Source organism: Vulpes lagopus, chromosome 3 (assembly GCF_018345385.1).
Source record: "Vulpes lagopus strain Blue_001 chromosome 3, ASM1834538v1, whole genome shotgun sequence".
Taxonomy (NCBI): Eukaryota; Metazoa; Chordata; class Mammalia; order Carnivora; family Canidae; genus Vulpes; species Vulpes lagopus.
Genome location: NC_054826.1, coordinates 101,060,964 through 101,132,195, shown reverse-complemented (window position 1 = coordinate 101,132,195; position 71,232 = coordinate 101,060,964). Strand labels below are relative to the sequence as shown.

Here is a 71,232-nt window from a genome sequence, read left to right as displayed (position 1 = left end):
ATGGGATGATACCTTCCAAGCTCCTTGCGTGCCAGGCTGAAGGCAGAGTCCTGTCTGCCTGTTATTAGGCAGTTTGTCCACATTTATGTAAATGTGGAAGTTTGTGGGGATCTGGTGAGGCAGAGTTGGTGGGTTGTTTCCCCTCCCCCCCCCCCCCCGCCAATTTTCCTCATTGGCTATGTTCTTTAGGAGCAGGATGACTGGAAGCCAATCTGTCTCCATGCTCCTCCTACACGAAGATGGTTTTTCCCCAATGCCTAAATGTGGCAAGACCTGGGCTAACCTCTGGGGATGCAGTGGCGAATAAGACCCTGTCCCTCCCTCCTGGCACTTGCCTTCCTGCATGCCTGGAGGGGATACACTCATCCTTCAAGTGCCAACCTCACTCCCTCCCTGCTCTGTAAATGTTAGCTGACGGAGTGCTCCCACGGAGTACTGTGAGTCATCGCCCCACTCCAGAGTTCTTGGTGCTGAATTAGGACCAGATGCATACACAAGGTAGAACAGATACCAGGAAGAGGCGTCATACCTCTCCAGATCCTATGTTTACTTTTCATATTGATTCATTCTGTGACCTGGAGAGATGCTGTAAGGCCAGGAGCTCAAGGCACTCTGACTGCAGAGAAATATTTTCCCGTTACCATCTACCAACTCTAGCTAATAAAAGAGGAGGTCATTCCTTGCACACCAACCTCAGAGGCAGAAGGACGATGTCATCTTCCTTAGGAAGACACATCAAGAGATAAATGAATGGGAAATTCTTGCCTCAGCTCTGTGGTCTTTGGTATCAACATATCTACATTTTTCTCTTGCAGACTTGCTCTGCCTCCATCAATCAAACAACCCTCCTTTTTTCCTCATAGTGCAGGACAAAGCTTCGGATTTGAAATCAGCCCCCAAAATCAGCAGCCAAAATGGACACTCACAGGCTTATCCTCTCTGAATCAACACTTTATTAAAAACAATCCAAACAAAGAATACACACAACAATATGAAGGCTATCTGAACAGTAAATGACATTTTGGAGGGGGAGTTTTATTTGTCTTTCTAAGGGGTTGGACTATGTGGGTGCTATTGCCACTGGGCCCCAAAGGATCGTGACTTTGTGTGTCTCTGTTGCCATGGGGATGGGATTATATGATTCACATGCACAGCATGTTCTGTTGCTGAGGTAATCACGGGCATCTTCACCCTCTCTCTCAGGGCCTGCTTTGTCACAGATATTAACCATGGGGACAAAATAGTCTTGTGGTCTCAGGTGCTGAGAGAGAAGGGAAAAATCAGCTTTGTGGGAAGTTTTTGCAGGCAATGAAAAATTCTACTTGCTGGTTGACCTGGGTGGTCCCCTGGTTATAGCCCGAAACATGAATGGCATGGCTGCAGGTGTCTTCAGAAATCAAGTTCCAGGGTACAAGTTAATGACTGTCATTTCACAGCAGCCTGCTGGCATCATGGCGAGTTGGTAGCGGGACCCAGAAGGCTCAAGTGCTCCAGAGGCTGTCAGAACCTTCCAGACCCACTGTACCATGGTGGATGAGACATGAGGGAAAAGAAGCATGAGCGAAATTTCTGAGTGATGGACAACTGTCTCTCCTGAGTTTTAGCTACATAGGTATATTTGTTAAAACTCGTCAGCTGGCACCCTTATGTTCTGTGCATTCATCTAAAATGTAAATTTTACCTCAATAAAAGCAATGTTTCAGATGAGATGGGGAGGCGGCAGCCTGGGAGAACCATCAGAGAATAGCCCTGGGGTCTCTAAACTTTTTTCCTACAGAGTAGAGATAGTCTAGGATTAGCTACAGTGTGTGTTGCCTGCTTTTTCAAGACAGGGCGTGATGTCTGGGCTCTTGTCTCGTGTGTACATTGACTACCCGCCCCCTAGAGCCCCTGAGGATGATCATGTCAGCCTCCTTCCTCCCAGCCCAGGACCTCCGAGCATAATTCCATGTTGCTCCCTCCCCCTTCCAAGGCGGGGAAAGGTGTCAGTTGGGAGGGCATCGCATTGGAGGAGGAGTTATGGGAGCCCTGTTCTAGTCCCCACCTCGTCTCTAACTCACCAAACACTAACCTCTCCAGGCTGCAGGTCAGCCCAGGTGTGTAACGGCTAGCAGAACTCAGGGCCACTTCGAGCCCACTGGAGGTGTCCGTACCAAGGAGAGTAGGAGTTCTGCAGTGGAGGAGTCTGGAGGATGCCTAACTTATAAACAATGGGCAGAATGACAAACATTGGCTGCTGTCAGGCGCTTAGGGGCCTCTGTGGCTTCTGTTTTGGGGGGAATCAAGACACAAATCAGTTGTGTGTGTGTGTGGAGATGGGACTGTTTTAGAATGAGGGGGTCAGGTCAAATTCTATCTTTGCCACTTCGGAGCTTGTATGATCTGACCAAGTCATTTATTTTGTTGCTCCCACATCTCCAAGTATTCAGTGCCAAAGCTCTCTGAGTCTTGGTTTACACAACTATAAAAAAGCACAATAATAAAAATTCGGAGCAGGAGAAGAAGGCAGGGGAGAAGTTAATGTCTTAGAGAGACTGTAGAATTGCCCACAGCCTGGATTTTGTGGTGTGTCACCTGACCTATTTTTCTGCTACCCCCTGTTTTTCCTATAATGTGGGTAATTAGATCCACAGGATTGGCCAGGTGTTTTGTTTTATTTTGTTTTTTTTTTTGTTTGTTTGTTTGTTTTCAGGACTACTCACAACTGATCTTGTCTACAACCATATAGATGAACAGAATGTCTGGCTTGCTTTCTTTCTTTCTTTCTTTTTCTTTTTTTTTAAGATTTTATTTGTCTACTTGAGAGAAAGAGAGAGTGAGAGAGAGCACAGTGAGAGAAGCAGAGGAAGAAACATTCCCCGTTGAGTGGGGAGCCCAATGTGGGGCTTGATCCAGAGACTCTGGGATCATGACCTGAGCCAAAAGCAGACACTTAATCGACTGGGCCACCCACGTGCCCCTTTCTCATTTTTTTTTTAAAGATGTCAGCAGGAGCTGGTGACCATTGCTAAGGGTTTATTAGGGATTGCAAGATGATAAATACTATGATTCTATCAGTTCTTAATTTACAGATTACCCTTGATCAGTTATTTGGTTACCCAAGGGTACTATTTATATAGGAATAACAAGATAATTTCTCCTCCTATATATACCCATACTAAAAATAATGACTTGGTCTTCTAATATCTTCCAAAGGTAATTAATACATATAATAATACATATTCTTTTCAAGGGGTATTTCCCTCAAATGAGTTTTAAGTTCATAGGTTAGAAATCCTAGACAACTGGTATCTTGAAGAAGAAACGAAGAAAGTTTTCTGTTTCACTCCTACTCTACCTGCTCTCCTGCCCTTTTGCTCTGGGTCAAGGCTGAAAGTCCAGGTATCACTATAGAGCACAGTCCTTCAGCATGCTGGGTTTGGGTTCCGAAAGCCTGAATTTTTATTCTTTTGTTTATTTTTTTTAAGATTTTTTAAAATTTTTATTTTATTTTTTTTTTTTAAAGATTCTATTTATTTATTCATGAGAGACACAGGGAGAGAGAGGCAGAGACACAGGCAGAGGGAGAAGCAGGCTCCATGTAGGGAGCCCGACGTGGGACTGGATCCCAGGGCTCCAGGATCACGCCCTGGACCGAAGGTGGCGCCAAACCGCTGAGCCACCCGGGATGCCCTTTTTAAAAGATTTTATGTATTTATTTATTCATGAGAGACACAGAGAGAGGCAGATTCATAGGCAGAGAAAGAAGCAGGCTCTATGCAGGAAGCCTGATGTGGGACTCAGTCCTGGGACTCTGGGATCATGCCCTGAGCCAAAGGCAGACACTCAACCCCTGAGCCACCCAGGCGTCCCAGAAAGCTTGAATTTTTAATCTTGGCTTCTAACTGTGTGAGTTTGCACAAACCCTTTCATTCCCTCTAAACACTCATTTGTAAATTAGAGATTCTAACCGTACCTATCTTGCAGGGTTGTAGTGAGAATCTAACAAATCCTGGTGGGAACAGTAGAGCATCCAGTGCTGGCAAGGAATCAGCTCACAGGAATCAGGATCCGGGGTGTGGTGAACATGGCAGGGCAGGCTCATGGGATGCCATTTGACCCAGGAAAGGGGTTACGGACTTCAGATTTTATTTTATTTTTTTTTAAGATTTATTTACTTATTTGAGAGAGAGAGAGAGATGGGGGGGGGGGTTGGAGTACAGGGAGAGGGAGAAACAGAATCTCAATCAGACTCCCTGCTGATCTCATGACCCTAAGATCATGACCTGAGCCAAAATCAAGCGGCGGATTCTCAACCAACTGCACCACCCAGGTGCCCCTGGATGTCAAATTTTAAGCTCCTGCGATGACAGTAACTTTGCTGGCATTTTCTTGATTGTGTGGGTGAGGGGCTCAGGCTGTGGTTATTTCTTTTTCTTGACATCATCCTTGATACCACTTTCTCACCCCACAGCAAACTTATTAGCAAACCCTGTTGACTCAGATTTCAAAATATAACACATATTATACCTAAACTATGTTATATATTTAAGGATTATATTTAAATATCCAACCTGATCTCAGAACATCTACTCGTATGACTGTAACAGATGTACTTGGATTATGACAATAGCCCTCTAAGTCAGGGTCAGCAGACTACCTACCGACTGTGGGCCAAATTATTAGCTCATATCATTTGCACACTTTGGATGGATTGTTTATCTTTCATGGCTTTATATATAGGCAGCAGTCATATATTCTGGCTACTAATTATTTGTCTACCATGTGTTTTGCAACCATCATCCCCCAACCTTTAGCTTACTGTCTAACATTATTTATGGTGATACTGGTATATAATTTTTCACATTTTAAAAATTATTAATTTACTAAATTTCAAGGTCCTGAGGGCTTGGGGTCTTGCTTCATGCAACTTTTTTTTTAATCAATAAAATATTTAAAGAGTAGTTTTAGGTTCACAGCATGGTAAGTATAGGGAGTTTCTATTACGCTCTGTTCCCACACATGCATAATATCCCCTAGTATTGCCATTCGGTATCACAGTGGTACACATGTGACAATCGATGAACCCACAGTGACACATCATAATCACTCAAAGTCTATAACTTGTATTAGGGTTCAAGGTAAATTGACATTTTACAGGTTCGATTAAATGTATAATGACATATATCTACCACTCTGGTATCATACAGAATTGTTTCACTGCCTTAAAATTCCTCTGTTCTCCACCTATTCATCCCTGCTTCCCTTCTAACCCCTAGTGAGGTCTGATTTTTTTTATTGTCTTCATAGTTTCATCTTTTCCATAATGTCATATATTTGGAATCATATCATATGCAGGCTTTTCAGATTGGCTTCTTTCACTTGGTAGTGTGCACTTAAGGTCCTTCCATGGTTTTTCATGGCTTGATAGTGCATTTCTCTTTTAGTATTGGATAATATTCCATTGTCTGGATGGGCCACAGTTATCTATGCATTCACCTACTGAAGAACATCTTAATTGTTTACAGGTTTTGGCAATTATGAATAAAAGCTGCTGTAAATCAGGTCTTTGTATGGCCTTAAGTTTTCAACTCCATTGGATAGATGCCAAAGAGCATGATTGATGGATCATATGGTAACTGCCAAACTGTCTTCCAAAGTGGCTGCACCATTTTGCATTTCCACCAGCAGAAAGAGAGTTCCTATTGCTCCACATCTTCACCAGCATTTGGTGTTGCCAGTGCTGGATTTTGGCCATTCTCAGAGATGTGCAATGGTATCTTGTTGTTTTAATTTGTGATTATGTAATCACATATGTGTGCAGGGTGTGTCTATTCACAACAAATCCCTCAATTTTGTTTGAGAAAGTCTTTGGTCTGATAATATGACATTCCAGCCATATCTCCCATTCAAGTACTAATCAGGCCGGACCCTGCTTAGCTTCCGCATTTCTGCCACATCTGGTTCTTGCTCTGATGATTATTCAGTCTCTTCAAACTGTTTTCTGCCTTTTAGTATGCCTTGTAATTTTGTCTTGATGGCTAGACATGACACACTTGGTAAAAACTCTGCTGTAATAGGCCTTTACTAATGGGGTGGGAAGGTGTCGTGGAGGGGGAGCATTAGTCTAATGATTGGATCTCAGATTTTTTAGCCAGCTTGTGCCTCTGGACTGTTCCTCATGGCTGCTCAGTCCGCCTCCCCTGTCAGGTGGGATAGTATAGTTGGGGCGGGCTGGAGCTGAGTATTTCCTTTCCTCCCTTGGCATCTACCCAATGGAGTTGAAAACTTATGGCCATACAAAGACCTGATTTACAGCAGCTTTTATTCATAATTGCCAAAACCTGGAAGCAATCAAGATGTTCTTCAGTAGGTGAATGTATAGATAACTGTGGCCCATCCAGACAATGGAATATTATCCAATGCTAAAAGAGAAATGCAAATGGAGGCTGGAGCCAGCTGGAGCTGAGTATTTCCATTCCTTGGGTCAATTAGGCTCTGATAAAAACCCCAGTAGATTAGGCTCTGGTTAACTAGTTTCTCCTGAGGGCAGGCTTTGTTAAGAAGAACAGAATCCTCTGGTGTATTTCAAAATGGTTACCTTTCCCTTCCCCTTGCAAGAGGCATGAGGCAATTTTCCTCCCATATTTCCTGTGATGCACCTGGTGGAACTCCTGAGGTAAAAGTCATGAAAGTGTGCCCCCTCCCAAGGCTCGGACTCTCAGACCTGTCCACACTGAGGTGCCAGCAATTTATCAACTACAGTTTGAGTTTTCTTTTCTTTTGAAGATTTTATTTATTTATTCATGAGACACACACACATACAGAGGCAGAGAGACACAGGCAGAGGGAGAAGCAGGCTTCCAGCGGGGAGCTGATGTGATACTCCATCCCAGGACCCCAGGATCACACCCTGAGCCAAAGGCAGATGCTCAACCACTGAGCCATCCAAGTGCCCCTAGAGTTGGAGTTTTCTTCACCCAGACTGGTTCATGTGGAGGTTTCTGCTCTTGTAAGTTGCAATTCTCTGAATCTACCTGCTTGTCTATTTCTTCAATTTGGGTGTCAATGGCTTGCCCTGTGACATCATGTCTTCAATGGGTCTAAGCAGAGTTGTTCATTTTTTGGTGTGTTCAGGTTTTAACTTGTTGTTAGGATGGAGTGGCAACTTTTTCTTTCTTTCTTTCTTTCTTTCTTTCTTTCTTTCTTTTTCTTTTTCTTTTTTTTTTTTTTTGGAGTGGCAACTTCTAAGCCCCTTAATGTGTTATGTATTTGTAAACATACAGTTGACTTGGAATCTTGGAAAAACTGGGACCACAGTAGCCTCAGGGGAGAACTGATCCACCTTGGAGATGCTGAAGGAAGCATTCATTTTAGTGGAAGATAATGCAGATTTTATTTTTTAAATATTGTATTTATTTATTTATTCATGAAAGATAGAGGAAGAGGCATAGGTAGAGGGAGAAGCAGGCTTCTCACAGGGAGCCCGATGTGGGACTAGATTGCCAGATCTGGGATCATGTCCTGAGGAGGACAAAGGCAGACGCTCAACCACCGAGCCACACAGGCATCCCAATAGTGCAGACTTTAAAGAAGGAAGGCAGATTCTATGCAGGCCCCTGAGACCCACAGAGTTGGGGCTATGCAGAATTTTTAAAGAGGTAAGAGATTTAGTTATTTAAATTGTTTTAAGAAGGAGGAGATTTCACTATGGGAAATTAATTGCTCAGCTGAAACTTGATATCAGGAGTTCATAATACTGAAATTTTGATAATAAGAATAACTGGAACTTTTTATAGCATTGGCGTTGTGTTATTTTTAACTGTGCTGTCACTGTTTGATTGTTATTGGTTGTCTCAAAAAGCATGGGGCTACCTTCTCATCAGGGTGAGTTTCCATATTCGGAAAGAGATTTGATGCTGACCCTGAGATCTGGAGCTGCTATCGGGGGTAATATTTCCCAAGGGATGAGCAACAAACTTTGTTGTGCTGTTGCATTAGGGATTCTAGATCCCGTTCCCAAATGGGGATTCTAAAGGAACCATGGAAGATGGCCCAGGCCTCAGCCATAGAATAAGGAAAGCAGATCTACCTGGCAAGCCACATACTCTAGACTCAAGTTTCTCATGATTTAAATCTCTGGTCTGATGAAGTTTTACCTCCTTGGCCAATTTACAAAAGCTACTTGATTGTATTAAACTAGTGGTTCTCAATTTGAGGCAATTTTTCCTTCCTGCCCCCACCCCACCACTCCAGGGACATTTGGCCATGTCCAGAGATGTTTTTGGCAGTCATAAATGTGGAGGGTGCTGCTGGCATCTGGGTGCTGCTAACATCCTACAATGCACAGGACTAGCCCCCCTACAATAAAGAATTCTTTGGCCCCAAATGTCAATAGTGCTGGGGTTGAGAAACTTCCTCAATGGTATGTGTTTAAAAGTAAAATTGCTGGGACATGGTGTACATTCATGCCATCTTTACTACAGCATAATAAAGTGTTGCCCCATGGAGTTGTATCAATATCCATTCTGACCAGTAATGAGTGTTCCAATGGTTTTATGGCCTTGCTCATCTTTGATGCTGCCAGGGCCAACCTGGTGGTGTGTAGTTTGCTTTTCCTTGATCATTACTAATGTTGAACACCTTTTCTTTTTTTTTTTTTTTTTTTTTTGAACACCTTTTCATATCCTTAAACGCTCATTTGGATTTTCTCTTCTGGAAAATATCTGTTCAAGTTTTTTATGATGACTTCTCCCTGTTGCATCATCTTTTTTTTTTTTCTTGATGATTTCTAGGAATTCTTAATTCTTCAGTTGAGTCTATCTTTGTAAGGTATATGTATAATATCTTCTCCTGTGCTATGGCTGATTCATTCATCCTCTTTATGGTGTTGTTACTCTTGATGCAATCTTACCAATCTATTCCTTTATAGTTAATGCTTTTTGTGTTTTTCTTAGGAAATCACTTTCCTCCTTCTAAAATTGTGAAGATACTCTATATTTTTTTAATTTATTTTTTATTTTTTTAAGTAATCTCCATGCCCAAAGTGGGCCTTGAACTCATGACCCCGAGATCAAGAGTCACATACTCTATTGACTGAGGCAGCTGAAAATCATGAAGATTTTCTATATCTTCTCAAAGTGATATAGTTATGTTTCTCACAATGAGGTCTTTTGGATTTTTTACTCTCTCTCTCTTTTTTTTTTTATTTTATCAGTTTATTCCTCCAATCTTATGACCATTGTCTTTCTAATTGCTTTGTTTAGTTTGCTGTTTCTTTTCTAAAATTCTTAATATGGAACTACAAAAATATTACACACAGAGAAAGAATAAAGCCAACTTCTATGCAGAAGAATAAATCCAGCAAGTCAGAAGAAAGTAAAATGACATTTTTTTAAGTGGCGACAGAAAAAATAAAACTGTGTTGGACAATCGTTCCTTCTATATCCAGGGAAAATATCTTTCAAAACTGAAGGTAAACTTCTGTTTCCAGTGAAGATAGTGTAACAGAAATCAGATTTACCCTTCCATCTGGAAAAAAAAAACAAAAAACTAACCAAAATATATGAAACAATTACTTGGGAGACATTGGACACCAGGCAGTGAACAGTGTTTCCTGAGGGTGGTGAATAAATGACGGGTTGCCCCAGGCCTGGGAGAGTTTTCAGGGTTAGGTACAAAGAGAGTAATCTGGGTGAATCCCAGTGGACTCCCTGAGTTGAGGAGCTAGAACTAAGAGCCCAGGGAGACCAAAGTAGTTGGCACAGAGTGCCAGAGAATGCTAGATATGATGTCCTATAATATCACTGGAAGGTAGATCATGAGAAGTTAAAATGGATACTGTGAATTGAAACCAACTACTAAAAATTTTTTTAATAATAAAAATAAAATTAAGAGTTATAGCTAACAAGCCGACAAAAAGATAAAGTGTAATTGTTATATGAGGGGCGATAATGATTCGGTGGTAGAAGGATTCACCTGAGGCAGAACCAAGGAGAGAGAAATTTATTGAATTTTCTGCAAGGGAGCAGAGGGCAGGACAGCAGAGGGCAGGTTATCTGCCAGGAGATAGGTAGGGGAGGGCTAGAGTTAATGGGGGGAGTGAGGAGGTTTGGGAATATATGGAATTTCCCTTTTTTGATACCTGGGCCTCGTTGTAAGTTAGCAAATTGGTCAGCTAGGGCCTACAACTACTTCAAGGCAGGTTGCCCGCTGGGTCTGTTTACACTGTGCCTGCTGGTCACTGTGGGCCCTTGTGCCTTACTCACATTCCCATTGCTCAAGACTGTTGCCTAAGAGTGGTCTCTACACTATAGACTGAACGTGTGTCTCCCCCCGCCCCCCACCCCGCACCCCCACTGCTCAAATTCCTTTGTTGAAATCTAACCCTCAATGTGATTGTATTAGGATGTGAGGTCTTTGGGAAGTCATGAGGGCAGAGCTGTCTGTCATAAGTGGAATTTGTGCCTTATAAAAGAGACCCCAGAGAGCTCCCTCCCAATTCCCACCATGTAAAGACACAGTGAGAAGACCTGAGTCTATAAACCTGTAAACAGGTCTTCCCTAGACACTGAATCTGTCACCACCTTTGTCTTGGACTTCCAAGTCTCCAAAACTAGGAGAAATAATTGTCTGCTGTCTATAAGCCTCCTAGTCTATGATATTCTGTTCTAACAGCCAATGGACTAAACAGGAATCATTAAAAAAAATCTATCTAAAAAAAGGCAGGGAGGGGATCCCTGGGTGGCGCAGCAGTTCGGCCCGTGCCTTTGGCGCAGGGTGCGATCCTGGAGACCCGGGATCGAATCCCACATCAGGCTCCCGGTGCATGGAGCCTGCTTCTCCCTCCGCCTGTGTCTCTGGCTCTCTCTCTCTCTCTCTGTGACTATCATAAATAAATAAAAAAAAAAATTAAAAAAAAAAAGGCAGGGAAATATGGAAAGGATAAAAAGCAAGTAGGACAAATAGAAACCAAATAGCAAGATGAGAGATTTAAACCCAAACATATTAATAACCATATTAAATGTGGATGGCCTTTGTATGGTTTTATATGATTACACAGAGGCAAGAGATTATATGGAAGAATAAGTACTAGGCTATTTACATTTGTTATTTGGGAATATGGGGCCAGGGGTGTCAGCTTTCTCTCTCTATGTGTATTGTTTGGTTTGTTACAGCACACACTTCTTATGCTCTTCAAATAAATTGAAAAACATGAAAATCTATAATCAGAGCAGTTAGATCCCCTTGTCTCCAGCTCTATCCAGCATATCTGGCTAGCTATTACTGCTTATCATTTTCAATCCCATCCCTAGAAGATTAAATTTTGTCCTCTGGTAAAATGGAGAAAACAAATAAAATTCAACACTATCTACAGTCTAACTCTATGAGGTGGGGGGAGACTCATGGTTAATATCACAATCTGCTTTACTTGTTTGGCTGGCATTCTCTGTGACATCCTGCATGCTCTCTTATCTCCTATGGCAGAGACTGCTCATTATCTCCCAATATCTGTTCTCTGCTTCTAAAGTAATAAATCCTCAATTTTTAGCTGGGAACATTGCCCTCCTTGAATAAAGACTTTATTTCCCAGTCTTCTCTGTAGACAGGAGTGGTCATATGATTTACATCTGTACAATGGGATGTGCACAGAAGTGACCTGTGCCTCTTTTGGATTGTACCCTAAAAGGTCATTCTATGTACTTCCTTTTCCTTCTTACTGCTGGTGTTGGCCATCTCAGAGGGTAGAGGAGTAATCTAGAAGGAACTCAGCTTTTTAACTCCTTTGGAGCTGCCCAGACGGGTTCATGAGAAAAAAAAAGTCATCTATAATTTTGTTAAGGTGCTGTTCTTGTAGCAGCTCTATTTACAGCGGTTTTATCCACATCCTAGATAATGTAGCTCCAGGGACCCCTGAGTGGCTTGGTGGTTGAGCATTTGCCTTTGGTTCGGTCATGATCCTGGCCTGGGTCCTGGGACTGAGTCCTGCATTGGGTTCCCTGCCGGGAGCCTGCTTCTCCCTCTGCCTATGTTTCTGCCTCTGTCTCTGTGTCTCTCATGAATAAATAAATAAAATCTTTAAAAAAATAATGTAGCTCCATCCATTTTTAGTTCTCCTTTGTAATTAGCATTGGGATACTCCTGAATGGAATGCTCCCATTTATTTTATTATTTTTATTTATTATTTTATTTTTTTAAAGATTTTATTTATTTATTCATGAGAGACATAGAGAAGCAGAGACACAGGCAGAGGGAGAACAAGACTCCATGCAGGGAGCCTAATGCAGGACTCGATCCTGGGACTCCGAGATCATGCCCTGAACCAAAAGCAGACTCAACCACTGAGCCACCCAGGTGTCCCTATTTTATTATTTTTAAAAAGATTTTTATTTATTTATTTGAGAGAGAGAGGAGAGGCAGAGAGAGAATCTTAAGCAGACCCTGTGCTCAGCACGGAACCCGAGGTGGAGCTCCATCTCATGACCCCAAGATCACCACCCCAATCAAAATCAAGAGTCAGAAGCTTAACCAACTGAGCCACCCAGGTGCCTCTGCTCCCATTTATTTGAAAGTAGTTTCCTTGTAATCTTGATAGTAGAAGATAACTCTAAGACTTATTTCCTCTCTCATCAGAGAAGAAAAGAAAAAATGGAATTCATAAACAAACCTAAAGCTTTGTCTTTGGAGAAAAAAAAAAAAGTGATAAATCTCCAGTTGTGCTAATCAATACAAAAGAGATACCAATTCTGGGAAAATTCTCTAAAAATTTAAAGTAATTTAAAGTAATAGGCTTAGTAAAAAAACTTAGTAAAAAACTTGAAAATACTGAATTAAAAAACAATTTGGAAAAAATACGCATAAAAATCAATTTAACAGGAAGTAAAGAACAAAAGACATGAAACCCTCAAAGAATAATCCTATAAAAGTTTCTACACTCAGAAGGTTCGTAAATGGATCTTCCTGAATATTTTTTTAACAGGATAATTTCTACTCTTTGTAACTTTCTGTAGAACAAAAGCTATAAAGCTTTGCTGAATCTGCAAAGGACTCAAATCCCTGATGCCCAAGCCTGAACAGGAAGTAGAAACAAAAAAGAAGCAACCTCATGTTACAAAACAATAGGATTGGTTTGGTTTTGTTTTTCAAAAAGCATAAACTGAATCTAACAATATATTCCAAAAGTTCTTATAGGCTGTATCCAATATGCACAATTAATTCATTGATATGAAACTTACTATTTGAATATATTAATAGTTTAAATTAGGATAATTTTAATATATATATATTTTAAAATCATACAATGAAGTTCTTTGCCCGAACCTCTCTCTCACACACAGTACATGTATGTCGTAAACAATATTTTAGACCAATGTCATACTTGGTTGGTCCAACTCTATAGGCAATTCCAGCAGCCTTGTTTTTTTTTGTTTTTTTTTGTTTTTTTAAAGATTGTATTTATTCATGAAAGACACCCAGAGAGAGGCAGAGACATAGGCAAAGGGAGAAGCAGGCTCCCTGCAGGGAGCTTGATGGGGGATTTCATCCCAGGACTCTGGGATCATGCCCTGAGCTTAAGGCAGACACTCAACCACTGAGCCACCAAGGTGCCTCTCAATTTCAGCGACCTTGTAAAATAAATACAATTTGTTGGCACTATTTTGTAACAACATAGAATATCCCAAAGCATTAAGCTTTCATAACTTTAGCAGTATAAATGCTACCAGTGTATGAAAAGCATCATTTTAAGCTTTAACATTCTTTAACCTTCACTTACTTTGTGGTTTTGAATTAAAAAGGTTCAACGGCCAAGGATGAGGGGAATCCCACACAAAAGAGTTGCTGGCCAGAATAAACAGAATCTATACGAAAATATTGACAATTAATTATATCTCTGAAAATAAACTAACCAGATGAGAACAGGCAAAGGCTATTTATTCAGAGCTTGCTCCGTCGGAGGAATCAGTGACTGTTACTGACTGGCGTTTTGGCAGAAACTCAAAGGCAGGCAGGGGAATGGGAAAGTTTCACAGTGGGGACAAAAGGCAGGCTTCCAAAAATGCCTTCCCTGGAGGCTGATGATAGGAGGGACAGGAGGAAGCCTTAGGCAGGCGACCTGGAGGTGGGGCATCCCATGTGATGGGTTAGGGGTGTTAATCGGTTTTGTCTGTGGTTGGTCCTGAGTTTGAGATGAGGACAAAAGATAGGAAGGCTGTCAGCTATGGATAGGGTCCGGGTGGTTTGGGGCTGTTATAGAGGTGACTGTTCATCTTCCTGGATTGTTGCTGGAGCTCCGGGTCTGGCTTTCCCGGCTGTTGACTGTGGATGAGGCAGGTTCTGGGCAGCTTGCAGGGGTGGTAGGTCAGCTTGACATGTGGTCTGGCCGTGGTCCACCTGTATGTTCAGTATCTCACTTGTATAACTTCATGATTACCGTGAGCAGCAGACATTAACATTTAGGCTGAGAGTTCCTTGAGACCTGAGAATTATTTCAAGGGTTCCCCCAGAGTGAAAATATTGAGAACGGCTGCCTCTGATTCCTCATCTGTGAAATGGGGATAATGATACCTATTTCGGGACTGTAATAAGGACTGAAGGATAGGAGGTTTTTGGTGCTTTGTTTTGTTTTGTATTTTAAAAATCAAGTGCCCTACATGGAACCCCTCAGGTAGCAGTAGACTTTCTGGGAGGAGGCGTGCAGACAAGCCCAGGTTGGCGTCTAAATGGGTGGCCAAGAGTGGACAGCGATGACCCATCCTTCAACAGGGCGCCGGGCTGTGCACAGCCCAGACCCGGACTGCCGCTGGCAACAATGTGGGACAGGGTGCATTCGCTCACAGCGCACAGGTCCACCGGGCACCCACTGCGCGGTGCCCACTCGCCCATACCTGCCACCCCGTGGCCGGAAACGCCTTCACCGCCAGTCGGAAGTATCTCACCGCGGAGGCTCCCGGGAATTGTAGTTCCGTCCAGTCCAGGGGCGTCTCGGCTGTGTCTGGAGGTCTCCGAGAGCGGTCTGCGCACTTCCGGACCCCGGGCTGGGCTTGCGGTGGTCGGTGCCTCAGACCCGGCCGGTTCTGAGGCCCCCGCTGCATCTAGGCCTGGCGATCCCCTCCGCCCGAGCGGTGGAGAGGGCACGTGTGGCAGAGCCACGGCTGCAGAGCTGGCGGACGCTGGGAGGGGTGCTGTGCTCGGGGGTCCGGTGGGCGGCTCCGTCTGACGTCTGCTGGGGAGGGTCGGGGTTCCTGTCTGGTTTGGGGCGGGGGCCGTGGGCAGGCTCATCTCACTGCTTTTCTGTCGTCCCGCAGCCCCGTCTTGTCGGAGCCCACAGTCCGCAACGGGCTTAGCGCGGTGGACCCAGTGACAGCCTTGGCCCGGGAGAGCTGAGGGCCACCTCTGCCCCTGAATGGTCACCCCTCTTTCCTGACAGTGGATTTGTTTCTGTCCCTTGACCTGGAGCTTCTCTGCCCATCCAGGTCCCTGAGCTCTGCTGGCGCGCCCGGGCCTCCTGTGGCCGAGGAGGGAGAGGGGCCCCCCTTTCTTTCCCACCCTCCATCACACCTTCGAACCCCACATCGCAGCCAACGGTAGGCTCTGAGCTATGAGGGCAAGGAAGGGAGGATGTGGAATGATTGGTATTTCATGGATCTTCGGTGTCGGTCTTCATCCGACAAACATTTGTTGAATGTCTGAGTCAGGCACTGGGGAAGCACCCTCCTTGGCTAGAGCCCTATGGAGGTGTCAGTCCCAGGACCACCAAGGTGTAGGTGCTCTGATAGTCATCCCTACTGGATGAACGGACACCCAGGCAGGAGGTCAGTTCCTTCTGGGGGAGCCGTGACTGAAGATCACACTTAAAATAAGGTCTCCCTAGGTGAAAGGGGGCAAAAGGATTAGGGGTAAGGAAGAGCCTATGTAAAGGTAATTGGCATGAAACGTGTGGGTACTGCTGGGTTTTGCACCATGGGAGAGCCTGGGTGGGGTGTGTGGTGAGGCTGGAGGTGGTTTCAGGGAGCACATCAAGCTGGGCTAGCGGGTACGGACTGGATCCTATTAGCGCCATAAGTATTTTAGGCAAGGCAGTGGCATGGTGAAATTTGTCTTTTGGTGTTAATATACCAGCAGTGAGTAGGGTTGCTGGGAACTCAGTTAAGTTCATGGGAAAAGTGAATAGGGGGATGTATCTCAGGTTTGTGAAGCTGTGCCAGTGCTGGCAAGGGTGAGTGAGAGAAGGTGGGGCTGTGTGAGTGCATCCCCTTGCTGACTGTGGAGGAAGGGATGGGGTAGACCCGGTTCAGTGTAGACTGTTCTTTCCCCACACTCAATGGAGAGATGGGGCCACAATGAGGATGCCAAGTGATACAGAGATAGAGGTGGATTTGTCTTTCTTCGAGGCTTTTTTGTTCCAGATAGGACACACTTGAGCTGGGGTATGGTAGGGGAAGTGAAAGCTGTATTATAGTTTTATTTTTTATTTTTTTATTTTTATTTTTTTAAATTTTTATTTATTTATGAGAGTCACACACAGAGAGAGAGATAGAGAGGCAGAGACATAGGCAGAGGGAGAAGCAGGCTCCATGCACTGGGAGCCCGACGTGGGACTCGATCCCAGGTCTCCAGGATCGCGCCCTGGGCCAAAGGCAGGCGCCAAACCGCTGCGCCACCCAGGGATCCCTGTACTATAGTTTTAAGTCTTGATAAGGGATATCAGTTGTTTCCATTATGACTTGAACTTGGGTCGTCTTGAGTTAGGTTTTCTTCTATTACAACCCGTGATCCTTCTTTGCTATGTTTAAGTAGTGATGTGGAAAAGATCTCAAAAGTAAAGCAAAGTGAAAAAAAAAGAAGAAAAGTTTCTGTAATCATTGTTTATACTGAGCAAATGTTAAATTTGTTTGCTTTGGATTTTCTTAAGAACTAAAACCTTATGAATACCAGCTTTTTTTTTTTTTTTAAACCATTGGAGCTCTTAATATCACTCTTTGTTCCAGTTCCCTTCCTCTCTGGGTAACAACACCTTAGATTGCTTTATTCTTACATGTTTTTACTTACTAGATGGGGTCATAAACAATATATTGTGTGTTTTGTGTGTTCGTTACCTTTGCCTGTATTTATTTTGCTTTGTCCTTTTCTTATTTATTTTTAGTATTTTTTTTCATATATTCCAGAGACAAATCCATTTATGGCTTATGCACATGGCAAAAATCTTGAATAGATTTTGACTGGGCCTGGTGTTTCCTTGATGGGTGTATTTTTGAGTACCAATCCATTTTATTGAATGTTTAATGTTTTTTCCCCCCAGTTCTCTGTTGCTTTGTCAATTTTTGGACTTCATATTTTTCTAGAAAATTTTCCAGTTTAATTTCAGATCTATGGCATTAAATTGCTTATAGTGATCTCATAACTGAAAAAAAAATCTCTGCTATATCTGAAATTGTCTTTTTTCATGTCTAAAAATTACATCTTTGGCTTCTCTTGTTTTCTTGATCAATGGTGCCTGCACTTTGTCTATTTTACCAGTTTTAAGTACAAACCAGTTACTTTATGAGTTCTAATCTTTTCAGAGAATTGATTGTAGTTTTTTCTTGGCAATTTTTTATTTGGGCACAACTTTCAGATTTAAAGAAACGTCACAGTGGTAGAACAGTATAGAGGATTTCTGAACACTTTTTATCTAAATTTCTGTAATATGAACATTTTACCACAAGGCCAATTAAATAAAAAGAGAAAAAGATATGCCCTTATGACCAGGAGCCCATGCAAGCTTCATTTAAGCATGCATGTTAGGTAGAGATCCCTCACAGCATGAGACCATCCGGAGGCTGAGGCCCAGGTGCTGCTTCCCAGGAGGGAGGAGGACAAGCATACCCCTGAGTATCTCTGGGTCAGAGGTGCTAAGGGTCTCTATAGCCACATGGTGTATTTGATCTATGGCTACCAGATGCTGGATACAGTTGCATGGGGTAGGCAAAGCAGGCAGGTTCTAAATGACTAAAAATCTGTGTATATTTGGGTGATCTTTAACACAACTGCATGTGTTAACATTTGAGTTTGGTGCTGCCAGTCTTTTTGAGCTCCTGGTCTCAGCCTGCTAAGAGCCACTCCATAGAGACCATTGCCATCCTTGGCTCATTCATATAAAACTTGCTTTCTCCTTCTTTCCCTCTCTCCTCCATATATACATGTGTGTAAATACTTTGTGTACATTTCCCCAAAACAGGGCCATTCTGTCACACAGCCACAGGATAATGAGCAAAACTAGGAAATTAGTATTGATGCAATACGATTGTCCACGGATCTTACTTAGATTTCACCTGTTGTCTCAGGAAGACCCTTTCTAGCTTGGAAGATCTCAGATCATGCATTGCTTTTCTTCCTCCCACATCCCTTTGTCATCTTTTCTCTAGAACAGTTCCCAAATCTTTCATTATCTTCAATAGAGTGATATTTTAGAGGAGTCCAGGCCAGTTATTTTGTGGAATGTTCCTCAATGTAGATTTGTCTAATGTCTCGCCATGATTAGATTCAGGTAATACATTTGTGGCAGGATTTTTTTTTTTAAACCTGTTCTGGTCTTTCTTTGATTTCTTCTTTTAAAATCTCTGCTCACACTGGTTTATGTCTTTTGGGTTTGCTTTTTTTCTGTGCTAGTCTCCTGCAATAAGTGTCATTAATTTTCCTTTTTTTCTAATGCAGATCTTAGGACTGTAATTTTTTAAGTGTGTGTAACTAGGCCCCAGTTTTTAATATTTTTAATATTTTTGCAGTTGTTGTTGTGAATAAATCTGCATTCTTATTATTTTCCAGTTGTATTGCTTTTTGGTAGAGTGGCATCCATGCAATGTTGATTTTTAACATATATGTTGAGGTTTATTCTTAGCTTTTTGGAGTCAAATTTTTTTTAAGGTTTTAGTTATTTATTCATAGAGACAGAGAGGCAGAGACACAGGCAGAGGGAGAAGCAGGCATCACACAGAGAGCCTGATGTTGGACTCGATCCAGGGTCTCCAGGATCACGCCCTGGGCCGCAGGTGGCGTTAAACCACTGTGCCACCGGGGCTGCCCTTTTTTTTTTTTTTTTTTCTTTTAAAGTGGAGTCAATTTTTATAACCATCCCAGATGTGCTTAAAAAGAATGTATATTCTCTGATTATCAAGTACATTCTTCTGACTGATCCCATAGGTCTAGCTTTTAAGTTGTCATTCAGATGTTGAATACTTTCTATTTATTTTTTGTATCTGGAATCTTTGTTTCTGAAAACATTCACTAGAACCTTTTCACTGTGGTAAAGGATTTGTCAGGTTCCTGTTTGCACGTGTGCTTGTTTCACGTGTGTTTGAGCTACAAAGGCATCCTGTACATGTGTTGTTGTGCGCAGACCTGAGATGGAGTTGGCTTCTGCCACCTTGCATTTGTCCCTATGATGGATTGTTCTTTCTTGCTATTTGTATGTCTCATATCTTTTTTCTTTTTTAAATGAATGCAGGGCATTGTGTGTAGGAGTAGAGACCTCTGCTCCAGTGTGGCTGTGTTTGGGGCTGGGAGGCTGGAGGCTGTGTGTGGAGCTGGGAGGCCGGAGGTTGCATGCAACGTGAGTGGTCAGGAGTTGACAGGGCTGGCATTTACTGTTGCTCTGGTTACTGTCAGGCCCCTGCTGGCCTCACATTTCTCCGGCAGCTCTGTGCTTGGGGGGTGGGGGGGGAGCAGGCTGGTTACTGTTCCCCCACTGCGACCTTCTAGTGCTGATGTGCTGATGCTCCTGCTTATTCTTCCGTGCTGCCTGGGCCCTGGGTCCCTGAGTGGGGGGGTAGGAGGTGCTTGTCAGAGATGCTGCCCCTCCCCCATGGGGTAGGAGGCCTGGAGACTCTGAACCTAGAACATATACCTCTCCCTTCCCACGGGAGAGGGTTTTTTCTCCCTTTTCTCTGCCAGGAGCCATAGGTCTTACCTATGCTCTGGGAGCAACAGGTTTTGTTGCCTTTTCCTTGGTGGCAGTATAAGGCTTTGTTCCTCAGAAGAGAAGTTTCTGGAAGGATGGGGCTTTCCTGTGTTTCCCCCAATGGCAGCCATTCCACTCCAGACCTTTGCTACCCAGGGAGTCTCTGTGGACTGTGGCCCAGCCCTAAGACTTCCTTTAGCACGGAGCCAGCAGCAGGGCTGTGTACCAGATTACCACAAATTCAGTGATTTAAAGCAGCACCCGTTGTCACCTGGCAGCTCAGCACAGCGGGGGCATATGGCTGGCTGGGGCTCCGCTCAGATCTCCCAGGGCCAGAATCAAAGTGTGGAAAGGCAGGCCTCTTCCCAGGGGCTCTGGGTAGAGAGTCTGTCCCAGGCTTACAGAGGGGTGGGGGAAGGGGGGTTCCAGGTCCGGAGGTTTGAAGCCCAAGGCCCCTGATTTCTGGCTTGCTGTCTGCTGAGGTTTCTCTCAGCTCTTCCCACGGGGTGGCATGGGGTCCTTCTGTGTTTCCACTCTCTCTGCCCCCAGTCAGAGGTAAATGTGCTGCTGATGTTTTCACATGAGTCTCACCATACTGTCTGCTTATTTACAGGTGTTCTTAATATCTTGCAAAGGCGTAGTATCAGGCTGGGACAAAGCGGCTCAGTCCTGTCTGCACATTCCAGCTCCTTCCTATCCCCAGACGGTCTGGAAGCAGGAGCTGAGCCTCCAGCCCACGGGTAAGTTCTCAGCAGGAGAGCAGAGCTTTGCCAGACCTCAAGCCCCAAACGTCCCGCTGGTAGGATAATTCTTGTAAAGGTGACCCACTGGAGCAGCAGTCTACTTTGGAAGCAAGGCTCCCTCTCTGAGGTCCCCCTTGTAGCTTAGCACTGAAGCTGGAGATCCACGCCCCCAGAAAAGCGTCCCTAAAACAGCCGGGGACCTGCTTGCTGACTGTGAATTTGGGGGATGCCATCGTATCAGGGGATCATCTAGGATTTGGTTTAGGGGAAGGTTTACTAGGAGAGGGGATCCCCTGCTTTAGGGTGTGAGAAGCAGGAACGAGGGAAGGGATCCCCATGACTCCCGGAGGAGAGAGCAGCCCCCTGCCCCCTATCCAGCCTGGATCTCTCTACATGCGGTGCATTCACTGTCCCTCTGTCCCGCCTCCTCGCTCCCCTCTCCTGCCCCACACTCCAGCACTTGCGAGACTATAGACCCTCCTCATGTAGTCAAGGCATAGAAGTTGCTTTCTTAACCTAAGAGTATTTCATTTTTCCTTCACATGTTAAAGACGAAAGAAAATGCGCGTGAGAGAGGTGTTCAGAGCCACCCAGCTCAGTAGAGGCCGAGCCAGCACTAGCGCCCAGGGCTCCCGACGCCAGGCGGGGGCTTCCTCCCGCGCGCCTCGGGTCATCGCTAAAACCCGCCCCTTCCCACCTCCACCCATTCAGACCCTCCCACGGATTTCCTCTCCTCCAGGGGAAGGACTCTGATAGGCGGTCCTGGAGAGAAAACCCAGTAAGATGATATATGTATATTTTTATGAACTATTTCAATATTGAACAGTGAGCACATGTTTATTGTCTAAAAAAAAAAATCGAAAATGCCACTATGTCAAAACAAGCAGGTCCTACCATGCAAAGGTCACGTTGTTAACATTCTGTGTGTTTTGTACAGAATTTTTTCTTTATATGTTTTTACAAAAACCCATCCCACGTGCTGACATTGATGTACACTGGCAGGAAGCAGAGTTGAGTGTCCTCATGGACCCATGCTGGGGAATCTGCCTTCCTGTCCTCATTTCCCGGGGCCGCCCTGACAAAGTGCCACACCCTGGGGTGGCTGGAAGCACAGAGATTACATCTGTAATCTTTCTCCACTCCAGAGGCCAGGAGGCCAGAGGTGCAGGTGTCAGCGGGGGCCAGTTCCTTCTGAGACCAGGATGGGGCATCTCCTCTAGGCTCTCCCCAGCTTCTGGGAGTTTGCTGGCAGTCCTTGGTGCATCTGACTTCATCTTCCCTGACATTTGTCCTGTGTGAGGCCCTGGGCCCCAATATCCCCTTTTCACAAGGACGTCAGTCATACTGGGTTGGGTTGGGGCCCGCCCTCACAATCATCTACAGACTCTTTCTAAACAAGGCCACATTCGGAGATTCTGAGGGCTAGGATCCCTGACATTTCTTCTTGGAGGACAAAGTTCAAGCCAGAATATGTCCTTGCCGGGGTGATTGGTCAGGTAACCCCAAGCGGTTCAGTTCCTAGAAGCTATGATAAAGAACCGTCTCTCTTTGCTGCCAGTGGTCTAGTGAACAGCTCATGTTCCTGTCCAGGTCCAGTTTCAAGCTTTCCTCTCTCCCTGGGGGGCTGCAGGTCTTCACCCCCAGATGGAGGGCCTGCAATCTCTTCTGTCTCTGCGACTCCTTAACCCTCTCATCGGCCAGCTTCTTTCTCCATGGTGGGGGTAGAGGGGCAGGAGGAGGAGAAATGAAGAAAAGGACCACCAACATTTCCTTGCTGGGTACTTTTTGGTAGCTCCACATTCTACCACACAGGAGGCCACCTGATGGCTTTTTGGGGGTGCAGAGCCTGTGACACAGGCAGGGGCTCTCTGGCAGACCTTGGTGCCTGGCTCCTGGCTCCTTGGTACAGCTTCTCAGGGCTGGCTCTCGGTCCCCGGCAGGCAGCCTGCTCGCGGCATGTCCTTGCTGTAGAGTTCATGCCCACCTACCTTCCTGCCCTCCACACAGGCCCTCCCCAACCTCACTGCACCGGAAACCCTCACACCCTGATTCCAACACATGCACTCCATGCAGGCCGCTCCCATTCCTACTCCCTCTCCTCTCCTGGCCACCAGGGTGGCCCTCTGCCAGCCTCTACCTTAGGAGTTCCTTGGCTTCAAGGCTGCCTCCTACTGCTGGGCTCTTGCATGCACAGATCTGCCCCCTGGAGCGCTTGTTCCCCACTCTGTCGAACACCACATGCCCGAGAGTTTCTGCAGCCAGGCACACATCCTCTTTTTGCAGGCTCCCTCTGGTTCTCTTGCCACCACCCCTCTTGGCATGGGACAGAAGCAGAACCTTCAGTAGACACCTCTCCTTCCACCCTTCCTTCTCTAAAGGGAGGCATCTGTTAGGTTGGGTCCAGCAGCTCCCCCGGAGAATTTGGGGTGTTTGGGAATTTAGCTAAAACTCCAGGCACCTGGGAAAAGCCCATCCACCTACCTGTTACCCATCTGTGAAATCATGTGCTTATGGATTACATACCTTCATTCTCCCCCTTATTGATATAGCCAGAAGCTATTTCCATGTTATATGATTATTTGTGTGATAGTTTAAATGGATTCATAGCATGGCATGCTTTAATTGTATCAACATTGATTAACTAATCTCTTATTTTTAAACACTTAGGTAGTCTCCAATTAAAAAAAAAAAAAACACCCTCAATTCTTTATGGAGTTTCTGTAATTCTAGAGTTTTAGTGTCTCTGCAGACTTCCTGGACCCAACTCCCGTGTGTCTCTGTCCTGAGTAGGAACATACCTAAGACCAACCTCGTGTGTGTTCAGGAGAGAGATAGGTGTGGGGTCCAGTTGATGCTTCCAGCCACAGTATATTTGCTCCTAAACCTTCGTGTTCCTGTTCCCTGGCAAAATGAGGAAAGGAGGAGGGCTCAGGAGAAGCCATCAGATCTTGTCCCATATTTGGTAAGTGGCAGAGCCAGACCGGGACCACTTCCCGGGCAGAGGTCCGCACAGGGCAGCCAGGGCGGTTCTTACTAACAATGACCGTGGACACACCGCAGAGAAGCACTCGGAACCCAGCAGGTCTGGGATGGGCTGGAGGGCATCCCAGGCCTTGCCTGCCAGAGCTAAACTCCATTCAAATCGACTCTGCCTTAAGGAACACATTTTTATATTTTCCTGTGAGTTGTCCTCAGTGTCTGCCAGGGGCCCAACCGGTGACAAGCTTTGGGTTAGAAGCTTAGCACATGACGGATATTTTTTAAAAATAACTTTTATATATGAAGTGCTTGTTTGTCAGAGAAAAAGTTAGGAAATTGACCTAAGGACAAAGAAAGCATTTGAAAGTGGTTATAACCCAACTACCCAGAGCGAACTGCTGCTAGCTTTTTGTCCTTCATTGTTTCAGAGATTGTTCTGCGTGAGTGTGTGTGTTCACGTCTGTGTGTGGGGGATCAAATGGTTTTTAGCCACGTTTTTCAGTGATCAGTATGCTATCACTCAGTTTTCTAATATTTTATTTCCATTAGCTACATAACAGTTTATTTCCCTTGGAGAGGTAGTGTGTTTATTTAACTGGTCCTCCTCTGTTGGATATTCAGTTATTTTCTGTTTGTTTGTTTTTTTTCAGAGTTTTAACAAAATGTAATAAATATCTTGGTGGCTGGCTCTATGTCTAAAGTCATGACTGTTTCTTCAGAGTAAATTTCTATTAATTAAATTTCTGGGGAATGAGGGGAAGGGTTAGTAACTTGCATACTGGTGATGAAGACACAGATAACATATGTGGATTAAGTAGAAAAGAAAAACCCATATTGAACCCTCACAAGGTTGGGTCCCCATCACATGCCAAGGCAAGAGCGTTGTGTGATGGTGGGTCCCTGGGGGAAGCCTGTCACTCCCTCGTGCCTGGAGGTGGGGGTGGCAGCAACAGATTCAGAGGCTGGGGGTGAGTTTGGCCTCTCACATTGTTTCCTCTCCCCACCCCGATCTCTGCTTCCTTAGGTATCTGCTTTTCCCAGCCCACAAGGGAAGGACCATGTGCCAGGTGAGTGTGGCATTTTTAAAGATTTATTTATTAGAGAGAGAGAGAGAGCATGAGCAGGAGGAAGGGCAGAAGGAGAGAGAAGGGAAGCAGACTCCCCCCTGAGTGGGGAGTCCAGCTTGGTGCTCGATCCCAGGACCCTGAGATCATGACCTGAGCCAAAATGAAGGGTCTGGCACTTAACCGACTGAGCACGCCCCCAGGCGTCCCATGGCATTTATTTTATCCTGCACTCTGCCTTACCAGGGGTGTTGGGGAGCTATAAGAACACATCCAATAAAAACAATGCAAACAGGACCCAGGATCACTGAAGATGGGAAGTGGGTAGACGGAGGGATGTCCACGAAGCTGCTGGTGTAATGAGTTGCCCTGTAAACTTGTGTCTGACACTTTATATAAAGACAGATTCTGTCCAATATATGACTTGTGTTGTCTGCTTTGGACAAGCATATCAGAGGAAATAATGGTTCTTTGGTATTTAGGGGCTTAGTGATGGGCCCTGGCACATGAGTTAGCAGGCGGGGTCCTGAGTAAGGACAACACTGAGGCAGATGTGCTGGCAGATCTCCTGTGACTCTTTTTCCCCATATAAACGGTGGGTCTTAACGTCAGTGCACAAAGCTGTGGTTGCGGTTGCCCAAGGAATCAAAAATACTCAGTTCTCCGCTAACAGCCTTGCGATGTCAGATTGGCCTGTTGTGCACAGGAAGGAACAAGTAGCATGTCCTGCAAATTATTTTTCATCATAGTGTTCTGACACAGATGGAGAGCAAACAACTCAGTTTCAGTCTTTAGCAGGAGCATGGGGGGAAGATGATCGGAGCGCTCCTGGTCTCTTCTCTTGGGGTCCGAGCCTCTTCACGACTTTGACCTCAGACATCTGCCCTTGCCCTCCTTTCTCATGGGGTCATTGTGATCTTCAATGATGTTTTCTCCCAGCCCGTCTGCATCCTCAAATTAGTCCTTAAGGGCCCCTCTCTTTGCCCTAGGCCCATGAGCGCTTGAACGGCAAGTGTGTTGGCCAGCATCCGTCACATTACAGGAGGCCAGGAACCCAGCTAGAACTGCTTTAGGGCAAACCCCAAATCTAGGCAGTACCTGGACTGGGAGGAGCAGGTGTGCAGCTGGGACTCAGACAGTCACAGCTAGGAACTCAGGTGTCACCTGGAATCTTTCCGGTCCCTTCCCTCTGTTTCTGTGACTTCCTTCTCATACCAGTGTCATCGGTGACAGAACTGGTAACACCCCAAAGTTACCAGTTCTGCCAGAGAAATGGACCAAGTTCCCTCTTGTAGAGCCAATTTCACGGTCTTTGGGAGAGATTCAGATTGGCCCAGCTTAGTCCATGTCTACGGCGGAGAGGCTGGGGCTGCGGTGGGGTGCCCCCAGGAGCAGCACCTGCTCAAGGTGCCAGAGGGAGATTGCTAGCCCCGGAGGAAGCCGAGGCCTTGAGGGCAAACATTGTAGTTGTCCACTCGAGGAAGAAAGACCTTCATGGGGTCTCAGGTTCTGGCTTGGGGAACCTGTTTTTTAATGAGAGTATATGTTCCTAAAGAGCGGAGACCATCTGGATGTTTGACACCAGAAACATCTGGGCAAAGGACCAGTATGAGAGGGTTGGAAATGAAGCGGCAGCTCCACGGCCTTCTCAGAAGACAGAGCTGGCTGCATCTTGAGGCTGTCAGACCTGTGCTAGGGCTGGAGGTTTCATCTGTGCCTTTTGGGGAAGCTGTTGTTTCATAAGAAACTAGGTCTCACTGCGGCCTACCCCTCAGGGCAATTGGCAAACAGAAATACTGATAACAAAAGTTATAAAGCTCTACCTGTTGAGCGCTTACACGCTGGTCTCTGTGTTTTCCATATGTTATTTCACAAATGAACTTGTGAGATAGGTGTTATTAACCCCTTCTCCCATTTTACAGATGGACAAATAGAGGTTGGAGATACTAAGTGAGTTGCCGGGGATCTCACGTCTTTTAGGCGATGAAGTTAGGATGTGTGGAATGTGGACAGACAGATAGGCAGATCTAGAGCGGAGACCTCGGTGATTGAACTGTACCGTAGCTTTATCTGCCCGACACATAACCGCAGCCGAGGAACCCAGCAGTACTTCTGTCCAGACCTGCACTGTCCAGTATGGTAGCCAGCGGCCACAGGTGGATACTAAGCACCCAAAGAGTGGCCAGTAGGGCTGGGGACCTGAATTTTTCATTTACACTTAAATTTTGTTTTATTTATTTTTTTATTGGAGTTCAATTTGCCAACATTTAGCATAACACCCAGTGGTCATCCTGTCAGGTGCCCCCCTCAGTACCCATCACCCAGTCACCCCCCCTTATTATTATTTTTAAGGATTTATTTGTTTATCTGAGGGAAAGGGAAAGGGAGAAAGAAACCCAAGCAGACTCCATGCTGGGTGTGGAGTGCCGAACCGACGTGGGGCTTGATCCCACAACCCCAAGATCAGACATGAGCTGAAACCACGAGTTGGACGCTTAACCAATGGTGCCACACAGGCACCCCTCCACTTAAATTTTGAAACAGAACCAGAGTAAACTACTTTCCCATCAAATACAATTTTATTGTTTTTATAGGACTACATTTCATGGAAGTTAAGTTGGAAATATGGTGTCTGAATTGAGATGTACTGTAATGTGAAAAACACCCACCAGATTTTGAATATATGGTATAAAAAAAGAATGAAAAGTATATCAGTAATTTAAAAATAATTGTATATTGAGATAATATTCTAGATATGTTAGACTAAGATCTTACTAAAAATTCATTTCCTTTTTTACTTAAAGATGACTAGAAAATTCTGTTTTTTAAACCACCTTATTGAGGTATGATTGACATGCAAAACTGTATGCACAGCTTGATGAGTTCTTTTTTTTTTTTTTAAGATTTTATTTTTTTATTCAAGAGAGAGAGGGAGAGCAAGAGAGCACCAGCGAGGGGAGAGGCAGAAGGAAAGGGAGAAGCAGGCTCTCTTCTGATGCAGGACTTGATCCCATGACCCTGGGATCATGACCTGAGCCGAAGGCAGACGCTTAATGGACTGAACCACCCAGGCTCCCCAGTTTGATGAGTTCAGAGATAAGTGTACACCCATGAAACCATCATCACAGACTTAAATCCATCACCTGCAAAAGTTTCTTCCAGCACCCTTTTAAAATATATGTATTTTTTTTCTTTTTGTGGTAGGAGCATTTAACATAAGATATGCCCTCTCAGCAAATTTTTGAGCATGCGATGCAGGATGGTTAACTCTAGACACTGCTGTACAGTAGATCTTCAGACCTTACTCATCTTCCATAATAAATATTGTATCCCTAATCAGCACCTCCCCACTTCCCTGCCCCTCACAACACCCAGTACCCACCATGCTATGCCCTGGTTCTAGGAATTTAGCCATTTTAGAATCTTTATAAAAATGGAATCATGCAGTATCTGCCCTCCTGTGTCCGACTTATTTCATTCAGCATAATGTCCTCCACATTCATCCGTGTTGTCCAAAATGAAGGGATTTCCTTCTTTCTTGTGGTTGATATTTCTCATGGCTAATAGCATGTGTACACATCGTCCCTCCATCCACTGATGGACACTGAGGCAGTTTCCATCTCTAAGCTACTGTGAATAAGGCTACAAGGACCATGAGAATGCAGATCTTTGAGACCCACTTCAGTAAGATTCAGTAAGATCACATCAACTTCGAGCAGAGATACATTTACTTCTTCCTTCCTGATTTGGATGCCTTTTATTTATTTTTCTTGACAGATTGCTCTGGCCAGACTTCCAGTATTGTGTTGAATAGGAGAGGCAAGAACGGGCATCCTTGCCTTCTTCAGGTCTTAGAGGGAAAGCTTTCTACCACTAAGTATGATGTTAACTGTGGGCTTTTCTTTTCTTCTTCTTTTTTTTTTTTTTTTAAGATTTTATTTATTTATTCATGAGAGACAAAAGGAGAGAGAGGCAGAGACATGTAGAGGGAGAGGCAGGCTCCATGTAGGGAGCCCAATGTGGGACTCAATCCTGGGACTTCAGGATCATACCCTGAGTGAAAGGCAGATGCTCAACCGCTGAGCCACCCAGGTGTCCCAACTGTGGGCTTTTCATAAATGGCCTTTATCATGTTACGTTCTTTCTATTCTTAGTTTGCTGAGAGCTTTTAATTGTGAAAAGGTGTTGACGTTTGTGAAATGATGCTTTTTATGCAGCTGTTGAGCTGATTTTTTATTTTATCATTTATTCTATTAATGTAGTGTCTCACATGGATTTTCATGTGTCGAACCATCCTAGGGATAAATCCTGTTTGGTCATGGTGTCTTTTACCGTGCTGTTGAATTTGATGTGCTAATATTTTGTTAAGGATTTTTGTGTCTATGTTTATCAGGGATATTGGCCTATAGTTTTCTTTTTGTGTGATGTCTTAGTTTTGGTATCAGAACAATGCTGGCCTCATAAAATAAATCTGTTTTTTTTTTTAAGAAGAATTTAAGAAGGATTGATATTATTTAAATTTTTGGTAGAATTCACCTATAAAGTTCCTGGGCTTTTCTTTTTTAGGAATTTTTAGTTACTTGTTCATTCTCTTATCTGTTACTGGTATGCTCAGACTTTCTGTATCTTCTTCATTCAGTATTGGTAGCTTGTAGTTTTTTTTAGAATTGTATTTATTTCTTCTAGGTTGTCCAATTAGTTGGCACAGAATTGTCTATCTTAATGTTCCTTTTTATTTCTGTGGCATCAACTATAATGTCTCCTCTTTCATTTCTGATTTTATTTATTCCAGTCCTCTCTTTTTCTTAGTCTAGCTAGGGGTTTGTCAGTTTTGTTTATCATTTCAAAAAAACAAGTTTTAGTTTTGTTTATTTTTTCTATTATTTTTCTGTTCTCCATTTCATTTATTTCTGCTCTAATCTTTATTAATTTCTTCTGCCAATTTGGGGTGTAGTTTGTTCTTTTTCCAGAGCTGCAAAGTTAGATTGTTTATTTGTGATCTTTTTTCTTTTTTAAGATTTTATTTATTTATCCATGAGAGACACACAGAGAGAGGCAGAGACATAGGTGGAAGGAGAAGCAAATTCCTCGCAGGGAGCATGATGACGGGACTTGATCCCTAGACCTCGAGATCACACCCTGAGCCAAAGGCAAACACTCAACCACTGAGCCACTCAGGCATCCCTCTTTTTTCTTTTATTCCTTTTTTTTTTTTTAAGATTTTATTCATTTATTCATGAGAGATACACAGAGAGAGAGGGAGAGAAAGAGAGGCAGAGACACAGGCAGAGAGAGAAGCAGGCTCCATGCAGGGAGCCTGATACAGAACTTGATCCTGAGACTCCAGGACCACACCCTAGGCCAAAGGCAGGAGCTAAACTGCTGAGCCACCCAGGGATCTTTTTTAATGTAGCTATTCATTTTTTTTTTTTTTTTTTTGTAGCTATTCATTTCTATAAACTTCCCTTATGGGATGCTTTGCTGCATCCCATAAGTTTGGTCTGTTTTCATCTGTCTTAAGATATTTTATAATTTCCTTTTTAATTTCTTCTGTGACTCACTAGTATTTAAGGATGTGTTAATTATCGATATTTAAAAATTTTCCCCTTTTCTTTCTATTATTGATTTCTAGTTTCATTTCATTGTCATTGGAAAAGATACTTGGACTGATTTCAGTCTTAATTTTGTTAAGACTTGTTTTCTGACGGCCTGTGATTCATCCTGGAGAACATTCTGTGTGCTGCTCTTGACAAGAATGAGTATTCTGCTGCTATTGGGTAGAATGTTCCATAATTATCTTTTAGGGCTATTTAGTCTATAGTATTGTTCCTTTCTACTGTTTTCTTGTTGATTTTTTGTCTACATTATCTGTCCTTTATTGAGAGTGGGCTATTTAAGTCTCTTACTAATATTGTAATACTTTGTTTCTCCCTTGTGATTCGTCAGTGTTTGCTTTATATATTTAGGCCCTTTGATGTTGGGTGCATATGTATTTAAAATTGTTATACCTTCCTGTTGAGTGGACCCTTATATAAGGACTTTCTGTGTCTATTGTTTTTCTTTCTTTGTCTATTGTGACAGCGTTTGACCTAAAGGCTATTTTTGTCTGATAAAAGTATAGTTAGACCAGCTCTCTTTTGATTACCATTGCATGACTTGGAATATCTTTCTTCACCCTTTCACTTTTTTTTTTTCTTTTAATGATAGTCACAGAGAGAGAGAGAGAGAGGCAGAGACACAGGCAGAGGGAGAAGCAGGCTCCATGCACCGGGAGCCTGACGTGGGATTCGATCCCGGGTCTCCAGGATTGCGCCCTGGGCCAAAGGCAGGCGCGAAACCGCTGCGCCACCCAGGGATCCCACACCCTTTCACTTTACCCAATATGTGTCCTGAAGTCTAAAGTGAGTCTCTTGTAGAAAGCATATACTTCGGTCTTTTTTTTTTTTTTTTAACCCATTCAGCCCACTCTATGTTTTAATTTAGGGAGTTGAGTTTATTTATATTAATTACTGGTAGGTAAAGACTTATTATTGCCACTTTGTTCATTGTTTTCTGTTCTGTAGTTTCTTTGTTCTTCTTTATTCCTCTCTTGTCTTTATTGTGGTTTGGATCTCTTATAGTGATAATGTTTTGATTCTTTTTTTTTTATATTTGTGTATCTATTATAGATTTTTTGTCGTTACCATGAGGCTTGCATTGAATATTTTATAGTTCTAGCAGTCTGTTTTAGCCTGATAACAACTTAACTTCAATTGCATATGGCAACTCTATTCTTTACTTCTTACACATTCATACTTTGTTATTTATGTCAGATTTTACTTGCTTTTATAGAGTTTCGATGAATAAATCTATGGTTATTGTTATTCTTATACTTTTGCCATTTTTTTTTTTACTTTTGCCATTTAAATTCCATACTTATGTTAATGATTTACATGCTGTTATAGCATTACTACATTCAGTACAAATTAATTTGTTGTTTTGGTCCTTAATCCATCCAGAGAGAGAAGATGAAAGAGAAGGGGAAGGAGAGCCAAGCTCTGTTCTGTGTTTGTGGAATCCTTTCTCTGTTTTCCTCTTGTTGCTACCTTAATTTTGATCATGTCTCATGTCATTGATTATAATTGTAGTTATTCACTCCCTCCCAGTCATTCCCTACCTTTTTTTAAAAAATTATTTTTTTTTTATCTCTTTTGGCCTTTTTTTTTTTAAAGAGATCTTTATTCATGAGAGACACAGAGAGAGTGAGAGAGAGAGAGAGAGAGAGAGAGAGAGAGAGAAGCAGAGACACAGGCAGAGGGAGAAGTAGGCTCCATGCAGGGAGCCCGACGTGGGACTCGATCCCGGGTCTCCGGAATCACACCCCCCACTGCAGGCGGCACTAAACCGCTGAGCCACTGGGGCTGCCCTTTACCCTTTTTTTTTTTTTTAAAGATTTTATTTATTTATTCATGAGACACACACACACACACACACACAGAGAGAGAGAGAGAGAGGCAGAGATGCAGGCAGAGGGAGGAGCAGGCTCCATGGAGGGAGCCCAACATGGGACTCGATCCCGGGTCCCCAGGATCACGCCCTGGACTGAAGGCGGCGCTAAACCACTGAGCCACTGGGGCTGCCCTCCCTACCTTTTTCTACATCAGATCATCTTTTGTAGCTCCCCTCCTTAAATACCATACTTAAATCCCCATTGCCTTATAGGAGAAAAACTGTTTGTCTTGTGATCTGTGTGCGCACACGCACTCTCATACACACACACATTATATTCTACATTGTCATTCCTAAGTATTTGCAATTCCTACCAGAATTTTCTGTGACTCCTTACCTTTGCTCATGCCATGCCTCTTGATAGGAAATATCCTTCAGACATCAGGACACACTATTGACTATTGACTTTTTATGATTCTGCTCAAAGGCACCCTCCAATGAAGCTTAACTTGATATCAGGAAATTGAATTTGACTACTGCCTTTGTGTCTGTTCTGTCCTTAATATACTTCCAGAAGTTTCTGGTGTAATCATACCATATGGAAGTCTTCTGTTTACCTTGCTCCACCAGCCTCCGAATGCCTTCAGAATAGGAGAAATGTCACTTTCAGCTTTCAACCCCAACCACCAGGCCGAATGCCATTACCATACCAAATCTTCAATAGATGCTTACACACTGAATGAAAGAGTGAATGAATAAATAGAGATCCAGAAGTGAGATCTTTTCTAATGATCTTTTTTTTTTCTCTTCCACAAAATGTAATACAGAGTTAGGGGCATGCTAAGCTTCCACTTAACATGGGGAAACCTGACATCAAAGGTGCTAAGATCCATCACCTCTACACCTTTGGTACTCTGTGTTGAGCATTCCAGATTAATCAAGACTGTGTTGTTTCAGGGGTCGTTGTCGTTCAGAGATGTGGCTGTGGGCTTCACCCGAAAGGAATGGCAACAGCTCGACCCTACACAGAGGATGCTGTACCGGGACGTGATGCTGGAGAACTACAGCCACCTGGTCTCCGTGGGTGAGAAAACCTTCCTGTGTCTCCCGATTCTGAGTTCCTTTCTCTTCTCAGTTATGCAAAACCCCTTATGTACTAAGCATATTTGGCCTTGGGTTTCAGTGGTCAACAAGTCTGGCTCTCATCTCACCTGCATTATTTGTGAATTTACCTTCCAAGTGAAATGCCTGTTCTTCAGCCAAGATGTAAATGTTTATTGTGCCACCTGAACCTTCTACATCCTTAGATGGCCCTAGTGGCTCAGCACAAATCCTCATAAGCAGGGATATTTCTCATTAACAGGATGTCAAGTCACCAAACCAGCTGTGATCTCCAGGTTGGAGCAAGGGCAAGAACCATGGATGGAAGAGGAGGAAATCCTCAGATGGAGCTTTCCAGGTGAGAGAGCAGCAGCTTACAGGGTGGGCAGTGACATCTGGTTGGTCATAGAGCAGAACTTTGGATATGTTTTTGTTTCAGGCAACTATTCTTAAAAGCCTTGGGTGTTTGCCAGCAGCTGCAGACCATTGGCCCAAGACCTTGAGATGCCCTACATAACTTGCTACCTACACATATCATACATCCATACATGATTGTTGTTCTTTCCCTGGGTTTAAGAGAAAGACCTATCCTGTTTTTATTTATTCTTTTATTCAACCCCACCGTTCCCATCTGAGACCTGCCTTGCTCAGTTTTTCTCTAGAAGCTTCAGTTACACTTTCCCCCATGGTTATGAAACAGACTTCCTCGTGTTTTCATGGACTTGTAGATGGCCCCTATTTTAAGATAACTTCTTTGTGCCACTCATTTTATTTTAGTGATCTTTTCTTATACTGTGAAACGCCTTAAAAACTTAGTTTCTCCCTTTTATGTGACTTTAAATTCGTCTTCTTTCAAAACTATGGAATATGGCTCCATTTTGCTTAATGGGTCATAAATGAAACTCCTTTATCCACATCCCAGTATAATCCCATGAGGAGAAGAGCTTTTATCTTATTTGTCCTTATTCTGTGAGACACACATGGTAGACATTGACTAACAGCCCCTTCCTTCCACAAGGGTCTTTTATCAAGCATTTGTTCAGGGAAGTTGTTACTAATCAGGGGTGCACACCAGAATCACCTGTGGAGCTTTAAAAATACCCTGCGGCCAGGTCCCCACTGGGAGCGTCCTGATGGGGAAGATTAGTAGGCATTGATTTTGTCCCTTAGGAATTCAGCAGTATGACTCAAGGAACTTCAGCATTTTTAAACCAAGGAGCTCCATGGTGGCTTTAGGTGTGGGTGTCAGAGGTGAAACAGCAGGTACAGTTTGTGGTTTAAAATGTAAATAAAAATCAAAGCAAATGAGTATCTCAGCACAGGATACAGAATCCAACATTTAATAACCTCAGTAGGTGCTACGGTGACATGAACACCAACATGCCCACTGGCTTCTCTTGTACTCCCTTTTACTTGTGTCTTCACCTTCTTCCCAAACGACTGTGTCAAACTTATTAATAGCAAAGCTGCTTATATTTATTGTCTGTTTTATCCCTATTTCCAGTATCCCAGTTTTTCCTTTCAAAAGCCAAGGGATGGGGTGCTTAAGTGGCTCAGTCAGTTGGGCATCCAACTATTGATTCAGCTTGGGTTGTGATCTCAGGGTTGGGATCAAGTCCCATACTGAGCTCTGTGCTTAGCACAGAGTCTGCTTTGGGATTCTCTCTCCCTCTGCCTCTGTCCCTCCCACTCATGCTCACTTGCTCCCACTTTCTAAAATAAATAAGTATATCTTCTTAAAAAAAAAAAGCCAAGGGACTAGGATGTGTTTGTTGTACTTTCACGATGGTGATGATTGAATCTCGGCAGTTAGGTCTGAAACCACAAAGTTAATCTTCCTCCTTTTTCTGAAATAATTTAGTTCTGTGATGTGGTCCTGGAAAGATTAACAAGTTTGTGGCATTATTTTTTTTCCCTAGAAGAAATTTTGCAAGCTGACCGCCAAGTAGGTAGACCCCAGGGACACCAAGACAAACTTCTGAGGCACATTGCAATCCTTGACAAGCAAGAACTAGCCAAGAAAGGGTATCACGGATGTAGCACAATTGAAAAAACAGTCTTTCAGGACACAAACCAGGCTCCCTCAAAGCAGCCGGCCCATACCTGTGACTCATGTGGAATGAGTTTGCCATGTAATGTAGCCGTTAGCCCTAATGCCTACCTCGCCAGAAGGAGATTTGAGTGTGATGGACAGGGGAACTTATTTCTGTATTCTAAGCTCGAAACACCCCCTTCTGGAGTGCAGCCACGAGAGTGTGACAGGTGCCGGAATGCCCTCAGCCGTGACCAGGCCCTTCGTGCCCACCAGGGTGCTGGCAGTGCCGAGAAAGCCCACAGGTGTCCCCAGTGTGGGAAAGGCTTCTCCTGTGAACCGGAACTCATTGTGCACCGGAGGGTTCATGGGGGTGAGCAGCCCTCTGCACCTGGTGCACAGGGCCTCAGCTGCAAGAAGGAGGTTTGCCTCCCCAAACGCCGGGGAAATCATACCAAAGAGAAACTTGGGGGGGACAGTGGTGGTGGGAAGACACTGCCCCAGAAGATAAGCATATCGGTGCCGGTTGCAGTGCTTGCCGGAGGGAAGCCCTACAAGTGCTCCGAGTGTGAGAAGATCTTCTCCCATAAGTCCCGTCTCATTGAGCACCACCGGTCCCACACCGGAGAGAAGCCCTACGGCTGCAAAGAGTGCGGGAAGTCTTTCTCGCGAAAGTCGTGCCTCATCATCCACTACCGCATTCACACCGGCGAGAAGCCCTATGGCTGTGGCGAGTGTGGGAAAGCCTTCTTCCAGAAGTCTCACCTCATCCTGCATCAGAGGACTCACACAGGGGAGAAGCCCTACAAGTGCAGCGAGTGTGGGAAAGCCTTCTCGCAGAACTCCTGCCTTATCATCCACAAGAGAACTCATATGGGCAAGAAGCCGTACGAGTGCTCAGAGTGTGGGAAGACCTTCTCCCAGAAGGCGAACCTCATTCGCCACCACAGAATCCACACCAGGGAGAAACTGTATGGGTGAAGGGAGAGTGCGGGCTTTGTCCCGAGTCCCAGCCCACCTGGGAATATAAACCCCTGGATGTTCTGAGTGTGGAAAACCTTTAAGCAGGGAGTCCAGTGCCACTGTGTGCAGAGATTCATACCGAGGTGAAATTCTTCCAGTCTGTGGAGAATTAAGAAGAGCCCATCTCTTACAACTAACAGTAGAAGGGTAATGATGCTCGAGTGTTATATTTTTATAAGATATGCCTCATTATAAAATCTATTTGAATTACCTGTGGCTAATGAGCTTTGAAGTCCGTGAATAAATTAAATCATTAAGACAACAGATCTAATAAACGTCAGAACAGTCCCAGGGCACATAGAGGGCTTATGTCCCTGAGCATGCTGCATAGAAAGAATGTGATTTATTTTTAAACTGCATCACTAATTAAACCTAAGTGTGAGCCTGTGGGCACGCACACCGGAATATACAGAATGATAGCTGTCGGACTCCCCTAAATCACACCCTTTTGTCTTCATAATGTACATTATACCTAGAAAAGTAGGAGTTTATTCGTAAACCAGGAGTCCAGACACCATACCAACATCTCATTTATTTTGTTTGTTTGTTTGTTTGCTGGCAAGCATTACAGGGCCCCCTACCCCCGGATCTGGAAACCAGCAAGTTCATGACATCTCCTCATCACCTCTCCATCACCTAGTTCACAATTAGGTTTCATATTAAATGTGTAAGGTTAGAACTCCCTTTTCTGGCAATATATCAGACCACCCAAGGTGAAAGCCATTTTATCAGAAATGACCAATAATAGATAACATTCTTTTAAATGCATTCTTTTAAATGCAGTTCAAATTGACCACCAATAAAAAATAAATGTATTAAAAATAAATAAATAAATAAATAAATAAATAAATAGATAGATAGATAGATAGATAGTTCAGCTGGCAAGAATGGTGTTACCAGGTGCCAGAGAGCTGAACCGAACTGAGAGCCAAAGATTAAGTTTAGGGGCTGAAGCTGGAGCTGCCCTTGTGGGTGTAACTTGGTTGACCCCAAAGCTTGGGTGTTTTTTTTTTTTTTTTAATTTTTATTTTTTATTTATGATAGTCACAGAGAGAGAGAGAGAGAGGCAGAGACACAGGCAGAGGGAGAAGCAGGCTCCATGCACCGGGAGCCTGACGTGGGATTCGATCCCGGGTCTCCAGGATCGCGCCCTGGGCCAAAGGCAGGCGCCAAACCGCTGCGCCACCCAGGGATCCCCAAAGCTTGGGTGTTTAAGACCAAAGGAGGACATGAAGCAAGGCCTTGGGGCGTGCGAGGCAGATTGTGGGTACTGAAGTAACTTACAAATTCAGAGATTTCAGAAGTCGCTCTGTACAGGAAAAGGGTGGACTAGCAGCAAAATCTCACTTGGGTGGGAAGCTTGTCTTTCTCTCCATGGGCGCCGATGGGGGAAGATTTGCCCTGATGACTCATCAGCCCTGACCAGCACCCCCTGTGAGTCAGAGTTTGGAATTCACCCTACTCCTGTCCCAGTTTTAAAACTGACCAGTGAATAGAGAAATTGGCCCTGTCTTTGGAACAAATGACAGAAGCAAACAAAATACCTTTTAGAGGGAGACACCCTCAACCCATGTCCACCAGGATTCTGATGGACAAACCCAACATGAGTTCATAACCCAAAACTACAAAACATGAGGAACCAGGCTGCAGCGGGAGTCAGCGAACACATGAACAAAATAACATCCAGGATTTTAGGGTCATAGAAACACACGAACCTCTATAACAATAGCTCCCTTCACAAATGATTAAAAACAAAAAGTTGAAACCACGTGAAAGCAAGGCACAAAGACAGATAATGGGTTTCTTTGGAAAGGGGACCCCACAGAGTGTAGAAATGAGTACTGGCGTTGCGATGTGAACGTCACAATACTCAGCTGCAGAGAGAAGGGACAGAAAAGTAGAGCGAAGCAAAGTCATAGGATTCAGTCTACAGAGAGGCACTTAAAGTGAGAAGAGCAAGCAGGAGTTCCCAAAAGACAAAATAGAAGAAGAAAAGTATCCAGAGAAAACACGGCTCGAGTCTGACAAGACGTGCACTCGTAGATTCAGGCGGCACAGTATGTGCCCAGGTGGATGAGCCGTAAATCTGCGTGGTAGACACACACCTGTCGAGAGCTGCTGAGCTACTTGATAGTATCACTGCTCCGCACCTGCGTGGTCTGGCTGAGCAGTCTGTGGGGACCTGACTCATGGTGGCCCCCAGATGGCAGCCGCAGAGCCACAAGCGAATGTCAGGTCCCCATGTGGCTTTTCCCCCCATGCTCGTGAGTGCTGTCTCCCCTGCTTATCAGCACCCATCCGCCTTATGTGCTCCTTAGCCAAGACCCCTGTGGAGCTTACCTAAACCCTGCTTTTCTGGTTTGAATTGACGAGTGTGGTCCTAGCCCGGGGACCCTAATAAAGACATGTGCTACGGGTCCAGTCTCTCTCTGCTTTCTGCCTTGATGTCCTTGTGTGGCCCCTTGAGGCCTGTTGTGTACTCCCCCCACCCCAGGACCCCGTGAATAATAAACTTCTCTGTCTCAGTTTCTGTTGTGGCCTGTTGTTGAACCCGCTGACCACCAGCACCTGTGCTCCTGTTAACACACACTAGTTTAACAAAGTCCTCACAACAGGCCGCAGGAATGGATGGTAGCGTCATGCTGGCAGCTGACTGGGGCGAATGCCTTTTAGCAGCAACTGGCTGGCTCCCTGGCTCCCCCAGGTGGGTAGTTCCATCTGGGGGCCCCACAAGGCTACTGCCCATGCAGAGTGCTGCTCCTTCCCATCCCAAAGGGCGAGCTAGGAAAGAAGCAACCAAAGTCCTGGACTTCAGAGTATCGCCATAGGGGCTGGTTGAAGATGCTGTGGGTTTATCTTCCACCTGTTAATGCCCCGCAGAGGGTGAGTTCCCTCAGCAGGTGTGGGACTTGGAGTGTGCTTCCCCACCTGAGCACCTACCCGGCCAAGGCTCTTAGGTCCTGGCCAGGACAGGAGTGGCAACTCCGCCCAAGTGTGGGCTACGAAAGAGGGCCCTGTGTGCCCTTGAGGACAGAGACTCCCCTTCCCTGACAGCTGTGCTCACAGGTGGCACCGGGCCTCCTAGTCCTGCCTCATGCCACAGGGGCCTCTCGCTCAGGGGAAGACACAGCTCTCCCTGAAAAGTTAAATGCAGCCGGGGCCTGCAGTTCCTCTGTTGCTCTTCACCTTACTGCTGTCACACCTTGTCCTTTGACCCTGTGGGATATTGTGGACCTCACCCTAGCACGTGGTGGCACAGGATCTAGTGGCGTGATGCAAACAGTCCAAGTACCATCTACAAGGCCTGAGCGAGTTAGCAAGCTCCTTGTGGAAGGAAGAGCCCACAGAAGTGGCCCTGGACTTGTCAGCCTGCAGAGCACCAGTGCATCAGGGCTGAGGGCCCAGGGGTTCAGCCCATGACCTATCACCATCACGCTGGTGCAAGTCCACTCCCATCCTGGGGAGGCCGATTGGGACACCATGGAGAGGAAAGTGGCCATGGGGGACATCCACTGCAGATCTTTCCAGTAATAATCTGAAGGTCAGATCAGTGGGGAATAGAGAATCTGAAACTGAGAAACGATCTCATATTTGAAAGCTGCTAAGAGGGTAAATCTTAAAACTTCTCATCAGAAGGGGAAGAAATGTGGTAAAAGTGAGATGATGATGTTAACTGCACTTTGGTGATCATTTTACAATATATGCATCTATCAAATCATTGTGTTGTACACCTGAAACTAATGTCACATTACATGTCTATTATATCTCAATAAATAGATGAAAAAAGAACCCCAAACTTGAAACTACGTGTCTCCAGACTCGTGAAATATTCTAAAAGATTTTATTACAGCAGGAGGGGTTAGGAAAGTTGGCTGGATGCTGAGTTCATACTGCCCCAGAGATGTGGCCAGAGGCCCACTGTGTGCAACCGTTCACCAGGCCCTGGGGACCTAGGGCTACTACCCACAGATGCAGGGGCGCCCTGTCCCCTCCTTAGAAAGGTGACAAAGGCTCCCAATCCACCACACCTGCTTCTGCTTTCGCCTGAGGGAGGCCTGCAAGCTAGTCAAATGTAAACAGCTCCTTAGTTGTGGCTCCCACCCTAATCCCACCCTAATGATGCAGGTGCAGCCTGCATCATAGGATCCCTGGTGGACCCCTCCCCTCTGAGCCTACCCCCAACTCAGGAGATGAATTAGAGCAAAATCACAGCGCACAACCACAGAGGGCTACAGACGTCCAAGCACCGGGTGCCACAGACCCCTTAAAAATACAAGACCTTCTCATACCTGGAGGATTCGGGGGCGGGGAGGTTGGTGGCACATCTAGTGCCTTTCAGCCAGAATTTCCTGTGCACAAGAGGACATCCTGTTCTCCTTCTAGGACCCGCCTGAGGGAGGCACAGAGGTGGGAAAGCAGGTGGCATGGGAAGACAGAGGGACAAGAGACCCTGTCATGAGTCACCTGAGGCTGTTGATAACTCCATTCTTGAACCTCCATGTGGCCTACAGATTCCGTTCTCCCCAGGCTCCGAAACAGCCTCCATAGTTGTGCTATTTCTCCAGCCAACAGGCAGGGCTAGGTAGGCAGACTCTGCTTGCACTGGTTCTGCTTCTCAGACTTGGGAGTGTCTAAATGGAGTCTACAGGGAATGTTTTCAGGCAAAGTTCCCTCCCACAGAATCTGGGACTCTGACCCTGGTGCAATCAGGTCTACCAAGTTTTCTGTTACTATGCCAAGGTTCCAGGGCCTTGCATTGCTGCAGTTCCTCTGTTGCTTCCTCTGTTCCTCTGTTCATTCCTCTGTTCCAGGGCCTTGCATTGCTCAGTTCCTCTGTTGCAACAGAGGAAGCCTGCTGCTTCCAGGGCTCCTTGCATTGATTGCTAAGTTGGACCCGACAATCTGGGGTTAAGGTTTTCAGCCAGCTCTGACACTCTGAGGACAGATCCCAGAAGAGGACTCTGTCTTATAGATTCTTTTCCTTGGTTGGACTCAAGAGCTATGCCGTAGCCCATATGTGAAAGCCCCAGACAACCCAGGAGCTTTGCATATGGTTTACTTCTCCCATCAGATATTTATTAAGAACCTCCCAAGTTCATGGATCTCGAATTAGAAGAATAGGGTGTGAGATCTGGCTTTAAAGAGCTCAAACTATAGTTTTGTGGGGGGCCTGAGTAGGTGAAGTGAAGTGAAGGTGGTGCTGAAATTTTATTTTGGAGTCACAGTAGTTGTCACTGAGGGAAGGAAGGCATTTTCATAGGTGGAACAAGAGGAAAAGAGTGGGCACAGCAGGGGCATAAAGCATGAGCAAAGGCTTGCCTGACTTGGCGAACAGTTGAACCCAGCTATAGTTTATTTTACATACAACTAAGTGCAAAGATCTGAAGCCAGCATCTTCATGAAGATTTGAACACATGTATACCCGTGTCATTAGCAGCCAGGTCAGAATATAGAACTGCTCCAGTGCCTGATTTCCCAGTGCCTGGGCCAACCCAGACCCTTTCCCCAAGTCATATCAACCAGCACAGAGATTCTGTCATCCACCCTTATGTGCTGGGAGGCACTAGGTGTGTACTCTGTGTCTCATTCTTTATACTTGGTATTAGGTCTGTGTCTGCTAGCAGGAAGACTTCATTCTTTCTCATTGCCGTGTAGAATTCTGCTGCACAAATATGCCTCAAGTTGTTTGTGTCTTTTTTTTTTTTAAGACTTTCTTATTCATGAGAGACACACAGAGGGAGGCAGAGACATAGGCAGAGAGAGAAGCAGGCTCCTTGTGGGGAGTCTGATGCGGGACTCGATCCCAGGACCTGGGGTCATGCCTTGAGCCAAAGGCAGATGCTCAACCACTGAGCCACCCGGGTGCCCTTCTATTCTTTTTTTAAGATTTCATTTACTGGAGAGAGAGCACAAGCAGGAAGAGGGGAGGGCAGAGGGAGAAGTAAGCTCTCCACTGATCAGGGAGCCCAATATAGGGCTACATCCCAGGATCCCGGGATCACAACCTGAGCCAAAGGCAGACGTTTAACTGACTGAGCCATCCAGACGCCCCCCAACCTTTTTTTTTTTTTTTTTTTTTGAGAAAGAGAGAGAATGGGGAGGGGAAGGACAGGGTGAGGGGAGAGAGAAAGAATCTTAAGCAGACTCCATACCCAGTGTGGAGCCTGATGGGGGGCTTGATCTCACGACCCTGAGATCATGACCTGAGTCAAAATCAATAGTCAGACACTAAACTGACTGAGCCACCCAGGTAACCCCTCTTTTTAAAAAATACGCTCCACGCCCAGCATGGAGCCCAGCGTGGGGCTTGAACTCATGACACTGACATCATGACCTGAGCCGAGATCAACAGACACTTAAACAACTGAATCACCCAGGTGCCCCATCTTTGTGTCTATTCCATGTTCATGGACATTTGGATTGTTTTCAGTTTTGGTCTACTATAAACAACGCAGCCATCAACTTCTTGTGCAGTAGTACTCATTTCTCTTCCAAAGATACTGTGTAGCCAGAGTTTAGAGAAGTTGTTCTTAACCAGGGCTGATTTTGCCCCTTGGGTGATGTTTGGCAATCTCTGATGACATTTTTGATCACTGGGGGGGATCAGTGGTGCGCTGCTGGTATCTCCTGGGTGGAGACAGGGGCTGCTGAACATCCTACAGTGCACAGCCATCAACAGGAACTGTTGAGCTTGGAATGGTCATAGAAACCAAAGAATGAGGCTGTGGTCCGACTCTGGAGTCCTCTGGAGTCCTCGTAGGCTGTAATCGGGCATATGTCCCAGTTGGTGCCGCAGATGGCTCTGGAATGGTGAGGCTCCCCCTCAGTGAGGGAGACTTCAGGACAGACGCCACCTGGCATGGTGTTAGTTGCCATCAGCCTGGTGGACGGTCCCTGGCGTCCTGCCGCTGAGCACCCGCTGCAGGGCACCCTGCACATCGCGATTCCGCAGCGTGTAGATGGCCGGGTAGAGCAGTGGTGTGAGGTTGATGTAGATGAGAGAGACCAGCTTGTCCTCCTCCAGGGAGCGGCTGCTCAGGGGTCTGGCGTACATGGCCGTGGCGCAGCCGTAGTGCAGCACGGCCACCGTGAGATGCGACGCCACCGTGTTGAACGCCTTGCGGCGGCCCGCAGATCCCCCAACGCCCAGGATGACCACCAGCACCCTGGTATAGGAAAGCAGGATCAGGGCCAGAGGCAGCACCAGCAGCAGCAGGCAAGCTGCCAGCAGCACCCGCTCCTGCAGCTGCCGGTCCCCACAGGCCAGCAGCAGCACCGCCGGGAGGTCACAGAAGACGTGGTTCACTAGGCCCCCCTGGCAGAAGGGCAGCTGGAAGATGGCCGTGGTGAGCCCCAAGGCCAGGAGCGAGCCCCCGGCACAGCAGGAGGCCAGAAGGCCCCAGCAGAGCCCCGTGCTCATGAGCTGGGGGTAGTAGAGGGGGCGGCAGATGGCCAGGTAGCGGTCCAGGGCCATGGCGGCCAGCAGCAGGCACTCGGCGCCCCCCAGCGCCACGAAGAGGCCCATCTGCGCGGCGCACGTGGCGCGGGCCACGGCCAGGCCGGCGGGCGGCAGCAGGAAGCCGGCGAGCATGCGCGGAGTCAGCACCAGCGTGTAGGCCACCTCCACGGCGGACAGCGCTCCCAGGAAGAAGTACATGGGGGTGTGCAGGGCAGGCTCCGCCACAGCCAGGCCCAGGATGAGCAGGTTTCCCGCCAGCGTGGCCAGGTAGAGCGGCAGCAGGAAGGCGAAGAGCAGCAGCCGCAGCCCCTGGGGCCACCCGGAGAAACCCAGGATCACGAACTCGGCTGGGGCCGTCCAGTTGGACGCGGGCCAGGAGCTCATGTCGGGACCTGCGGGAGGACAGGCGTCCAGGCCAGAGAGGGGGCTCGCGGTGACGCTTCCCGAAAACACGGGGCCTCCACTCTCCGAGGCGCGGCCCGCTCCCCGGCACCAAGGACGCCAGCGCCTTCTGCGGGGCTTGCCACAGCCCGGTCAGCTCCAGGAATGTCCTCCAGGAATTCAGAGGTCTGGAGCCGCCCTCTGCTCTCCCCCGCCTCCATGCACCCACATGTCTTGTGCACACCTGTCCACCCAGCCCCAGCTCTGCCCAGCGTCCTTTTTTTTTTTTTTTTTTAAGATTTTATTTAACACAGAGAGAGTGCAAGCAAGGGGAGCAGCAGGCAGAGGGAGAGGGAGAAGCTCCCGCTGAGCAGGGAGCCCGGTGTGGGGCTCAATCCCAGGACCCTGGGACGTGACCTGAGCAGAAGGCAGAGGCCTAAGGGCTGAGCCCCAGGCGCTCCCAGCATCCCGAGCCGGCCCTCGGGGAGGAAGGTCAGGAATGGGCCTCACCTGAGTGGACAGTGGCCCGAGGGCTCAGAGTTCCAAAGGAACAGGCTCTTTCCTGAGTGGCCGGTTCGGGATATGGAGATGGTTGTTCCTGGGACAGAGCTCCCAGGTGAGGGGCCCGGGCAGCACCAGAGCGCCCCGCCCACAGAGGCCTGTCCCTGGGGAAATGGCACCCCCCCCCCTCGGTGGATAGGCCACGCGCCCTCCCCTCCTCACCGGCCCTGGCCACTGTCCTTCACTGTCCTTTGTTTGACTTACGTGTTCTAGCTCTCCCCCGAGCTGGACTCAGGACACCCCCATGGTAATCCTGGGCCCCTCGGTTCTGACTCCATCCCAGGGGAAGGTGTGCCCCTGCTCTATGTTACACAGCCTCCGTGAACAACAGCACCCACGCCCGCGGCCTAAGCTGCACCGGGCAGCCTGACCCCCCACAGGCCCCCCCCTTCTCTTAGGACAGCATTGCCGCCTGCACATCCTGCCAACACTTCCAACTCCATCTGTCCCTAAGTAATGAATCATTTCTCTGGGAAACTTCCTCAACCTTCTGTGATTGGAGCTAGCCTCGCGCCCAAGTCCAAAGTCAGAAGTCACGGTGGGGGCACCTGGGTGGCTCCGGCTGAGAAGCGGCTGCCTTCGCTCGGGTCATGATCTCAGGGTCCTGGGACCAGACCGAGCTGTGTCGGGCTCCCTGCTCAGCGGGAGTCTGCTTTTCCTTCTCCCTCTGCCCCGGACTGCGCTCTCTCTCTCAAATAAAATCTTAAAGAAAAAGAAGTCACTGTGGATGAACCCCCCTCCTGCACCCCACACCTCCGGGATCGCTTCCCTTTTCTCTCACCTCTCTGGGTTTCTCTCCCCCCAGAGATCACGGGGGACCCCAGCCGGCCCTACAGTCTGTCTCCAGCGCCACTAACCCCAGCAGACGCTCCAAACAACAGATGACAATTTTTCGCTTAACTCTCCCTTCCTTCTTTGCCGACGAGGTTTGGCCCCAAGTCCTTGGCCCAGCTCACACACTTATTCCACCCTTCGTCGTGTGACTTTGGGCTCCCACCCTGCTGCACCTTGGCACCACGGGGTTCTGGGTGGATGCGTGACTCGCATGTCCTGAGCAGACCTGTCCCTGCACGTGGTGAGGGGGGTGCTTCCTGGGATGCTCTGCAGTCCCCACATCACCTACAGACAAGAGCTGGGCTGAAGTCACAGGCTATGTCTGGGTGAGGACCCCTGCCCCCCAGGCAGCTTCGGTGTCATCCACTCATCCCACGGTTGACATGGCAACACCATGAAATTCGGTCTCCTCGAATTGAAGACATGAATCGTGTTTGTTGTTCACTGATTTAGCGAGGGAATTAATCCCCGTTTCTCAGCCAATATCTGCCTCCTGTGTCCCTATGATGTCCCTTCACGACAGACAGTTGTCCCCACCTTCTGCGGGTTCCTCCCCTAAAGTGCTCCTCAGCATTTGTCATTAGGGTTGCTGTCGACCTGAGAGGGAGTCCACGTTCCTGGTCATCTTCAAGGCCAGTGCCCCCCTCAGAATTACCGGGGGTCCTGTTCACTGGCCGCCCCACCATCAAAGGTGCTGCTTGCTATTCCCTTAATTTGCTCAACTAAGAGACACATTCTTCTCGTCTTTCTCTTCTTACACCTAATCCTTAAAACTGGACCCCTTGGAGGCCTTATGCAAGCTCACCTTACCTGAGGGGCCTCAACTGGCTAGACCGAGTTGCTGTCACACATGTCACCCCAAGGTGGGTGTCCATCAAAGCCCGTCCATCGCCCTCCTGGGCCCGTGCTGGTGCTGGTGTGCATACCCCACCGTCCTTGAACTGATCCTCCGTTTGACCAGGGCTCCCTCTCCTCCCGGAAGGCTGTTTGCTGGGGCCTCCAGCCCACGTCTACAGAGCCCACACCTACAGCCACCGCACCGTGGACTGTGAACCCCATCCTTGGCCATGGCTGGGTGATGGCGAGGGGGTCACAGTGTGTCAGCCTCTTTCCTCACCCATGAGATGAGAGTTGGACCCAGACAATCTTCAGTTTCTCAAAGTTCCAATATTGTAAGGTTTTACCAAAAGCTGTGTGTGTGGCAATGTTCATATGCCCAAGGTAAACCATTTTTTAAAGATGCTTTGATGTTTTAGGAGCCCATTCAAGGAGTCTGAAGGGCATTATCTTAATCTAGAACACTAGGTCAGCAAGGGAGGCGTTAGACTAGGCCTCCTGTTGTCAATTTATGGATCTTCGAAGAGCCTCAGGCCAGGATACATATCAAAACAGCTTTTCCTAGCCATCCTCTGTGTGTGTGTGTGTGTGTGTGTGTGTGTGTGTGTGTGTTCTTTCCCACGCATATGTGCAGTGTGTGCAGCATGGTGGGGTGCCTTCTGCATCACCCGCCCAGCCCTGGGGTGGCCTCAGATAACAGGGATGCCCAGGGTTGAGTGAGGAGCTGTGGTTTCCAGTTCGTCTGTGATGTTGGGGCCCAAGCCCCAACCTCCCTGTGGGACTGACTCCTCGTCTGTCCCCGTTGATGGGAGTCGCAGGCCCTGTGGCCCTGGGAGTGCCTCAGGAGGTGATGTTGTAGTTCCGCTCCCAGCAGGAGTCCATCCCTGTTTCTCTTGGAGTCACAATGGCTCAGTGGCACCTTGGGGTTCACACACACCTGTTCCGTCTCAGCTGCTTCACCAACCAGCACAGACAGCTAGAGTTTTAACCTCGTGCAACCCCAGCAGCCTCCTCAGCCCCACAGGACTGTAGTGAAGGTGGACACATGTAACGTCCAGAGGCACACAGCCCTCCCTGCACACAGGAACCGCTGGGGAACGGATCGCTGACACGCACCGAGTCCTGTCGTGTGCTTCCTGCTCCTTGTGTGTCACTCACATTCTGCCCTGGCCCAAGATCTCCAGAGAGACCAGGCAGCGAGTGGCAGAGAAGAGAGGGATGTGCAGAGGCCAGGGTGGCAGAGGCAGGTGGCAGACCAATGTCACCTGGCCTATGTGTCCTGATGCCAAGACCCCGAAGCCTTCAAGGGCCTTGGCTCTGTTCCTTTCCTTCAGACCCCCCACCCCCACCCACACTGCAGCTCTTCCTCCAAGGCCTCCTGGAAAGTTGTCCAGGGTCACTGACATCAATTCCAACTTCCCTTTGCTGGCAACAGCCCCCATTCCCAGACTCAGGGCCACCAGGCCCCAAATTGCAGCCTGAATTAAATCCTTGGCTCCTCAGCTGGATGGGCACCTTGCTCACCCTGCTGCCCCAGAGGAAATAGGTGTCTCAGCAGTGACACTGGGAGGGGAGAGATCTAGTCTGGCCTGAGCAGGTGACCCAAATCCTGAGTGGAAGAAGTGCAAGTTCTGGCCATCATGACATGGAGGCCTTGCTGGTTGCCCCATCTCCTGCCCGTGCCTTTCCCACAAGCCACATAGCAGCCTGGACGTGCCACTGTCTCAGGCTCCTCCCTGACCTTGCACACCTTCTCCCTATCAGAGTGCCCTTCCCCACCTGGAATGCTACTCACCCCTCACAGCCCAGATCAAACAGCGGTTCCTCTCTGGATGCAAATGATAAAACAGCAGTAGGCTGTAGGAGGACTTTGCAGAAAGTGGGGAACAGCCCGACCGCACCACACCATTTCCCCCTCTTCTCCCATGATCCCAGGGACGCTCGCAGTAAGAAAAGTTACTTAATAGGTTTCCCTGGGCCCACTTAGGGGTCTGGCTTCATCCAAAGCCCCAGGGTCTCGTTAGTGATCTTCGCCCCAGACCCAGCAGTGCCTGAGGAGCCCGGCGGTCTCAGAAGGCTGGGAGCTGAGGGATGAGTGGGGAGGACGACTTGGGAAATCTGAACTGGGGTGTCCTGCGAGACTCTGAAACTTCTGGGCCAAGGGGATGAAGGCCACCTCCCTGAAGAGCTGGAGCCCCCGCAGCGGGAGCTGGAGGTAAACTGGGATGGGGCAAGAGTAGCACAAAGCTCCCCGGAGAGCGAAGAGGAATGTGCCTGATTTCTCCACTTTTCCCCAAAGTTTGGACTAATGGGTGGCCAGCAGTCTGGAGATCTTGGAATGGGGCGACAGGTGGAGTGGATGGAGGAGGCACCTTCACCACCACCACCACTGAAAAATACCCCAAAGTGCCGAGCAACAAAACCGAACAACACAGACCTGTCGTGTTCTCACTGCCCATTTGTAGAGACAACAAAGACTTGGCAAAGTACACAAATTTGTATCCTGCTGTTCTCATTTAACATTGAATTATACATGTTTTCCATTTGCTACACAGTCTTCTTAACTATTCTAGGCATTAATTTTGTTAACTTTTTAAAATATGAAATATAAAAAATAAATAAATAAAATAAAATATGAAATACCTGGTTCAAAATTCAAAGGTTGTAAAAGAATGGTCTGCCCCAAGAACCCTGCCTCTAAACTCACCCAGAGGCAACAGCTTTTATCAGGTCCGTTCCTCCTTACAGAGATATTCTATGGGATAGGCACACGTGTGTGTTAATTTGCTACTTTCTAAAACTAAGATTTGTTTTAGAGAGAGAGCCCAAGTGAGGTGGGAGGGGGGTGAAGGAGCAGAGAGAGAGAGAATCTTCAAGCAGACTCCCTGCTGAGCGCAGAGCCCAAGGGGGGTTGGCTCAATCTCACGCCCCTGAGATCATGACCTGAGCTGAAACCAGAGATATTTAACTGACTGAGCCACGCAGGCACTACTAGATGTCACCACTTATTGAACAAGTCCCTGCTGAAGGATATTTAGATGATTTTTTTATCTTTGGCCGTTACAACCAATACTGTAATAAATATCCTTGTCTACATGGTATTTGGCATGTGCGCAATTAGGGTCAATCAGTGTGCGCATTTTTTAAAAAAGGGTATTTACTTGAGAGACAGAGCAGGAGCAGCGGGTAGGAACAGAGGGAGAAGGAGAAGCAGGCTCCCTGCTGAGCAGAGAGCTCAATGCAGGGCTCGAGCCTGGACCCCTAGATCGTGACCTGAGCTGAAGGCAGATGCTTAACCAACTGACCCACCCGGGCACCTCAGGTTTGTGCATTTTAAATTGTCTTATTTTGTTAGTTATTGACATGTTACTTTCTGTCCTTATTATAGCACTAACTGCTTCCATCTGGAATATATGAAAACACCTGCTCCTCCATATCTCCACCAACACAATGCTGTCACATTGTTTGTCATTGATTTGGCAGAAATGGGTGTCTCAGCATAATTTTAATTTATATTTCTTTGTGAGTGAGGTTGACCTTTTCCTATTTTAAAACACGTTTGTATTTTCTTGCACTATTCACTTATATTCTTTCCCATTTTTTCTATTTGCCTGTGGTTCCTAGCTTCTTATTGATTATAAGCCATGTTTAATATACATATTAAAGGAATTCAACTTTGCCTGTAGTAGAAATTATAAATCTCTTTCCTGGTTCGCTACGCATTTTCTGATGTTTATGGTGGGTTTCGCTGTGGAGAATGGTTTCATTTCACTGTAGTCAGATTCATCATATTTTCTTTTGTAGTTTCTGGGTTGCACATCATGCTCGAAACACTCTTAAAATAAAAATTATTTCTCCACCTTTTCTTCTCAAACATTTGTGGTTTGATTCTTTTTGAACAATTAAGAAAAAACAAAACAAAACAAAAATCACATGCTTAATTGATATGCAATTTACCCTGTAAAGATGTGGGGTAGGAATCCAATGTTTGTTTGTTTGTTTTACCACATATTAGTCATCATTTAAAACAAAAGCATAGGGGATCCCTGGGTGGCTCAGCGGTTTGGCGCCTGCCTTTGGCCCAGGGCGTGATCCTGGAGTCCGGGATCGAGTCCCGCATCGGGCTCCCAGCATGGAGCCTGCTTCTCCCTCCTCCTGTGCCTCTGCCTTCTCTATCATAAATAAATAAATATTTAAAAATAAAAAATAAATTAAAAAAGCATAATTGACATGATAAGACTTGCAGGAAACGACACAGAAAAATGGTACAACTGAATTTTCATGAAGTATAAAAACATTGCCAGGCTTCCAGAGACCCTCCTCACTTCCCATCCCACCATTGTCTTCCCTCTTCCCTAAGGGAAAGTAATATTATTTTTTTTAGCATCTTCATTAGTTTTGCTTGTTTTTGAATCCTAAAGTACATATTCTTTTGTGTCCGGTGTCAAAGAAAACGATTAAAGACATATAGTGAACTATCTGCATGTTTACTTGTATACAAACCATGGAGATCAAAACCATGGACTGAGTCTTAAATAACCAATAACAACAAAAAAAGGAAGACTTAAATTTAAAAAAGAGAGAGAGGGAAAGGAATAAGTAAATACTCCAGACAGTCTGAGAACAGTGAATCTTGTTTGAACATTTTGGAAGGGGCACCGATTAGCTACGAACTACCATGGGATCAGAATAGTCTGTCCTTAGTGGTCTGATGAATGGTATCAGAGAAAATGATTTCACTTGTTTGTAGATTCACCAGGAAATCCTGAGAGATCAGCTGTGGAGAATAACAAACTATCTTTCTGTAACATGCGATCTATAATAATAATAACAATTTACTTGGGGGACACCTGGGTGGCTTAGTGGTTGTGCATTTGCCTCTGGCTCAGAGCGTGATCCTGGGGTCCTGAGATCAAGTCCTGCATTGGGCTCCCCACAGGGAGCTGGCTTCTCCTTCTGCCCATGACTCTGCCTCTCTCTCTATGTGTCTTTCATGAATAAATAAATAAAATATTTTTTTAACTTACTTGGAATGCACAGAAGCAAGAAAATATGACCCATCATGAAGTGAAAAATCAATCGGAACCAATCCAGAAATGACACAGATGACAGATTGAGTGGGAGGGTTATCACAACCGTATTCCACATGCTCTGGAAGCTAGAAGAAAGATTGGTCATGCCAAGGACAAAGGTGGAGTGTACAGAAAGGGTGACCATCAACCATCTCGAGGAGAAAACAGCCATGTCCAAATGAAAAAATAACACCATGTGGACAATGCAGGAGAGATTAGTGAACTGGAAGACATTGCAATGGAAACCATCCAAAATTAAATACAGACAGGAAAAAAAAAAAAGAATCAGCAAGCTGTGGGACAAGTCAAGCAATGTTATAAATGTATAAATGGAATCTGAAAAGGAGGATGCAGAAAAATATTTGAAGAAATAATGATCCCCAAACTCCCAATTTTAATGAAAACCAAATCCATATATCCAAGAAGCTCCACAAACTCTAAACACAAGAAACTGAAGAAAACAGTGAAACAGCTTAAAATCAGTGGCAAAAAGAAAGTATAAAAAATCTAAACAAAAAAGGCGCATTCTATACAGAGGAGTAAATGTAGGAGTGATCACCAGCTTCCTGTCAGCAAGCCTGAAGACAGTAGAAGAAGAGCTTTAAAGGACTAAAAAGGAAAAAAAGACTGGATCCAGTGAAAATATCTTTCGAGAAAGGAGACATTTAAAAATCTCTGGATGAAAATAAATAAACAAATAAATAAAATAAAAATCTCTGGGTATACAAAAGCTAAAAGAAATCAAGCAGTGAATCTTCTACAATGCACAGCAACCGATGCTGACAAAACTACCTATTGACCAGAAAAAGACCTCATTTGATGAATGTACAAAGCTTGTGAAAATATAAGGTATTTAGAGTCTGTGGTTATTAATTGCCTCTTTATCAGCAGGTGCTTTTTGAAAGCTAACTGTGAGCTTCATTTGCTCTTCTGAATTTGATCTTTGAAGGTATTCTCACCTGTAGTTGCTTCTTGAGGGCCATCAGGACTAATTCTTAAATCCTTTCAAACCTGGCATTGGCTTCTCAAATAGATGAACGACCTGTGAGGTATTAGTAATAGCTGTCAACTCACTGAGACAAGGAAAACCACTCAAAGTCACTTGCCTGGTTTTGAAATTGACTATTGATGTTGCTCTCAATGTCCTTGACTCTTTTCACCAAAAATAATTGAATAATTTGTCCAGTGGATCTGAATTGCTGGATCTATTGACATAAAATTGTTCACATATTTAAGTATCTGTAGGATCTCTGGTTTGGTTGTCTCTGTCTCTGGACAGTGATCAATTGTGCTTCTCTCTTTTCCTAATTAATCTAGGCTATTTTTTTAAAATTTTTTTTATTTATTTATGATAGTCACAGAGAGAGAGAGAGAGAGAGAGAGGCAGAGACACAGGCAGAGGGAGAAGCAGGCTCCATGCACCGGGAGCCTGACGTGGGATTCGATCCCGGGTCCCAGGATCGCGCCCTGGGCCAAAGGCAGGCGCCAAACTGCTGCGCCACCCAGGGATCCCTATCTAGGCTATTTTTATTGATCTTCTCAAAGGATCAAATTTTAATTTCATCAACTTTCTCTACTATTTTTTCTCTATTATATTTTCTATTTATTGATTTTTTTCTTCCTTCTGGTGAATCTGAGCTGCTTTTTCTAGTACAATAAGATGGAAGCTGGCACCATTAGCTTTAGACCTTTGTTCTTTCCCACCATAGACTTTTATTGCTATTCCCCTCTAGACACTGTTTTAACCACATCCCACAAAATTTCGTACATGGTTTCTTAAACCTTTTTCATTCAATTAAAAATACTTATTTCCTTTTTAATTTCTTCTTTGACCAGTTTTTCCAGATATTTCAGGGCTCTGTTGTTAGATGTACATACGTTTATAATTGTATACATCCCTGCGGGATCAGTTCTTTTATCATTATAAAATATTCTTCATCTCTAGTAACTTTTTTTTTGTCACAAAGCCTATTTTGTCTGCTATTGGTCTAGTCACTCCACTTATTTTTTTTTAAGATTTATTTTTTATTTACTTATGATAGACACACAACAGAGAGAGAGGTAGAGACACAGGCAGAGGGAGAAGCAGGCTCCATGCCAGAAGCCCAACGCGGAACTCAATCCCAGGACCCTGGGATCATGTCCTGAGCCAAAGGCAGACACTCAAACACTGAGCAACCCAGGCATCCCTATATTTTATTTTTTATTAAATTATAATTAACATATAGTTTTATATTAGTTTTAGGTATATAATACAATGATTCAACAATTCTTTTTTTTAATGTTTTTTTATTTATTTATGATAGTCACACACAGAGACAGAGAGAGAGAGAGGCAGAGACATAGGTAGAGGGAGAAGCAGGCTCCATGCACTGGGAGCCCAACGTGGGATTCGATCCCGGGTCTCCAGGATCGCGCCCTGGGCCAAAGGCAGGCGCCAAACCGCTGCACCACCCAGGGATCCCTGATTCAACAATTCTATATATTATTCAGAGCTCAGGATAAATATACTCTTAATCCTCTTTATCTATTTCACCCACCCTCCTAACGCTTTCCCTCCAGCAACCACCAGTTTGTTTTCTGTATTTAAGAGTCTGGTTTTTGCTTGTCTTTTATCTTTGCTTGTTTGTTCATTTCTTGATTCTACATATGAGTGAAATCAGATGGTATATGTCTTCCTCTGACTTATTTTACTTAGCATTATATCCTTTATCCTTTAAGTCCCTCCATGTTGTCAGATTCAAGATCCATGAATTTTGCCATTGCAAAATCCATGAAATCTTTCCATCTGCAATCTTGTCATTTATAAGATTTCATCTTCTTTTATCCATCTATCTATGGATGGACACTGGTTATTTCCATTTCTTGGCTCTTGAAAATAATGCTGCAAAAAACAAAAGTGTGCATATATCTTTTTGAATTAGTGTTTTCATATTCTTTGGGTAAATACCCAGTAGTGGAATTACTGGATCATGTGGTATTTCTTTTTTAAAAAATTATATTCAATTAATTAACATGTAATGTATTATTGGTTTTAGAGATAGAAAGGTCAGTGATTCGTTGGTCTTATAAAATGCCCAGTGCTCATTACATCCCATGCTCTCCTGAATGCCCGTCACCCAGTTACCCTGTACTCCCACCACCCTCCCCTCCAGTGACCCTGTTTATTTCCTATGATTAAGAGTCTCTTATGGTATGTCTCCCTCGATGATTTCATCTTGTTTTATTTTTTCTTCTCTTTTATTTTTTCTTCTCTTTCTTTATGATCCTTTCTTTTGTTTCTTTTTTTTAAAGGATGTTATTTACTTATTCATGAGAGACACAGAGAGAGAGAGGCAAAGACACAGGCAGAGGGAGAAGCAGGCTCCATGCAGGGAGCCCGACGTGGGACTCGATCCCGGGTCTCCAGTATCACACCCCAGGCTGAAGGCGGTGCCAAACGGCTGAGCCACCCGGGCTGCCCCTCTCTCTTTTAGTTCTTAAATTCCACTTATGAGTCAGATCATATAATTGTCTTTCTCTGATCTTAATGGCAAGATTTCATTTTTTATGGCTGCATAGTATTCCATTATAAGGAATTCCATTCCATAAAATATATACCACATCCTCTTTATCCATTCATCTGTTGATGGACATCTGGGCTCTTTTTGTTCTTTCTTTTTTTTTTTTTCATCTGGGCTCTTTCCATAGTTTGGCTCTTATGGACATTGCTGCTATGAACATTGGGGTGCAGATGCCCCTTTGGATCACTACATTTGTATCTTTGGGGTAAATACCCAGTAGTGCAATTGCTGGATCATAGAGTAGCTCTATTTGCAACTTTTAAAAAAATTTTTATTTATTTATGATAGTCACAGAGAGAGAGAGAGAGAGAGAGAGGCAGAGACACAGGCAGAGGGAGAAGCAGGCTCCATGCACTGGGAGCCCGACGTGAGACTCGATCCTGGGTCTCCAGGATCGCGCCCTGGGCCAAAGGCAGGCGCCAAACCACTGCGCCACCCAGGGATCCCCTATTTGCAACTTTTTGAGGAACCTCCATACAGTTTTCCAGAGTGGCTGCACCAGCTTACATTGCCACCAACTGTGTATGAGGGTTTCCCTGTCTCTGCATCCTCACCAACGTCTATCATTTCCTGACTTGTCAATTTTAGCCACTCTGACTTGTGTGAGGTGGTATCTCACTGTGGTTTTAATTTGTATTTCCCTGATGCTGAGTGATGTGGAACATTTTTTTTCATGTGTCTGTTGGCCATTTGTATCTCTTTGGAGAAATATCTGTTCATGTCTTCTACCCATTTCCTGAGATGAATTATTTGTTCTTTGGGTGTTTTGGTTTTTTTTTAAAGATTTTAAATTTATTTATTAGGGGGGAGAGAGAGAGACAGACAGAGAGAGAAAGAGAGAGAAAGAGAGAGAGAGAGAGAGAGAGAGAGAGAGGCAGAGACACAAGCAGAGGGAGAAGCAGGCTCCATGCAGGGAGCCCGAAGTGGGTCTCAATCCCGAGTCTCCAGGATCACACCCTGGGCAGAAGGCGGCGCTAAACCGCTAAGCCGCTAAGCCACCGGGCTGCCCTGTTCTTTGGGTGTTAAGTTTGATAAGCTCTTTATAGATTTTGGATACTAGCCCTTTATCTGATATGTCATTTGCAAATATCTTCTCCCATTGCGTTGGTTATCTTTTGGTTTTGCTATTTCCTTTTTTTAAATAAAGATTTTATTTATTTATTCATGAGAGATACAGAGAGAGGCAGAGACACAGGCAGACAGACAGGCAGAGAGAGAGAAGCAGGCTCCATGCAGGGAGCCTAACGTGGGACTCGATCCCAGGTCTCCAGGATCACACCCTGGGCTGAAGGCAGGCACCAAACCGCTGAGCCACCCGGGCATCCCTTGACTGTTTCCTTTGCTGTGCAAAAGCTTTTTGTATTCACGAAGTCCCTATAGTTCATTTTTGCCTTTGTTTCCTTTGCCTTTGGAAACATATCTAGTAAGAATTGCTGCAGCCAAGGTCACAAAGGTTGCTGCCTGTGTTCTCTAGGATTTTGATGGATTCCTGTCTCACATTTAGGTCTTTCATCCATTTTGAGTCTATTTTTTGTGTATGGTGTGAGGAAATGGTCCACTTTCATTCTTCTACATGTGGCTGTCCCATTTTCCCATTTGTTGAAGAGAGTGGTATTTATATTTTTAATTTTTTGAGGAATCTTCATACTGTTTTCCACAGTAGTTGCATCAATTTGCATTCCCAACAATAGTACACAGGGGTTGCTTTTTCTCCACACCCTCACCAACACTTGTTATTTCTTGTGTTCTGATTTAACATCTTAATTTAAAACAACTTAGCTTGGTTTAATATGAACCTAACATCAATAGTATACAAAAACACTCTTCCACTATACCTATGTTTTCTTTTCCCCTGTAGTGCAATTGTTGTCATAACAATTATATCTTATAAACCCATCAACACAGATTTTATAATTTACTTAAACATATTTGTAACAGCTTATTTGAGGTCTTCATCTACTAAGTCCACCAAACATCTGGGATTTATCAGGACCAGTATCTATTGAATGTTTTTTTAATTTTATGTGTATAGGCCAGCTTTTGTTTCTTTGCATGTATCTTCTCTCTTTTTATGTAAAACTGGGTGTCTTAAATAACAAACTGTGGCAATGAGATTCTCTTCCCACTTCTCAGAAGTTTTGCTCTTTGTTGGGCTATTTGGTGATTTTAATTAATTCTGTAAAGAATTAATTCTTGGGATCCCTGGGTGGCGCAGCGGTTTGGCGCCTGCCTTTGGCCCAGGGCACGATCCTGGAGACCCGGGATCGACTCCCACATCAGGCTCCCGGTGCATGGAGCCTGCTTCTCCCTCCGCCTGTGTCTCTGCCTCTCTCTCTCTCTCTGTGACTATCATAAATAAATAAAAAAAAATTAAAAAAAAAAAGAATTAATTCTTTGTTGCGTGAAGCCTTTGCTCAGTTATCCTAGCTTTCAGCTAACAGTTGGACAGAGCTTTCCATACATGCCTTAAACCGGTAAGTCTCCCAGGCTTTGCCAAGGGGCCCCTTGTGTGTGGGGCCACCCTCACTGTCCCAGCAACCAACAGCTCTGCCCTAGCCTTTATTTCTCACTTGCCCAGAGTCTCATGGCCAGAAAGAGACTAATGTTGTCCATGGTACTTCCTGGGCATGTGCATGGCCTCCTAGGCAAGGGGCAATAAGTCAGAGCTTCTCATCCCAATTTTTAAAAATATATTTATTCATGATACACACACACACACACACACAGAGAGAGGCAGAGACATAGGCAGAGGGAGAAGCAAGCTCCGTGCAGGAAGCCCGATGTGGGACTCGATCCCAGGACCCTGGGATCACACCCTGAGCCAAAGGCAGATGCTCAACCACCAAGCCACCCAGATGTCCCACCAAATTTTCCTTTTAAGTTCTTGGCCAGCCTCATGTTTGACTCAATTGGTATCATCACCCCAGATAGCTACAATGTGATTAAAAGTCCATTAATTGGTTTTGACAAATGCCCTGGGGAGAGGGTTTTACTGGGGAGCGGTTTTCTAGGGAGCTGCCATACAGGCTGAGTTTTGACAATTCACTGAGGGTGGGGCTTCTGAGGAGCTTCAGCCCATTCAGCCCCTCCCGTGGCTGCTAGGATGCTGCTTTGCACTGCTGCTATGTTTCAGAGGTTGCTAGTTTTCAAGACTACACCAGAGCTGGAGAGAGAGGATAGAAATAGGGCAAATGTAAATGCCCCAAAGTTCACTGTTCTTATATTCAGCCATTTTTCTTAAATAAAGCCTCCCCAAATTGTTGTGAGCCTTTGGTCAATTTCCGAAGTTCTGGAAAAGTTGATTATGACAATTGTTTTCATTAATTTTTTTCTTTTTGCTTTTATGAAACAGAAGATTTTCAGAGATCCTCATTCTTACATTATGGAAGTGCCTGTTCTCCGCAGGTGTACTCTTGAATCAATAAACGGAAAACAAATTGAAATAGAATATTTTGGTTTTGCAAAAATATTGGCCAAGAAATGTTTAAAGTTTCTGAATCAAGAGCTGACAAAGATGAGAGGAAACAAGCTTTCTCACACACAGTTGACAGTAGTGTAACTTTCTGGAAAGGAAATTTGGTACTTGTCCCTCTAAATTGGAATTTCAAAAAATTTCATATTTTCCTAGTGGAGCCCCTTGGGTCAGAGATTCTATTGGCATAGAGAGGGAGCACTGTCCTCCCAGGCAAAGGAAGGAGGGCATTTGCTGAAAGGACAAGCTCCCCCAAGACAGAGGCACATCGTGCCATGCAGGGCTGACCACATGAAGCTTCAACATGTGCAGGAACAGAGAGAGAGGGAGAGAGAGAAAGTGGGACCAAGCCTTCATTCTTAGCATGGGGAGAAACCAGGAGATGTTTTTGACCAGGCAAGAAGGGAAACAAAGATATTAGGATATTATGATTTTTGTGCACTTTCAAGAGCTAGACCACAGAGGAGATGTAAACAACTTAAGCCAGTAGTTTGGTCCTGTGATCAATAGATGCCAAGCCATTGATGACAAAGAGTTGTTCAGAACACTTTTTTACGAGCTCAGGCTCCATATTTCTGACCAAAAGTGACAGCCTAAGAGGATGGGAGTGCCCCTCTTGTGGGGAGGTGCCACTCCTGTTTTCATTTTATAGCTGGGGAAACGGAGACCCAGATTTTGAGGGGGAGCAGTCACATTGCAGCAGACTCTTCTGGGGGAGGACAGGAGCCATGTGTCTTTCCTTGCACTCTTGTTCTGCATTGCACACCCACCCCCCACACTGGACCTTACCCTGATTCTCTAGAGTGGTTACATGCCCCAGAGGGAAAAACGTCAGTCTGTTTTACTCCTGAGCCATGAATCTTCTCCAACTAGAGGGGCCTCCTTGGGCTCGCAATTCTTCCCCATGCTTCCCAAAGCCCTAAGTGGTACAGTAGGGGGCACCAGCTACTCCACTTCAGCCCCTGGCCCAATCCATCCCTACAGGGGCTCTGAAATTCTCTACAGGGCAGACTGACCTGGGGGTGACACAGGGGTTTTCCTGACAACGTCCTGTGTCTGAACCTCTGTCTCCATCTCTGTCTTGGGGCTGGTCCATGACATCAGTGAGAAGGGGGTCCCCTTCTTCCCCCAAGACCTTTATCTCAGTTCCTAATTTTGCCAAAATGGAGGATCCTGGGAGCAGGTTCTTCCTGTTGGGTTTCAGGGACCCCTTGCCCTTCATTACCCACAGAATTCCTAGGCATGGGTTCGGTTGTGAACAGGAGTTATATCATCAGGATGAACTGGCTGCTGTAGTGAGCTGCTCCCTGCCCACTCCCCCCCCACCCCAACATACATTGAGGTTGTTGCCACACAGAATGTGCTAGCTGTTTCCAGCATTCTTGCATTCTGGCCCTCAAGCCTCCACCTTCAAGCCTCAGCCCCAGAGGGAACCTGAGACTGGAGCCTGCCCTAACCCCAGGTCAGAACCAAAGTGCCCAGAGCCCAGGACTCTTAGGAGAGATGAACCCAGGCTGTGGGCAGCAGCCAGCCCACAGATCCCAATACCATGGGAGGACCTGAGTTTACCCTCCCCTCTTGGAAAGCCATTTCTCTGCTCTTGACCAAACCCCAAACTTGCTTCTCCTTCCTCTTGAAAGCGTGCATGCACGCACACACACATAGTTCATGGTCAGCAACTTATGGCTGAGTTTTTCTACCTAATTAAGTCACCATTTCCACACTTGTCTTAGGATGGTGATTCATTCTAATACCTTAAGATCTTTGCACCTGTGTTTTTGAGAGATATAGAACTGAAATTGTTCCTTTCTCAAAATTTGTTTCAGGTTTTGCAACAAGGCTATTCTGGTTTCCACACACACACACAGTTTCTATTCCCTGAGGAGTTTATGTAAGGTTGCCATTAATATTTTTCTAAAGTGTTAAGGATTTGCTACTGAGGTGAGCTGAGCCTGTAGATTTTTTAATGGGAAGATTTTAAACCATAGATTCCATTTCTTGTGTCAGTTTCATTAAGTTTTGTTTTCTAGAAAGCTGTTTTATCCAGATTTTCAAACTTACTGGCATAGAATGTTCATAATATCTTCTATGGGCTCTGTAATGATGTCTCATGCTTTTTCATCTTAATGGTTGAGGTGAGGAGAAGCAATGGCAGTCCAGGCAGTGGAAGAGGATGAGCAAAGCCCTAGCACAGAGACTGAACCAGCAGCTGGACCCACCTGTCTGGAGATTTGAGGCACAGGCTCCAAGGATATAAAGGGTCCCAATACCAGGCCCTGCTGACACTGGATAGGAATTTGTTAGCATAAGCAGCTGCCATTTGATTGGATGGTTCCATCAGCCTGAGGTCTGAGAGACAACCCGAAGAGCAACCTGAGTCACACTGTGGCTTGAAAATAGGGCACAGCAACCATCCTGCAGGCTCTCCCTGCACCATTAGGGAGCCATTTCTTGCTGGTTGATATCTCCATCAGGTATGCTCACATGGGTCCTTATACAGCTGTTCCTCTACCAGCTCTGCACCCTGAGCCCTGCCTGGGCCCAGTTTTTGTTTTTCAATAGGCTCCACATCCAGCATGGAGCCCAATGTGAGGCTGTAACTCACGACCCTGAGATCAAGATCTGAGCTGAGATCAGGAGCCAGATGCTTAACTGGTGCCCCCAAGCCCAGTTTATAATTGCCACCTGATCCACTCATCTGGCCTTATGCCAGGCCCACTCCATCAGCAGTCTTGAACCTCTCTGGCCTCCAGCTCAGCCCCCTGCCTGCCCCTTTTCTCTATGTCCCCACGTTTATTTGGCTCCACCATCTACTAAAGGTAGATGCCACTGTGGGCCAGCTCCTCTGGCTTGGATCAAGCAGGGACCTACCCTCACAGGCTGGAGTATATAGTTGCCCATGCCCATGTTGCCATAGGCCCAGACACACAGGCACCAGAACACAGAACCAAAGAGGAATATGTCATCACTTTAACCTCACAACTTAATTTAACAAATAGTGCTTCTTCACCTCTGAACAGAGGTAGAGATCCCCCATGATGAATGACCTATTTCTTTTCACCGACCCATCAACATGTGTTATCTTCAATTTCATCATTAGGACAATAGGACTCTAATATTTTTAAACAGTCCAATGTGATCACCACTTTAGGCAATATTGAAGTTGGAGCTTGGGGCCTGAGCATCAGAGAAGGGGGTCCATCCAGACAGCACACAGTGGACTCAACTGTGTACATCTATTCTTGTCAACAAAATGTTTTTGAGAACTAAATGTGAGCCACACTCTCTGGTAAGCATCATACACCATGTTGCTGCCACAGGAGCTTGTAAATTCGATAGAAGAAATTATTTTTGGTTGGCTAGGCGATGGGGACTGGCTGTGAAAGAAATAGCACAGCTGGCTGTAAGAAACTTTATTTCTACATGGAGCTGAGGATGGGGGCTGGTAAAGATACATGTCTGTCCCCCGCCAGTGCCCTGGTGCCCACCCCCAGCCCTGAGAGCTGCTGATTAGCCTGAAGTAGGTCTTGGGGGTGGGCTGTTTGAGCTGAGGGAGGACCCAGGTCTCCCTTCCAGGTGGGCCCCCTTTAAGAAGCCTGTTGTAGATGGCCTGTAGCCATGGAGGCTTCTCACAGAACTACAGGCCAGCTTCCTGGGCTTTGGGGCTGCACCACCACAACAGCCACCTCATAACCCAGGAGGACAGCCAGAGTGAGGGACTCGATTTGGGAATGCCCAGGGCGCTCTGTTTCCTCCAGCTTGAGCACCTGGTGAAGGAGAACAGGTTGAGATCCAGGAGGGTATTTCTGGTGCTACTGCTCCTCTGTGTGGTGGCAGTTCCTGGGGAGGCATCTAAGCCCCTGGGGCAGAGGGGAAGCTGTCCCTGTCTCACAGCAAGTCCCCTCCAGGCTGGACTCTTTGTCCCTCCACCCCCTTCCCTGTCCACCCTTTGACCCTAGGGGTCAAACCAGCCAGACCACACTTCCATTTTGTCCCCTGTGTTTTTCTCGGTCTCTTGTCTCTATTCCGTCCCGCTTCCTCATCCCTGCCCTTTGTCTGTCCTGTTATATGATCGTATTTCTGTCCTTCAGACCCCCTCTCTTCATCTCTCTCCCCCTTCCTCTGTTCCTCTGACTTCTCTTGCTGTCTGCTCCACCCTTCTTCTCTCCTTCCACTCCCCAGACCCCAAGAGGCAGTTGCAACCTTGGAGCACAATCTGCAGGCTGTCCTGGCTCCTGGCATCCGGGATGGGAGCGGCAGTGGCGCTGGGGATGGAGACGGCAGGGAACAGCAGCAGCATCAGGACCAGCGGGTGCCACATGGCCCGGCAGGCAGGGCGGCTGGAGAGGCGGCGAGGGACGGGTGATCGGAGGCCCTGCCCTCTGTCCAGGCACCGCCTCCCACTCCGCCCAATCCTCCCTTCACCCCCTTCTGTCCGCTCCCCCTTACCGATGCCAGGCCCACCGCCCCGGGGGCCCGGCCCTCACGCCCGAGCCTCCAACATTCCTCACCTGTCCGCAGGCCTGCTTGTCTTCCCGCCGCCCTCGTTTCCGCCCACAGCCGGTCGCTGGCCGCCGGATCCCCAAGTGCTATTAGATCCAGACGGTTCTCGTCCGAGCGGCCCCTGAAGCTTCGGACGCCTTCTGCAACCGCAGCCACGCCCCACTACCGACCACGCCCCGTCCCGAGCCACGCCCCGCTTCTGGACACGCCCCCACTCATTGTTACACCCAACCTCCAAAGATCACGCCCCCAGGACAGCCACGCCCCACTCGCTGTACACACCACCCAATCGTCCTACTATGGCCACGCCCTCAAGGTATAACCACACCCACATCCTTTAGCCACACCCCCTGGAGTCGAGACAAGCCTCTGTCCCTGACCACGCCCCGATCACAGTAGGCCACGCCCCAGGCCAGAGCCACACCTCTACCTGTAGAGCGAGGCCCTGGAGTCACAGGTGTTTGGGGGCTCTCCTGCGTTCCGCTTGCGAAGCCCGCCCAGCGGCTTGGGGTGCCTTTCCTCGCACTGTGGCTCGGAAGATGTCCAGGGAGCGCGCTGGGCGCCCCTTTGGATCACCGTCCTGTGCCCACTGTCCCAATGCCGGGACTTTAACTTGTCCAATTTTTCAGTTTAGTCAGAAGGGCAAATCTGGTTCCTATTAATTTCACAACAGCCAAAAACGGAAGATGAGAAATTATTCTGAGTGATTGCCTTGCAAAATTTTATCTTCAGTATCCTTACATCCTTTAATTTTTTTATCTTTTCTGTTTTGAGCACCAGCTGTTCTTTTAAGGTCATTTTGGTTTTTTGCCAAATATATGAAATTAAGTACCCCCCCCCAAGTAGTTCCCCCTCTGCACCTAGTTCGGGGACTCCTGTCATCTTGTGGAAACCTCCATCTGTACCCCTTCCTCAGCACATTTTCTTGATTCTGGTTGGGGTGCTCTGCAAACACTGCTTGCCACGCAGTACCTCTCAGCTGTCAACCACCGGTTCACCTGAACTACTGAATCTTCTCTGTTCATATTCAACATTTCACCTCTTTTCCATTCCTACCTCACATTACCAATACACTTTCTTTGATGATGTTTATCCAGTGGAGGTGTTCAATCTGTTCCTTTTTAGTGGCCGAAGTCTCAGATTTTGCCAGAGCTCCTTTTCTTGCAATCTTGCCCGCAGGAAAAGCCACTCACACTGTTTCCCAGTGCCCCATAGCTGGCAAAGCTGGTGTGGACTTCCTGTTTGTCCAGCCGACCAGACAATCATGCTGCAAAAGGATTCTCCTTCCTTTCCAACCACTGAAATAAGCCAAATTTCTTCTGTTGCCGGGAAAGCTTAGTTTTGGGAGGTATGGCATCAGGGTGCTGAATCTTGCATGTGTGTTCCATCTACTCCCCGGTCCTGCTAGGCTGAGGGTTGGTCTGGTGGTACTGAGCTAAGCATTGGCTTTCCTGTTCAAGTCAGCCGGTTGTGTGAATGCAGTTCTGGAGCTGTGCCCGGCAGATGCCATATTTGCACCTGTTTCTCTGCTGTACAGAGGCCACATGTTCTTCCATTGAGAGACCACTGTCCTGTCTTCCCTTGGAGGATTTCTCAGCATTATTTTCACGCCATACTCAGCTCACAAGTGAACAATTCAACTAGCTCCCCAATTTGAAAGGCACTATAGCAATCTGATTTCTTAAACGTGAAAGGCGACTTTTTTTGTCGTGATTACCTCAGTGGTGACTGGGCAGGGGATAGGGGATTACATATTTGTTGTACTTCTTCATAGCCTTTGAATAATTTAATTTGGGGAATACTGTAATGCTGTTGTGCGATGGGTTACACATTCCCACTCTTTAAAGGACTTAGTTGGATGGACCACAGAACTGGGCATTATTTAGGATGCAGTGAAGAGCAGCGGGTCATTTCACCCTCAAGTATAAGAGGTCTAGCGTTAACATCTGGTGTATTTAAGAGACTTTAGGGGGAAAAATCTGAAAAGTTTACTGATGCCAAGTTGAGCAGTAGTAAATATGGGGATGGAGGAGGCAAACCCATGATGAAAGAGGCAGGCTCAGGCTGGTATGGAAGGGGAGCCATGGCTGTGCCTGACTCCCCTTAACATGCCTAGTGGTTAAGCCTAGCAGATGGAGAGAACAAACAGGCAGCTGGTGTGGGGGAGCACACCACCAAGCCCCAATCTGCTCCTTTAGCAAGTCATTAATCTGTTTAAACTTCAAGCTTTGCCTAGTATGAGAAAGAGGAAATCAAATCAAGTGCACACAGTCCACTCCATCCTGTGGTCCTTCACCCTTGCTGTGCCCCTGAGCTCAGCCAGCAGTCTTCCCACCCTACCCCACCCTGCGCTCTTTATGACACAAAGCTTGGGCTGATTCTTTCACAAACACCTGTGCTGTTATTGGAGTATCTCACATTTGCCCAAAGGAAACAGAAGTACTACTTCCCATCGATTCAAAGACCTCATCATTACTGTATTTACCTCCAAGCAAGTCCTCTCTATGACGGTAATGCAGAAGGCGCATCCCAAATTCAGAATGTGAAAAATCATTTGAGAGAATATAAAATATTTACACACATTAGTTCTTTATTGGAAGAGGCAGTTCAGACCCATTTATATATGCAAAAGGATAGGATGACAAAATATGTAATGGCCCTGTCACCTTTTCAAATATTTTACTTAAAATATACTTTATATTAAGCTTTAAGGTCACAGTGAAGGAAATCTCTGTAGTTGCCATTAAAACTACTCTAAAGAATATTTCCTGCACAAAATGATGCAGGATTTTAAAATATACATGCAGAAAAAGACATATCTTAAGTGTACAGAACACTCAGATATTCAGCACCCAGATTTAGGAACAGTATTACCAGCACCAGATAAATACCCTCTTTCAGTCTTCTCCACAGCTGGCTGCTATCCTGATTTCTAACTGTAAAGACAAGTTTTTATCTTCTTATATGTTACATAGAGTCATGCAGTGTGGATGCTTCTGTGTCTGGCTTCCATCATTCGTCTCTGTGAAACTGAGCTATCACTGCAAATACTTACGGTTCACTTGTTCTCAACACTCTGTATGTAGTCTTCTGCAATGAAACATACCACTTAGGTTCATTCATTCTACAGCATGCATGCCTTCGGAGAATTCTGGTCTGTGCAGTTTTATGCCATGAATATTCTAGCATGTCCCTTGGTTGATATATGTGCACCTATCTGCTAGGTTTGTGTTAAAAGGGTATATGCACGTTCAAAGTGCCAGCTTTCCAAAATGGTCAAACTAGTTGGCAATACCTCCAGTAGGGTAGGCTTCCTGCTGCTTACATCCTTGCCAAAACTTCTTTTTCATGATTTTCATTTTAACCGTATCAGTGGGCGGGTGGTAGTACCCCATAGTGTTTTAAATTTGCATTTCCCTGATTACTAACAAAAATAACATACCTTTTTGTGTTTACTGGCCATCTGGATATTCTCTTTTGTTAAGTGGATGTCCCAATCTTTTGCCCATTTTCTATTTTTTTCTTGTTGATTTGTAATTGTTCTTTTTCAATTTTTAGATCCAGGGCTGGAAACTGTGGCCTTCAGGCCAAATCCAGACTGTTGCCTGTGTTTGTGAATAAAGTTTTATTGAAACAGACATGTTCACAGAGACTACCTAGCTCACAAGTCCCAAGTACTTACTATCTGGCCCCTTCCAAAAATGATCACCAACTCCTCCTCTACACTCAAGTCTGCTGTCAGATACATGAGGTGCAAGTACCTTCTCCCTGTTTCTTGCCTATTTGCTTTCTTAATGGGGTCCTTTTGACAAACAAAAAATTAATATATCCAAACTAACTGGTTTTATTTTATACTTTAGTGATGGGGGGGGGGGGGCTTAAGAAAAATTACCTTACTATAAGGTTACATACAGCCTAAGTTTTCTTCTGAAAGCTTTATTTTACATGCCATATTCAGATCTGTAATCCATCTCAATCCATTTTTTCTATTAAACAGCACCTTTCCCATTACACTGCATTATCATCTTCATCAAAAACCAAGTGACTGTATTATATATGGGTGTTTCTGGAATCTTTATTCTGTCCCAATAGTCAATTTATCTCTGTACCAATACCACACAATTATAACTTCTGCAGCTTTAGGACAGGCCTTCCTTGATATCTGGCAATGTAAGTTTTCACTCCACCTATTCCAGAAAATAGCCTGGACTATTACTGGTCTTCTGAATTTTCATTTGAATTTTAGAGTTAGCTTACTTTTGATTAACTTACTAAGACTTTTAAGATTGCTCTGAACATATGAATTAATTTTGGGGAAAATTGGTATCTTTTTAAGACCGTGCTGGAGGTCATGAACTAGATATGTCTCTCTTGAGTTCTGCGAATTATTTTTCTGGACACAATTCTTAAAAATATGGTGTTAGGTCATTTTCCCTCGAGGCACTTGAGGATTTTGATGCTACTGTAAGTGGCATTGCTTTTAAGATATTCATTTTTTTTATGTTCACTGCTGCCATACTAAAAAACTATTTTTGCATAAGCTTGTATGCAGGGACCTTGCTAAATTTATTAATTCTAACTATCTGTGCATTCCTCAGAACTTTCAATGTACAAAATCACGTCAAATGAAAATAAAAGTTTTACTTCTTTCTAATCCTTACTGTTTAACTATTTTTCTTCCCTTATTCTCCTGGCTAGGTCCTTTTGCAGAATACTGAATATAATTAGTGACAGGAATACCCTTTTTAATCTTTTTTTCATTTTTGCAACCTGGAGAAAACTTTCAATATTTTAGTATTAGATATGCTGGTGCTTATAGTTTTAAATACTTTTCATCCAAGTAGAGAAGTTCTTTTCAAATTCATAGCTTATGAGGAACACAAATGGATGTTAACCTTACCACGTGACTTATTTGCATCTTAGATTACTTGCTTCCATGTGATGTAGTCCAGTGATTAATTTTTGATTTTAAATGATCCTTATATTCCTTGGCCCAGAACTGAGTCATGTGACCATATAAACAATTACTGGCAACTGGAGTGGAATTATCATGATTGGTTCAGATGAATCTGTCATGTGAGGAAATGGTGGACAAACTCTTCCAGAGAGGAATAAGGGGAGAAAGGACACTGAGTTAAGGACACTGCTAAAAACTTGTATTGGTTCCAAAATACTGGGAATGAGGGGCAGTGCACACAAAAATATGATGTAATATTCACGTCAAATAAAAGGAGAGATGACGTTTCTGAAAGACATTGTATTGGCATACTGCGCACTTAAACCTATTGATTAGACAAGTGGAGTGGCATGAGAGCTGTGTGTATTCTACAGATAACAATGTGGATGCTGCCTTCTACTGACCCAGACTTAACTCCAAGTCGTCTATGCATAGTTTATGAAAATAGTGTTTTAAAAATCTTTTTTGCTCAAATGTAGTTGAAATCACTACAAAACCCACAGCTTAGGTTTTATTGATGGGGCATTCACTAAAAACTCATTTATCAATGCCTCCCAATAGAAAATTATGCATTTAATTATCCGGTATCTAGCAAATGTCTCACCAAAAACATATAGCCTGTATTAGTACACTTTGCCACCTTAAGACTCAAATTAGAATACTGCCTTTTCCCAAAAATTCAACCCCAAATTTGCATAGAATTACTGTTAGACCATATTTTAAAAACATGATAGAAACTGCCATATATGTGTTTAATGCTACTGTCCTCATTTTAAACTCCTGATGATTCCAAAACTTCATTTTATACAATGGTTTATTCAGAGCTGATAGCTTCTGATAGTTTTCCTATAAACACTGGAATTTACATCAGAAATATGGCTTTTAGTATAACAATTTCCAAGACAATATGCTTTCCCACATTCATCACTCTGACAGATCTTGCCTTGGTATGATTCCCTGATATGTAAATACAATTTGAATTCCAAAATAAATATTAAATATTCATCAAGTTTCACTCCTGTATAAATTATCTTGTGCCCAATGGGTTGTAGGACCTTGCCGAAGGCTTTGCTTCTTCTTGCATTCCTAGGGATTCCTTTCTGGGAGAAATCAGGTGGTGATGAATCTAATGCCTGAATGGTTTTCCCCATTCAGAAACACGAACTCTCAATGACATCCAACTCCCTATTAGATTTTGTCATACTCAGAGGGTTTTGGCTTCACAGGAGATTCTCTACATCCAGTGCATTCACATTACCTCTCCTGTGAATTCTCTGATGGCTATTGAAGGCTGACCTGTGGTGGAATTTTTTCCCACACTCATTACATTCATAGGGTTTCTCTCCTGAATGAGTCCTATAGTGTACAGTGAGGTATGACTTCTGAGAAAAGACTTTTCCACATTCATTACATTCATAGGGCTTCTCTCCTGAATGGCTTCTATAGTGTACAGTGAGGTTTGACATCCGAGAGAAGACTTTCCCACATTTACTACATTCATAGGGCTTCTCTCCCGAATGGATTCGGTGGTGGATGGTAAGATAGGACTTCTGAGAGAAGAACTTCCCACATTCGTAACACTCATAGGGCTTCTCGCCTGTGTGCACTCTTTGATGTCTGAAGAGGGATGAATTATGGGAGAAGGTTTTCCCACATTCACTGCACCCATATGGTTTCTCTTCAGAATGACTTCTGTAATGTATTGTGTAGTAAGACAACTCAGAAAATAATTTTCCACAGATGTTACATTCATAGGATTTCTCCCCTTTTGGAAGCGACTGGTGCCCATTGAAGGTTGAACTGTCAAGGAAGATTTTCCCACACTCATTACATTCATAGGGTTTGTCTCCCAAAGGAGCTGTAGGATGGTCAGTGAGATATGAGAACTGAGAGAGCTTCCCGCATTCACTACATTCATGGGGTTTCTCATCTGTGTGTACCTTCCGATGTCTAATGAAGGCTGAATTTAAATTGAAGGTTTTCCCACACTCGTTACATTCATAGGGTTTCTCTTCTAAGTGACTTCTGTAATGTATAGTGAGGTATGACACTCGAGAGAAGAACTTCCCACATTCACTGCACTGATAGGGTTTCTCTCCTGTGTGTGTCCTCTGATGTGTAATGAGGGTAGATTTTCGGTAGTAGGATTTCCCACATTCATTACATTTGTAAAGTTTCTCTCCTGTATGTGTTCTTTGATGGTCACTGAGGGCAGACTTGCGGGAAAAGGATTTCCCACATTCGTTACATGGATAGGGTCTTTCTCCTGAATGATTCCTCTGGTGTAGGGTGAGATGGGTCTTCTGGCAGAAGGTTTTCCCACATTCATTACATTCGTAGGGCTTCTCACCTGAATGAGTTCTCAAGTGTTGGGTGAGATGTAACTTCTGACAGAAGGTTTTCCCACATTCGTTACATTTATAGGGCTTCTCCTCTAAGTGTGATCTCCGATGGACAGTGAGAGTCCCCTTTTGACTGAAGGATTTCCCACAAACATTACATTCATAAGGTTTCTCTCCTGTATGGGCCCTTTGATGTATGATTAATTTTGACTTTTTACAGAAGGATTTTCCACATTCGCTGCATTCAAAGGGCTTCAATTCCATCTGTGATCTCTGGTATACATTAAAACTTGACATCTGGATGAAGTCTGACCCAGAGTCATTCCATTCATAGGGCTTTTCCCCTATATAAGCTCTCTTATGAGCAAGGAAAACAGCTTCATTGTCTAAGGCTTCCATGCATTCATTATATTCAAAGGGTTTCTCCAAAATATTAATTTTCTGAAGAATACTTTCTTCATTTTGAGAATAGCTTTCCCCATTTTGATTACATTCATAGGGTTTCCCTCCATGATACATCTTCCCGCATTCACTACACTCATCAGGTTTCTTTCTTGCATAGCTTCCATCACTAATAATTAATTCTGAAGTAGATTCTAAATTCTTTCCACATGAGACACAAGTATGAGATATTATGCTTGAAGGAACAAGGCTTGTTTCCATATTATATGTTTTATCAAATACATTCTCTCTCTCTTCAATCAGGGTTTTGTCATTGACAGAAATAGCTTGCCTTGAATGTTCTTCTTCACTTCCTGGGATTCTCTCTATCAGATCATCAACCTTCCAGACTTCTACAAAGGAATAAAATTAAACAAATCTTGAGAATCTGAACACACAGGTATCAAATGGGAGTGTTACTCAAGTGCCCTACTGTGGAGCTGACTCTGGCTTTACAGCCAATCTCCACAAATAAAAATCATCACAAGTATACAGACCCCCTTTCCCCTTGATTTGTCACATAAG

At 45.3% G+C, this 71,232-nt stretch overlaps 3 protein-coding genes across 8 annotated transcripts in view; 1 reads left to right on the top strand and 2 right to left on the bottom strand.

The window, feature by feature from the left end:
- The first annotated feature begins 15,448 nt into the window (after nucleotides 1-15,448).
- LOC121486276 (zinc finger protein 300-like) lies at nucleotides 15,449-38,810 on the top strand. 6 transcript variants are annotated; one of them, XM_041747132.1, is made up of 8 exons: nucleotides 15,449-15,563; nucleotides 20,529-20,655; nucleotides 21,210-21,436; nucleotides 23,449-23,620; nucleotides 24,662-24,704; nucleotides 33,087-33,213; nucleotides 33,493-33,588; nucleotides 35,150-38,810. In XM_041747132.1, exons 4-8 carry the CDS (start codon nucleotides 23,568-23,570, stop codon nucleotides 36,241-36,243), a joined length of 1,413 nt encoding a protein of 470 aa, XP_041603066.1. In that variant the 5' UTR covers nucleotides 15,449-15,563; nucleotides 20,529-20,655; nucleotides 21,210-21,436; nucleotides 23,449-23,567; the 3' UTR covers nucleotides 36,244-38,810. The 6 variants fall into 6 exon arrangements, with proteins under 6 accessions (XP_041603066.1, XP_041603067.1, XP_041603068.1 ...); XM_041747133.1 differs by having other exon boundaries at nucleotides 23,397-23,620; XM_041747134.1 differs by lacking the exon at nucleotides 21,210-21,436.
- Nucleotides 38,811-43,150: 4,340 nt separating this feature from the next.
- LOC121487071 (olfactory receptor 10AC1-like) lies at nucleotides 43,151-44,128 on the bottom strand. The gene has a single exon (XM_041748521.1). The coding sequence runs from the start codon at nucleotides 44,126-44,128 to the stop codon at nucleotides 43,151-43,153; it is 978 nt and encodes a 325-aa protein (XP_041604455.1).
- A 24,613-nt stretch (nucleotides 44,129-68,741) lies between these two features.
- RBAK (RB associated KRAB zinc finger) overlaps nucleotides 68,742-71,232 on the bottom strand; it is an 8,131-nt gene continuing 5,640 nt past the window's right edge. Inside the window, exon 3 of the mRNA XM_041748520.1 lies at nucleotides 68,742-71,060. Within this exon, the coding sequence (XP_041604454.1) occupies nucleotides 69,145-71,060 (1,916 nt within the window). The 3' untranslated portion in view covers nucleotides 68,742-69,144. The remainder of the gene's footprint in view (nucleotides 71,061-71,232) is intronic.

Coding starts and splice junctions, on each gene's coding strand:
- LOC121487071 (XM_041748521.1), bottom strand. CDS start 44,128: ATGAGCTCCTGGCCCGCGTCCAACTGGACGGCCCCAGCCGAGTTCGTG.
- LOC121486276 (XM_041747134.1), top strand. CDS start 23,568: ATGAGGAAAGGAGGAGGGCTCAGGAGAAGCCATCAGATCTTGTCCCAT. Junction 24,705..33,086: donor AGGGAAGGACCATGTGCCAG/GTGAGTGTGGCA, acceptor GTGTTGTTTCAG/GGGTCGTTGTCGTTCAGAGA. Junction 33,214..33,492: donor CAGCCACCTGGTCTCCGTGG/GTGAGAAAACCT, acceptor TCTCATTAACAG/GATGTCAAGTCACCAAACCA.